This window comes from Dromiciops gliroides, chromosome 4 (genome assembly GCF_019393635.1).
Source record: "Dromiciops gliroides isolate mDroGli1 chromosome 4, mDroGli1.pri, whole genome shotgun sequence".
Classification (NCBI taxonomy): domain Eukaryota; kingdom Metazoa; phylum Chordata; class Mammalia; order Microbiotheria; family Microbiotheriidae; genus Dromiciops; species Dromiciops gliroides.
Window position 1 is genome coordinate 214792241 of NC_057864.1, and position 72089 is coordinate 214864329.

Genomic DNA, 72089 nt, shown 5'->3' on the forward strand with positions numbered 1-72089 from the left:
GGTCTTTGTATACAGAAATATTTATTAATGATTATAAAGTTCATAATAAAAAAAGAAATTCAAGGAACTAAACATTTTTTTAAATGCTCATTAAAAAGGGAAAGGACTAGAAATAGTCTTCATTACCATCGATAAATATGCAATGGAGGTAATCAAGGGATTTCCCCCACCCCCAAATCTATTTTTTTGGTTAGCAGATCATTGAGCTATGCATTGGACTGAATGAGCTCACCTGGTCACTTCTGGTGATGTGGTCTGTACTTTGGCTCATCCCTGAAAGACTTTCCCTTTGGGATGACCTTTACTAGATCCTTGGTCCTATGGATGGCCAACACAGTAGACTTTAGAAGAAATGACTCTGTTCTCTTCAGCTCTCCCTCTTCCCTTCTGTTGAGGGTATTGGAACCTTTCCCTTGGACTTCTCATGGTGGACAGAGGAGAGGACCCTCCAATCTCCCACCTCCCTCAACCCCAACAACTATGGAGTTGTTTCTTCGTGGTAACAAAAGTATGTACTAAGTCTATGTGAGGCTGAATTTGGATCTTAAGGTGCCAAAGGCCTCTTCTGTTTTGTTTCCTCCCTGAATTCAAGTGACCAAATAGTGATCACAAGAGATGGACGTTTCAAACCTTCAAGTGGTTACTTCTAGAGTTCTTGGGCCCTCATTTGGTGCTGGCTCCCTTGCAGGAGGTTCTCTCTGAAGCTACAACTTCTTGAAGGGAAAAAAAAAATGGCCCCCAACTGGAGAAGGAGTCACACATACTGGGCTGGCCAGAAGATATGGGCCTTGAGTGAGTCATCAGACAGCAGATCTGGGATGAGAATAAAATGCCTGTCTGTATTTATTTGCATCATCCTTTATATATTTGTCAGGACACATTCTTGAGCCTTTTGTGTTCAAGCATTTTTTTTTGTCATGGAGGAAATAAATAGCTTTCCTAGACCTGATGTATGTACATTGAATACCTTTCTGGAAGGGACTCTGTTAATCCTTTGTTGTTTGGGGGGAAGGGCATTGACCTGAGCCAAATCTAAGCTTAGTTTAAGAAATTGTTTAGAGGAAGCTAGGTGGTGCAGTGGATAAAGCACTGGCCCTGGATTCAGAAGGACCTGAATTCAAATCCGGCCTCAAACACTTGACCCTTACTAGCTGTGTGACCCTGGGCAAGTCACTTAACCCTCATTGCCCCACAGAAGGAAGGAAAAAAAAAAAGAAAGAAATTGTTCCCTGAGTTCAACTCATCAACTGGGAACAGCTGAGCAAATTATAGTATATGAATATAATGGACTACTATTATGCCTTAAGAAATGATAAAAGTTTCAGAGAAAGCTGGGAAGATTTGTATGAAATAATCCATAGTGTGGTGAGCAGACCCAATGGGGCAATTTATACAATAACAAAAACATTGTAAAGATAAAGATAAATAACTCTAAGGGGGCAGCCAGGTGGTGCAGTGGTTAAAGCACCAGCCCTGGATTCAGGAGGACCTGAGTTCACATCTGACCTCAGACACTTGATACTTACTAACTGTGTGACTCTGTGCAAGTCACTTAACCCTCATTGTCCCCCCACAAAAAACCCCCAAAACAAACAAACAAAAAAAGATAAATAACTCTAAAAGAGTTAAGGACTCTTTTCTTAAGGGAGTATAATGAGTCAGAGACAAGGAGAAAAAGACATCTCTGTTGAGAGGTCAGGCTCCTCCAGGACAGAACCTGGTATAAAAGAGTCAGGAAAAGGGACCCCTCAGTGAAAAGGGGTTCCCTAGACTCCTAGTCTAGTGGGTCTGTTACAAACATTCTTTTTCTTCTGTAATTGAGGTTAAGTGACTTGCCCAGGGTCACACAGCTAGTAAGTGTCAAGTGTCTGAGGCTGGATTTGAACTCAGGTCCTCCCGACTCCAGGGCCAGTGCTTTATCTGCTGTGCCACCTAACTGTCCCCAAACATTTCTTTTTTTACATTTTTATTTAAAGTTTTGAGGGGGCAGCTAGGTGGCGCAGTGGATAAAGTACTGGCCCTGGAGTCGGGAGGACCTGAGTTCAAATCCAGCCTCAGACACTTGACACTTACTAGCTGTGTGACCCTGGGCAAGTCACTTAACCCTCATTGCCCTGTAAATAAATAAATAGATAGATAGATAGATAGATAAATAAATAAATAAAGTTTTGACTTTCAAATTCTAGCCCTAGCTGCCCTCCCCCCTCCCTAAGGCAATAAACAATCAGATATAGGTTAGACATGTGAAATTATGTAAAACATTACCATATTAGTCATTTTATATAAGGAAACTTGAATAAAAGAAAAAAATGAAGGAAATAAAGTGAAAAACAGCATGTTTCAGTCTGTGTTCAATCAATATCAGTTCTTTCTTTGGAGGTAGATAATATGCTTCTTCATTAGTCCTTTGGGATTGTCTTGGATCATTGTATTGCTGAGAATAGCTAAGTCATTCACAATTCTTCATCAAACAATATTGCTGTCTCTGTGTACAATATTCTCTGCTCACTTCATTATACATCAGTTCATGTAAGTCTTTCCAGGTTTTTCTGAAATCATTTTGCTTGTCATTTCTTATAGCACAGTGAGCTCCCGAACTCATGACAGGATCGCTCCAAAAAACATCCAAATAACACCATAGGAAAATGCCCGGAGCAGCAAAACTCACAGAAGAATGTGCTGAAATCATCTTCTAACCAAGAATGGCTTGGAAGGTCGGAAGGAGGGAGCTGCTGTGCGGATACAGGAGTTGAGCCCAATCCTACAGTCACCCTGATACAGACCCAGTCCCAGGAAGGCCTCACCAGAGAAGCAGACCCCCAGAGCCTCTGAATCAGCTGAAGCGCCAATGTCGTCTGGAACTAAGCTCACAGTCTGGTGAGTGGGCTGAGTCCTGGGCAGGGGAGAGACTACAGGGGTCTATGCTGGTGCTAAGGCAGAACTTGGATTTACACTCCTGCTGAGAACCAGGAGGTAGGCTCCAGTAGCAGTGGCCCAGGTGGGGGAAGGGCACAGGCTCATAGGAGCTAACAACCATAACACACAAAGCTGGTTGATTAGCAAGTTGGTCTGGGGTCATCTAGGACCAGGAAACAGTCCGGGCAAGGGAAGAACCTGATTCTCCTTAAATCATTTCTTATAGCACAATAATATTCCATTACAATCATATACCACAGCTTGTTTAACCATTCCCCAATTGATGGACATCCCTTTGATTTCCAATTCTTAGTCACCACAAAAAGAGCCGCTATAAATATTTTTGTACAAATAGGTCTTTTTTCTTTTTTTGTGGATGTCTTTGGGATATAAACCTAGCAGTGGTATTGCTGGATCGAAGGGTATGTACAGTTTGATAGCCCTTTGGGTTTAGTTCCAAATTACTCTCCAGAATGGTTGGGTCAGTTCACAACTCCACCAACAGTGGATAAGCATCCCAGATAAACATTTCTTGAGTCTCTTTTTGAGTGTGGAGCATAATACAAGGCCCTGAAGAATACAAAGAGAAATAAGGGATCCTGACTTCTGGGGGTGAAAACTAAAAAGAAAAATGCTCAAAATAGAGTACTTTTCTCCCCAAATTTGCCTCTTATTTCTGTTGATGCTCCACTATTTTGCCAGTCATTCATGCTGTTAACCCTATCTTTAACTCTTCCCTCCCTTATTCCCTTTCTCCCAAACCAGTCTCCATGTTCCATAAATTCCTCTTTCCCAATGCCACCATAATCTCTTCCTTCCTTTCTACTCATTATTGTAATTGGCTTTTCTGGCTTCAGTTTCTCCCCATCCAATCTACAAGCCTCTCAGAGCAATCTGTCCAAGGCATGGACAGGAGGATCAAAAAAACTCCAGAGATTCCCTACTGCTTAGTGAACGAAGTTCAAACTCTTTGTTCTTGGGTTTTGAGCCAAGCTTGACTCAGACTGGTGTGATGAGGGGAATAGAATGAAACAGTCATAGATCATTGTTGTTGTTTGTCCTTCATTCTCGAAGAGGACCATGACATTAGGGCGATGGCCTGACTTGCAGTGAATTGAATTTAAGTGAGGGAGGGCTGTGCAAGGTCACTAACCTCACTCTTTCAGAGTCATCTTGGTCTAGTAGCATGATATACATCAGGTGAAGAAACCAAAGCTATCTATTCCCATATGAAAAAATTCTCTAAATCTCTAATGATTAGAGAGATGCAAATAAAAACAACTCTGAGGTACCACCTGACACCTATCAGATTGGCTAAAATGACAAAAAAGGAAAATAATAAATGTTGGAGAAGTTGTGGGAAAATTGGAACACTAATCCATTGTTGGTGGAGCTGTGAACTGATCCAACCATTCTGGAGAGCAATTTGGAATTATACCCAAAGGGCCATAAAGCTGTGCATACCTTTTGACCCAGCAATACCACTTTTGGGTCTTTTTCCCAAAGAAATCATGGAAAGGGGAAAGGGACCCACATGTACAAAAATATTTATAGCTGCTCTTTATGTGGTAGCAAGAAATTGGAAGTTGAGGGGGTGCCCATCAATTGGGGAATGGCTGGACAAGTTGTAGTATATGAATACAATGGAATACTATTGTGCTGTAAGAAATGGTGAGCAGGAGGAGTTCAGAGAAACCTGGAGGGTCTTTCATGAGCTGATGATGAGTGAGATGAGCAGAACCAGAAGAACATTGTACACAGTATTATCAACATTGAGTGTTGATCTACTGTGATGGACTATATTTTTCTCACCAATGCAATGGCACAGAAGAGTTCCAGGGAACTTGTGATGGAAGAGGATCTCCAAATCCAAGGAAAAAAAAAAAAAAGAACTGCGGAGTATAGATGCTGAATGAACCATACTATTCCTTTTGTTTTTGATGCTGTTGTTTTTTTCTATTTTGAGGTTTTTCATCATTGCTCTGATTTTTTCTCTTATAACATGACTAATGCAGAAATAGGATTAATGTTATTATGTATATATATATATATATATATATATATATATATATATAAAACCTATATCAGATTACCTGCTGTCTAGGGGAGGGGGGAGGGTCAGGAGGGAGGGAGAAAAATCTGAAATTGTAAAGCTTATATAAACAAAAGTTGAGAACTATCTTTACATGTAACGGAAAAAAATAAAATACTTTATTTAACAACAAAAAAAAAGATATACATCAGGACAACTGGAGATGGCCCCAGATGTTTAAGGCAATTGGGCTAAGTGATTTGCCTAGAGTCACACAGCTAGTAAGTGTCTGAGGTCATATTTGAACTCAGGTCCTCTCATCTTCAGGGCCAGTGTTCTATCCACTGTGCCACCTGGCTGCCTATCATAGATCATAAGCTTTCAGCAAAAGAAAATTTACTCAGCAATAGTGTAGAAAGTATATTAAGTAAAGATACAGTGTTGATTCAGTTGGGTGCAGCTCCCCTCACCCCTATGTTTGCCATAATCACACACCCTGGTCAGAAAGATGTGTTGACTCACACAACCACATAAGTAATTGATAAGCCTGAAGAGTGCTGATTATCTGTGCACTGGATTTTTCAATCAAGAAGCTAGTTCGGGTAATGCTGTCTTTTTTAAGGAAAAACTAGCCTATGTGACAGAAACCTTGCAGTCTTATTAGGCCATATGTGGCAAATTTCTCAATATCCATTGGGGCATAATATTTGCAGAAAGTGATTAGTATAGTGGCTGGCACATAGAGTAGGTGCTTTATACAAACCTCTTCAAGTACTTATTCTCATTTGTATCATAGGTATTTGTATCCTTGTCTTATTTCCCTACTAGACTGTAAGATCCTGAAGAGTAGTGATCCAGTTTTACTCATGAGCCTCACACAGTACTATATACATGTGAAGTGCTCAATAAATGTTTGTTCAATTGAACTGAGCAGAAAGCAAGCCTATAATTAACATAAAGCCACCAGGGCTTTGTTCCAGGTTCAACATAACAGAGGCATTTCTTCCCCAAGGCAGTCATGGTGGGGGATTTGCTCCTTCCCAGTCAGGCCACCACCTCCCAGGAAGTCTTGTCACAGTCACAGCCCTTTCTCAGAGACACTCAGCACTCCACTGGAATGAAACTAAGCCTTACCAGAGACTTGGAACCACATCAGCAGAAATGCCAAGGTGTCCTGGGCTTGGGGTGTACTGGGGCCACTGTCCCATCTTCTCTCAAGTGAATTTGTCCCAGCTAACATAATTCCTAGTTACTGCTCTAGCATAGATTATGGAAGGAAACTAGCCTGACTGTAGCAGTGGGAGATGAAGCTGGATGTTTCTGGGTGATCTACTTATGGAGGGTCTTGAATACCACAGCCAAAGACTTTATCCTTTAGGGCTTTTTCCTTTGGGCACAGGAAGTAAAGGCCTTTGGAGGTTCTTGAAGAGGGAAATGATAAAATGAAATTGCTATTTGAGGAGGATTAATCAGCAGGCACATATAGGAAGAGTTGATGATGTCTGTGTCCAATTCTGTGTCTTTCTGCCACCTTCAAGGGCCTGGGCAATGATACAGGGAAATAGAAATAGGGTCTAAAGTGTCCTCCAGATAGTCTCCCCAGGTTTTTGGTTTTGTTTTGTTTGTTTCAATGAATTTTAATACCATCAGTAAAATTGTTTAAATGAGCTAAAAATCACAAATACACCCCAACTTGTTCCTCATGTTTCCCTCCTTGTAGCGTATCCACAAGCCCGCTGTGGGGTAGATTTTAAAGTTAACATTTGTAATCATAACTCAGCTTCCAAACTAACAGCCATTGCTCTTATTTACTCACTCTGAGGCAAGCAGAACAAGTCTATTCTCTGCTTTTCTATGTGCCAGTCCTTCAACTACATGAACAAAGCTATCAAGTGCCCCATGTGTTTTCTTCTTCAGGCTAAACATTCCTAATTCTTTCAACAGCTCCTCACATGGGATGATCTCCTGGTCATTCAACACTTTCTGGTTCATCAGTGTCTTTCCAAAATTGTGGTGCAAAAATTTGGAGAGAACTAAGGTTTCCACCAATATTTCCACAAAAGAATCTACCACATTTTTTCCGTGGAAAAGAATAGTATTCAGCATCTTTCCAAGGTCCCTGTAATTGGTGAGGCCTAGAGAAGCCTTAGAGACATTGAGGTGGTGCAGTGGATAGAGTGCCAGTCCTGGAGTCAGATGACCTTGATGAAGGAGGCTAAAAGGATTAACAGATAACTTATCAATAGTACCTAAAAGGGTTAACAGAGAAACTTAGGTTTGTGTTCTTACAATAACCAAGAGGGTTCAGTCCCTATCAACCCTTACTATCAACAGAGACAGTAACTAGAGACCATTGACCATTAATAGCCATTAATATTCCTAGATGACAGGACACCTAGAAACTAGATCTTAAGTAAAGAGATACCATGAACACAGAGACCCTCTGGGTCTGACAAGTTTAAGCATGTCCTTAGAGTCATGCACAAAAAAGGTCAAATTTGACCTCATGACACATAAACCCCCAAAACAACTTTTTCCAAGGAAAAAGGTATCTGCCTCGGGGATTGGCCTGGGACCTCGGGAAGTCCAAATTAGGATAAACCCTCTCCTGTACCTTCCCAAGGTGGAGATTATGATAATGAGGAGATAATTTCTTTTTTGCTATAAATATAACCATCTTTCTTCCTATCTCCATGGTGATCTCTCTGTGGTCACTCAAAGTATTGCAATAAAACTTGGGAAACTGAGTAACTGAGTCTTGTAATTCTTTGGGATGCCTCACAATCAATTTGATTAATTAAACCCACCTCCCACATCAACCCAAGTTCAAATGCAGCCTCAGACACTTACTAGCTGTGTGACCCTGGGCAAGTCACAACTTCTGTTTGCCTCAATTTTCTCAACTTTAAAACAGGGATAAAAACAGCAGTTACTTCCTGGGTTTGTTATGAGGGTCAAATGAGATCACATCTGTAAAGTGTTTAGCATAGTTCCTGGAACATTGTAAGGGCTATTTAAATGTGTATTCTGCTCCCCTTTCCCTTTTAGGAAGTCTGTTGATATTCCAGGGAAGGGCATGTTGAGTTCTAGGCCACTACAAGTCCTTGGAGCTGTGAATTCTTGGTTTTTATCTCTACCCTGCCTTTGAATCACTTTGTGACCTTGGGAAAGTCACTTGGAATGACTCTGGACTTAAGTTGCAAAGCAATTACAACACAACCTGCAGGTCTCAACTATGGTATAGATAAAATATCACTATCTACTTGCTGTGTGACTTTGAACCTCTCTAAAACTCTATAGCATTTATAGGTCTCAGTTTCCTCATCTGTAAAATAAGGGCATTGGACTAGACTTATAAAATCCCTTCTAATTCTGAATTCTGTTTTCATGACTTCCATACTGCCTTCACTAATGCCATCCCATAACCTTGGGGTTAACTTTCCCCTTCCCCCATCTTTATCTATTGAGGTTATATCTTTCAATGCCCAGTCCAGATGCTACCTCCTGCAAGAAGCCCTCTGTGGGCCTGCACGCACACACACACACACCTCTCAATCCCTCAATGATCTATTCTTCTGCAATTTCTCATGACCCTTTGCTCCCCAGCCATAGTACTTATGTATTTTCCTTCTGCCTTCTGTTTTTAAGCTTTTGGAGGACAAGAACCAGCTAACAATCTAATGGAGGAATGTTCCAAATCACTAATAATAAAAGAAATGCAAATCAAAAGAATCCTGAGGTCACACCCAGCAAATTTGCAATGAGGACAAAAGATGGGAATAGTAAATGTTGGAAGGATTTTTTGAAAGATATGCAAGCTGGGGCACCTAGGTGGCACAGTGGATAGAGCACAGGCCCTGGAGTCAGGAGGACCTGAGTTCAGATCCGACCTCAGACACTTAACACTTACTAGCTGTGTGACCCTGGGCAAGTTAACCCCAATTGCCTCACCAAAAGAAAAAGAAAGAAAGAAAGATATGCAAGCTAATACATTGTGAAGGGAGCTGCGAATTGTACAATCTTTGGGGAATAAATGAATTAAATAATAAGTGAATAAAATGTCTATACTCTTTGACCTGGAAATCCCACTGATTAGGAATATACATCAAGCAGGTCATTAACCAAAAAAAAAAAAAAAGCTCTATATACACCAAAATATTTATAGCAGCATTTTTTTGTGGTAGCAAAGAGCTGGAAACAAAACGGATGTCCATCATTTGGTGAATATCTAAACAAATCACAGTACATAAATGTAATAGAATATAATTCTCTCTCGTAAGAAATAAGAGAAATTATAAATGCAGAGAAGCATGAAATGATTTAACACGAACTAATGCAAAGTAAGCAAGCAGAACCAGAAAATATTATACACAATGACTACAATAATACAATTGGAAAGAACAATCACAAAACAACTGAATGTTACAAAATTATAAAAAACAAGCTTGGGGGCAGCTAGGTGGCGCAGTGGATAAAGCACCAGCCCTGGATTCAGGAGGACCCAAGTTCAAATCCAGTCTCAGACACTTGACACTTAACTAGCTGTGTGACCCTGGGCGAGTCACTTAATCCTCATTGCCCTGACCCCCCAAAAAAGAAAAAAAAAGCTTGTCTCCAAAGAAGAGAAAATTACTTTCCCCCTTTTACAGAAGTTAGGGTCCATAGGTGTGAAACATTACATATAATGTCAAATTTTTTCAATATATTGCTCAATTTTGCTGATTTTTTTTTCTCTTCTTTTTTTTTTCTGAAAGGATGGGTCTCTGGGAGTGGGAAGAGAAAGATATATAAGGGGAAATCTAAGTAACGTAATATCAAAAGTTGTCAAAATACTATTTAAAAAAAAAAAAGAAGTGGTTACAATTTTTTGATTCTTCAGAAGTTCCTCAATCTTACTTGATAGAATCGTAGGATAAGCCACACTCCCAGTAACCTTTAAAAAACAAACTTGCCAGTGCTCGAGTTAGTTAAGACAGGAGGAACTCTGCCTTCAAATGAACAGGGAAGGGGCTTTCTCTCTTCTCTCCTCTCTCCTCCCCTAACCCACCTCAGGAATGACTTCTTGCAATGGAGTAATTCAGTTAGTAAGACATTCTGAGTCCAGAAAAATGAAATCCTAGAGAGACCTGTTAAGGGGTTAAATTGAGCTGTGCAGAGGAGCAGGTCCAGGGATGGCAGCAGAGCAAAAAAACCCAGCAGACTCTCCACCCAGAAGTGTAAGGGGACCCCAAGAATAGAAAAGATAACAGAGAACTGAAGTGCCAGATATGAATTGCATTGGCCATGGCTGTTAGCTACATATAGCCCTCTTTACTTATGAAGTCTATGTATATGCCCACTTTCTCCACTGATTCTATGTATGTTTTGGGGAGAGTGTGTCACAAGTTTATGGAAGGGATGTTTTGTATCTACTGTTATCATGTCATTTCAGTGAACACCTTTGCTTTGGACTCATGTCAATTGGCTGCCTGTTGAATAAACACATTCAATGTTGAAGGGGTCAGGAAAAGATAGGCATACTGGTACATTATTGGTGGAGCTGTGAATTAGTACAATTATTTTGAAAAGCAATTTAGAATTATGCGAATAAAGTGGCTAAAATGTCCCTTCCCTTTGAACCAGAGATTCTATTACCTCTACCCCAAGGAGCCCATTGATTAGAAGAAAGTTCCCATATAAATACATTCAAATATTTGTAGAAGCACTTTTTATGATAGTAAAAAATTAGAAATATAGTAATGGAATATTACTGTGTTATAAGAAATGATGAATGTGATGAATATAGAAAAGTATGGAAAGCTCTATATGAACTGATGAAGAGTGAAGTAAGCAAAGTCAAGAAATCAATATACATAATGAATACAACCACCCATACAAAAATCAAAAGTGAATGTTTCAAAATGATAAAGAAAAGGCTTGGTTTGAAGGAAGAGATGTGAAAAGACACCCCTACTCCATTCCTTTGCAGAAGTGGGAGGCCCACAAATGTACATTGAACATATTTTTAGGTTTTTTCAATATATTGATCAGTCATGCTGATTTTTTTTCCTCTTTTTTTGTGTGTTTTAAAAATACAATGTGGGGGCAGCTAGGTGGCGCAGTGGATAAAGTACTGGCCCTGGATTCAGGAGTACCTGAGTTCAAATCCAGCCTCAGACACTTGACATTTACTAGCTGTGTGACCATGGGCAAGTCACTTAACCCCCACTGTCTTGCCAAAAAAAGATAAATAAAAAAAATACAATGTGTTATATGCGACAGTTCTCTGGGAGGAGAAGGGAAGGAATACTGGGGAATACTCCTATAAAAATGTGAAAAACAAAAAACATAAATAAAAACTTTTAAAAGAAGCATATCGGGGCAGCTAGGTGGCACAGTGGATAAAGCACCGGCCCTGGAGTCAGGAGTACCTGAGTTCAAATCCGACCTCAGACATTTGACACTTACTAGCTGTATGACCTTGGGCAAGTCACTTAACCCCAATTGCCTCACCAAAAAAAAAAAAAAAAAAAGATTGGAACCCAAAACTATAAATAAAACTGTTTTTTTAAAAAAGCATATCAATGAAGGCTCATGAGCTATATAGTTTTGGGAGTGTGGACCTGTACAGTACCTCAAACCTGAGGTAATTGTGCTTTGGATGACCCAAATGTAAGGTTATAGGGAGATACCCTATAGGGGTCCTACATGTGTAATACTGTCTTTGTATTCTCAGCTCTTTGGACTTCATAGCTTCCTTATGAATATGTATCATAATATCACAGGTTTAGAGTTGGAAGGAACTTTAGCAGTCATCATATCCAACTCCCTGATTTTATAGATGAGGAAACTGAGGCCCAGAGAAATTAAGTGACTTCTTCAGGTGTCAGATGGAATAGAAGAGTCCTAGTCCCAGCCCTCCTCCCCATCCCCTTCTACCCTGATGGCTGGGCTGTGAGAACAGGATTTGTTCCTCAATTCCCATTCACAAGGTAATACCACACAGTCTATTACTTGATTTTATTTTGCCTTGTGTACTTCTCCAATTGTTTCATGGGTATAATTCTTGTCTCTTTCAGACTTTTAATTCAATGTCAGGAAACTTGTTTTATACTTTCATTCCCACAGGATTGTGGCTACCCAATTAATATTTGTTGTCTCTTGTGTTAGATTTATATCTATCTATTATCTCCTACAAACCCTTAAGGATAATAATAATAATAATAATAATAATAATAATAATAATAATAATAACTGAGACTTATAGAGAGTTTAAGGTGTACAAATGTTACATACACTATCTTATTTGATCTCAACAATCATTATCCAACGATGCAATATGATGGTAAAAAAGTTAATATAACCTTAAGCCATGTTGTGTCCAAAATGAAAGAGGAGATTACTTCTCAGCCTATTCCAACTAAGATTAAGTGCAGAAGGAGAGAGGTGATAGTGCTCCTGTACCTGTGGTGATCAGAGGACATTTAGAGTATTGTGTTTAATTCTTATTCAGTCAGCCAGCCAATAGTCAACAAATATTTAGGTTGGTACAGTGGTTAGTTAGAGTGCTGGGTCTGGAGTCAGGAGGACCTGAGTTCAAATGGATTTTTTTTTTTAATTTTAGTGAGGCAATTTGGGTTAAGTGACTTGCCCAGGGTCACATAGCTAGTAAGTGTCAAGTGTCTGAGGCCAGATTTGAACTCAGGTACTCCTGACTCCAGGGCCGGTGCTCTATCCACTGTGCCACCTAGCTGCCCCTCAAATGGTTTTTTTATACCTCAGATACTTACTAGCTGTGTGACCCTGGGCAAGTCATTTCATCCTGTTTGTCTCAGTTTCCTCATCTGTCAAATGAGCTGGAGAAGGAAATAGCAAACCGCTCCAGTATCTCTGCCAAGAAAACCCCAAATGGGGTCCCAAAGAGTGGGACAGAAACAGAAATGCCTGAACAACAAAACTTTATGAAGTGCCTGCTATATTCCAGGAACTGTGTTGTGCTGGGGAGGTGATAGCATGCCAATGTCTGTGTGGGATCAAGTTGTAGACAGGAGAAATGGAAAATAATCAACAAGGGGAAAAAGCACTGAAAAGCTGGAGCAATAATAAGCTAGTATTTAGATGGGGCTTTCATATGTTATATCTCATTGGGTCCTTACTTAAACCCAGTGAGGTGGGTGCTATTATTCTTCCCACTTTACAGAGAAGGAAACTGAGAGATTGTGATTTGCCTAGAGCGAGATATAAACTAAATTCTTCCTAAACTGCACTCCTGTCCAAGGAGGTTGATCTGGATAAGGAATAAATGGGAAACCATGTTATGAAACCATCAAGTGAGGACACTAGAGCCACTCAGCCTGGAGAGTATTTTCAGAGATGTCATCATAGCGGACTGAGTTTATGCTCCTTAGCCTCAAGAATAGTCAGCAGCAGGTTTCCTCTCCCTGTAAGGAAACTTTGGAGAACTTTGGAATGTGGAATGGGCTGCTTCACGGGGCGGAGGGCTCTCCCACACCGGAGGTCTTTAATCAGCAGCTGGGAAGGCCACCTGGCAGAGAGGCTTCTGGTTCAGACTGGAATAGATGATTTCTGTGAAATAAGACAGAGGGCAAGGAAGGGGAGAACATTCACCCTTGGAGCTTCCCCACAAAAACCCTGTAAAGCAGGTATTAAGTAATTGTCTGAGATAGGATTTGAACTCAAGTCTTTTTTACTTCAAGCCCAGGCCTTACAGAAAAGGCCAAAAGCTGGACAACCAGTTAGGCCACTACTATAATACTTTAGGCCCTAGGGGATGACTGAGGACCTGGACTAGGGTGGTTGTAGTGGTAGCAGGAAAGTGGGGACAGATTTAAAACAAGCTTGGCAATGAGAGGGCAGAGTTAAAGATTCTGAAGCTAAGTCTGGGTGACTGAGAAGATGTCATCTATAGAAATAGAGAAATTGGAAAAGGGCAGGTTTCAGGAGATGGCCCCAAGGAAAACATCCTTTCTGAGCCTGTGGAACAACCCAATTTTGGTTATGGGATTTTTACTAAATGAGGAAAATTACCACAGTAAAATAAACTCATTTATTTAACCAAGTTTTAGGGGAAACCCTGGATGAGCTATCTCTTTTTCCCCTACACTTCCAGCCTCCTGATTTGCACTCCAATTCAATCCCCAGCCCAGAGCCCAGAAGCTGGTTTAGGGCTGCCTCCCACTCTGGAATTCCCAGAGAGCTAGGTCAGTGCAACAACTAGCCTACTACGTGCCTGGAAGGAGAATACCAACACAAATCAAAACAGGTCCTGCCCTCAAGGGGTTTATTGAAGTAGCTCCTGACCTCAAGGAATTGACATCTGAATGGGGAGAAGCCTGGTACTTAATACTGGGTTATATAAAACAGATAAAAGATAGCTGAGTGGGGAGACTTTAGCAGCTGTGGAATATTAGAAAAGACCTCGTGCAGAGTGCTACAGAGCCAAGTGTGGAAGGAAACCTGGGAACCCAAAAGGTAGAAAGAAGTGTGGAGGGAGTCTTTTTCCAGGCACAGGGCAAGTCAATGCAAAACACGGAGACTGGAGATGAAGGGTTGCGTGTGAGGAGCTGCAAGACAGCCAGTTTGGCTAGACTGTAGTGTTCGTGAAAGGGAGCAATGTTTGATAAGGCCACAAAGGTAGGATGGACCCAGGATGTGAAGAGTTTTAATGACAAACAGAAGGGCTTATATAAGTCTGCAGGGTACATCCTGGCCCAGCTGGCCCTCACTCTGGTACCGGGCTGTGTCAGTGACTCAGGAACTCTCCGTGGGGAGTGAAAGTCCAACCCCTAAGCGCACCACCCCCGTGGGAGTGTTTGCTGGTGGGAGGTAGGTGTGTGTGTGGTTTCGTGGCATCGGGCGGGGCTCCAGCGCGGCAGCTCGAAATCACCAAATATAGACATGCAACCAGCTGTCCCAGCTCTGCTCTTTCCCTACTACACCTGCACTGGCTGGCCCCACCTTGGTTTCAACATCCACCTTCCTGCTCCACTCCCAGTCAGGCCACCCATCTGAATGACACATTCCCTAGGGTGATTTGCTACTGGCTGCCTAAGAGGAAATAGATTCTTGGGCCACTCAGACTCACAGCTAGCTGGATCCAAGAAGGGTTTGGGGGAAGGGGAAGAGAAAGAAAGCACCCATTTTAGGCCTGTCCCTGCCAACACTTAGGAATCTTTTTGCCCCTCTACATGTACTTACCCCGCCATGATTTTGTCCCCTGGAGGTGCAATGATTTTTTTTTTAAATACATAGTGATTCAAAGGAAGCCAGTTAGATTAAAATGGTTATCCAAAAAATTTTTTTTTCTTTAAAGTTCAAAGGCCCCAGGTTAAGAACCTCTAGCTTTAAAGGATCTCTAATTAAATTCTGTTCAACAGATATTTATCTCTAAGGTCTTGTCTAGCTCCAAGACTTGTGTGAGGAGGGACTTGGGCAACCTTGAGGAAGCAGAGTAAATGACTGAGACCAGTTTTAGGGGATCTCAGTTATAGGAGATCCCCAGTATAGCTGGGGAACAGGAAGAGAGAAGTGAAAGGCCCTCGAATCACTTCAGGGTTGATCAGTTCATTCATTTACTGGACAAATAGGAATTTCCTAATACTATGTGTAGCAGTTATTACCTGGCCCAACAAGTCATACTTAGTGGATGACTGTCCATCAGATTTCACAGTCCCCTAGAGCTCTCCTCAAACTATTAACAATCTCTCTATCTCTCACTTGGGTGATAATCACAGAAGGCCTCCTTTTCTTTACCCTTTGTTTTCATTCTAAGCATCGGTGGGAAGATAGAAGAGTAACCAAAATGGGGGTTAAAGATGGGTCCCTCAATGTGAACTGATGCCCCAGGTTTAGGAGGAAAGGATGGAAAGACCTCTAGGAGCCCCATCCAGGTTCCTTGGAATCGGGCAGGAGACACCAATCTGCTACCTGTTCCATGGGCTGCCCTCCCTCTTCTCCTCTACCTTAAGCAATTTAGAAGTTGGAGCCTCTGGGGGAAATAAGGGTGCAGGTAGGCCTCAGGGTTAGAGTAGAGACTGGAATGCAGAGCCCAGGCCAAGGATACCCTAGGAAAGAGAACTGGGGAAAAAAAAGCTGGGTAAGGAGTTTTGAAAAATAAATAGAACCTTTCTACACGAGCGTGTAAGATTAGCTCCATGGAAACAAGAAGAAAATCAGTTTTCCTTTGGAAATTTTTTCATCTTCACACACAACATTGTGATGTTAAAAGGGTGGGTCTCAAAGCCATTATTTTTTCTTTGGCACTGAAGAAGAGGAGCTCAAAAATTTTAGATGTGATATTCTTCACCCTTTCTAGGTAGGCTTCCAGGGAAGCAGGTCAGGGCTTTGGTATTTGAAGATGAGATGTTTATTATCATGTCATATAAGGCAAGTTGAGGGAAAAGGGTTGGACCAACATAAAAAACATGAAAATAGAGGCTCCCATCTCCTAATCCCCATATAGTGTGCACCTTTTTCACCACCATCAATCAGATCTTCCCAGGAATTTGTTAGATTCTATGTTGGGGCCCTTGGTAAATAAATGGGAGGCCAGGTGAGGTCCATGTCTCAGACTAGCAAGTCCTTAGGCTACAAAAGCTGGATTGGGTTTTAACTGACTCGATTCTCTATGGCAGAGAATGGTGTGACCTTGGAAAACTGAACTCACTCCCATCATGCCTCATTTTTCCCATTTCAATGGGATTCATAACACTTTTGGCATGTTGTGAAAGGTTAGATAAGTGTAAAATATTTCCTGTTTATTTACTTATTAGGTCAACAAACATTAATTGAGCACCCCTATAGCAATATAAAGTGCCATCACAGACAAAGATTTTTGGGCCCAAGACTCAAAGACAGAACCCATATGTATAAAGATGGCAGAGGTAATGGCAACTGGAGACCAGAAAAAATAACATCGATTCCTACCCTTTCTTGACACTTTCTGATTATTATTAGAATAGAACCATAGACTATTAGAATTAGAAGGAACCATAGAGGTCATCTAATCCAACCGGCTAATTTTATTGATAAGGAAACTTAAAACCGGGCAAATGAAGTGACTTACTGTATCACACAATTAGCTGGTAATGCAGCCTAGACTAGAAACCTAGCTTCCTTTAAGCCTCAGATAAAATCCCACCTTCTGTAAGAAGCCTTTTTCTATCCTCCTTTATCTTGGTGCCTTTTCTCTGAGATTAATTCCAATTTATCCCATATGTATTGTTTGTATATAGTTGTTTTCATGTTGTCTCCCCTACTGGACTGTAAACTCCTAAAGAGTGGGAACGGTTTCTGCCTTTCTTTATATGTTCAGTGCTTAGCACAGTGCCTGGCACATAGTAGGTGCTTAATAAATGCCAGTTGACTTGATTCTGACTCTCCCAGGCAAGTGTTCTTTATATTGGATGGTTCTTTGATTTTTAATCCTTAGATTTTAAGTGGCCAGAAGCTTTAATTAATTAATTTTTTTTTTAATTTTAGTGAGGCAATTGGGTTAAGTGACTTGCCCAAGGTCACACAGCTAGTAAGTGTTAAGTGTCTGAGGCCGGATTTGAACTCAGGTCCTCCTGACTCCAGGGCCGGTGCTCTATCCACTGCGCCACGTAGCTGCCCCATGGCCAGAAGCTTTAAAACAAGGAAATAGAGAATCCACACAATTCAGTTTTCCTCTCAAATTCTAGGCCCTAAGGATTTGTCTGTTTTGGTTAATTGACAAATTTTTGCAAAAACTGATCTATTTGGGAAAGAAAAATCAGAACTTTGTACTCAGAAAACAATCCAAGTGGTTTATATAAAACGTATACAGTTAGACAAAATACAAGACATAATAACCTAAGCTTACCAGCCTTTACTTTTTTTTTCAGAAGTGAAGAGATTTTTGTTGAGTATATCACCATCTTCCCCATCACCCAGGTTTGCAATCTCTAATATTCTCCCCACCTATATCAAATCATTTGCCAAGTCTCTTTGATTCTATTTCAACCACAGCTCTCTTATCTGTTCCCTCTTTCCATTCACAGGGCCACCACCCTTATTCAGGGCCTTATCACCTCCTCATCTAGATCAACAGGTCTCCCTGCTTCCAGTCTCTCCCCTCCCCAATCCATCATCCACACAAAATAATCTTCCTGCCAAAATAATTTTCCCAAAGCACAAGTCTGACCATGCCATTCACTGGCTCAAGAATCTTCAGGGGCTGCCTATTTGCCTCTATATTGAGCCAAACTCCTCAGCTTGGCTTGTAAAGCCTTTGTATCCCCAGAACTCAGCTTGTGCACCACAATGAGTAGATTCTTTTCTTTTCCATTCCTTAAAAAATTCTTTTTTCCAATTATATGTAAAAACAATTTTAAACATTTGAGTTTTTTAAATTTTGTGTTCCAAATTCTTTCCCTCCCCTCTTCTCTCATTGAGAAGGCAAGCAATTCGATATAGGTTATATATGTGCAGTCATGCAAAACATATTTCCATTATCAGCCATGTTGTGAAAGAAAACACAGACCAAAAAAAATACATCCCATGAAAAAAGAAAGTAAAAAATAGTATGCTTTAATCTGCATTCAAATTTCATCAGTTTCTTCTCTGGAGGTGGATAGCATTTTTTATCATAAGTCCTTTGGAATTGTCTTGGATTTTTGTATTGCTGAGAATAGCTAAGTCATTCACAGCTGATCATTACAAGATTGCTATTACTGTGTGCAATGTTCTCTTGGTTCTGTTCACTTCACTTTGCATCAGTTCATATAAGTCTTCCCAGGTTTTTCTGAAAGCATCGTGCCCATCATTTCTTATAGTACAATAGCATTCTATCACAATCATATACCACAACTTGTTCAGTCGTTCCCCAACTAATAGACATCCCCACAATGTTGAATTCTTTGCCACCCCAAAAAGAGCTGCTGTAAATATTTTTGTACATAGTCCTTTCCTTTTCTTTTTGTTTTGTTTTAATCTTTTTGGGATACAGACTTAGTAGTGGCATTACTGGGTCACAGTTTTATAGTCCTTTGGGCACACTTAATAGATTCTTGATAAATGCTTGTTGAATTGCACTGAGGTGGCTCGAGTCTAGGGGTATTTGTCTAGCCTGCTTTGGAATCCTTGGTTAAGGATAACAGATGAAATGGCACTGATAGATTGGGCTTCCAGACATGGACCAGCAGGCATACTGAGGAAAAGGTAGAACTAAGTCTGGACATCCATTAAGGAGCTCATTCCTTCCATGCTGAGTCTGCAGTCACAGCTTTGGAGACAGATTGTCGACTCCAGGGCTTCCTGGCAAATAATACACGGTGAACAACCATAAAGAATCCTCATAGCCCATGTCCTTCCTGGGCCAAAGATGGGGGATGGGAGGAAAACAGTAGCTAGGAATAGATCAGGGAAAGGGGGAAAGGGGAGTCCTTTCACCAGAACCGTTAGAGAACAAAGACAACAACGGAGTTTCATTTCTCCCCCTTCTTTTGCCTCTAGGTGATTTCCTAACAGCATAGAGAAAGCAGGGGGACAGACTGGCTGGAGAACTGTCTCATCCAGGGTGTGTGTTCAAGATTCACTGTTATAGTCTGGGAATCAGAACTCCTGTGTCAGATTCCTGACTCTGGCCCTGAAGCCTGAGAAAGTGTCTTTCCCTGCCTCAATATACCCAGTTGGGCAGGGGGTTAAAAATGAAGTATTAGCTCATTCTTTTCCCTAGAGTCATAAGGAAGAGGAATAATTTAGAGATTTTCAGATTAAAAAGGTTCTATTCTTTGGGTGCAGAGAGTTCTTTGGAGAAAAATAAGGCAACCTCAGTCCACCCTTCCCCATCTGGCCAATTGGGCAGGAGGAAGGGAGATTATGTTCCCAAAGTCAGGATGATGAGCCCATATTCCGTGACAACCTGCCTTCCTGTCTAGAGGGACTGGACACGTCTGTCTGTCTCTTCGCCTTGTCTGTGGAGGAAATGGGTTTATTGAACTGGGAGTGTTGGGAGAGGACAAATAGCAGGGAAGATTTGACTACTGCAGTGGAACAGATGGGAGGGGACCCTCTCTCATCTCCCTGCAGAAGTGAAAATATGAGCTCTAGCAATGAAGTGTAGATGAGAACATGTTCTTCCTTCCCACTCCAACGTGCATCTGCAGCAGCTCTCTCCAGACACTGGATGGATTATAGCTGTGAAAATATTCCCAGGCTGTGGGGATGATTAATACCCAGTAAATGCAGATTTTTTTTTCCTCTTTCTTCCTTCCTCTCTCTCTTTCCTTCCTTCTTTCTTAGCCATTCAGAGCTGCCACCTTCCTTCCCCCACTATTTGGGATAGAGGGGTGATTGTTCTCCACGGGGTTTCAGAGGAGCTGAGCTCGGGAAGGGGAAATAGTACCCTTTCCATTGTTTGGGAGAGAGGGAATGTGATGATGAAAGTCCTCCCTACCTCGTCAGATCTGAAACTGGGCTCTTTTAGAAACTGCTCCAAATGCAGAAAGGCAATGTCTTTCTAAAGGGGGGGGGGAGTCCATTAAAAGAGAGACCTCCTCCCCTAGCCCCAATTTAGTTCTCGGTAACCCCGGAAATGCCCTCCAGGCTTCTTTATTTTAGAGGTGAACCAAATAACAAAGGAGAGGGATTGCCCGAAGCCTCTGGAAAAACCCTGTTTGCCTGGGGCTCTCTGCAGGATCCATAAGGAGGAACCCCTCCCCCCCCACCTCCAATACTCTCCTAGCTACCAGAGCCCTGACACAAAGGAGGGGGTGTCCCCATAGGTGAGGCTCAGTTTGGATACCTTCCCCCACAGAAGTCCAGTGTGAGCCCCTTCTGGGAAGTAGAAAAGGGTGGGGTGGGGGTTGGGTTTAGCATGGCACAAAGGGAAAGAAGTCCCTGCCGCCCAAGGCCCCGAAGGGCAGCCAGATCTCCTAATTTCTGGAAGCTACGTTACTAACATTTGGGGGGTCCACCTCACGGTTCTTGGAGGGGGGTTACTCCAATCCTTCCTTCTTCTCCTCTCATTTATTGCAGACTCTGAGGGCAGGAGCAAGAACTGTCACCTAGAGGGGGTGTAAAAAGGGGCTTCCTAGAGGGATTTTTACCCCGCTCCGACTCCCCATTTATTTATTATTAGGCTTCCCTAGGTGCAGTATCGGGAGGGGGTCGGGCTCGATTTCGAACCTTTTGCAGGTTCCTCCTGACATTCCAGGCCGCAGCTCCCACCCCCATCCCTCCCCATTTGCTGTATGCAGGAGGAGAAGGGGGTGGGGGGTGGGAGCCGGGTGGAGGTTGGGGGAAGGGTGGAGGAAAAAAAGGAGGGGGGAATGGGAAGGTGGGGAGTGAAGGGGCGGAGTCTGGTGGCGGCGGCCCCACGTGCCCCGGCAGGGCAGCCCAATGGACGCTCGTGTTTCGGAAAGATCTCCATATATGGCCATGTTCTAGGGCTGCGCGCGCCGCCGCCGCGCGCTCGTGCCTCGCTCGCCCTTTAAATACCGGCGGGGGAGGTCGAGCACGGTCTCACTCAGAGGTAGCCGGCAGCACTTGTAGGCTACTTTGGACGGTCCCCCTTACTTGCCCCCCTCCCTTCCCCCCGGCTCTCGATTCTCTGACTGGGACGGTGCGCAGCCTCAGGTAAGCAACTCGGGGGCTTTTCAGCGTTGAGGAGAAAGGGCTAACTTAGCCGGGGCTGGGGGGCCGGACAGGCGGGGCTCTGCCTTATGATGCCTCCCTACCTTCTCGATCCCCCCCTTACCCAGCCTTCATCTCTCGCTTTGGGAGACGGACGGTGGGAAGAGGCTTCGTTCCTTGGGTGTTTCCTTCTCCCCCACTTCCTCTCAGCCCTTGGCTGTGCCCGTCCTTCGGGCGGGCCAGGCCCGACCTCGGCGTTCGTTATTGAGCCGAGAGGCGCGCGCCCCATCGGAGGTTAACTACCTCCCCTCCCCCCCGCCCGCCCTTCCTGGGGCCGCGCGCGCCCGCCTAGCCCAGTGAGAAGGGGGGGCGCGCCGCAAGGGGGAGTCTGTTATCTGGGACAAGGGTGCGATAATGACCCTCGCCGCGCGCCCCCGGCCGCTGGAGCAGGTGGGCGTGGTCAGGAGGGGCTAGGCCCAACGGGGATAGGACGGGGTTGGGGGGGGCAGAGAGTCTGAAAGGAAAATTTCAAACGGCCTCAGAAGGCTGGGGGGGTGGGGCAGGTAGAAGAGGGGACGGGGTTCCGGCGGAAGTGAGCGCGCGTCCGTTGGGGAGTGGTGGGGGGTGGGGCAGGGCGGCTGCGCGCGGGCCCCGTGGGGGTCGGGTCGATGACGTGGGTGCCCCTCGCGCCAGCCCGTTGCCTCGCTGCCAGCTGGCGGGGGCGCGTGCATTGTGCATTCTACTGGGTGGGGACCGAAGAGGCGAAGCTGTTGTATTGTTCGGTAGGGGCGCCAGACTCCGGCCCTCGCCCCCACCCGCTCCCTCCATCCCCGAAGTGAAACAAAGCGAGAACCACCCAGTGGGGGGAGGGGTGCTCGGGCCGGTTTGCGTGGAATTCTGTGAGAGATGGATGGGATTCCTCTCCCCCCGCCCAATAAGGGGGGGGGCCTTAACGTGGTGGGCTTTCTGCGCATTAGGCGGAGTCCGGGGCGGGCATCTGGCAGCTGAGAGGAGCCTTAGGTGATGCTAGTGATGAGCTCACCGGGGGAGAGGAGGGGCTGCAATGCAGTAGCGCAGTGTAGAGGATTGACTCCTTCCTTGGGAGGGAGAGTGGGGCGGCTGTGCCCTAGTTATTTTAAATGGCTCCCCGGGTCTGGGGATGGAGCATGTCACCTGTAAGTCCTCATCCAAGGCATGCTTTTATATGCCTGGAATTAGGGTGGAGGCAAGTGAAGCAGTTCAGCTAATAGTTGGTTAAGGTGATTAGGGTTTAAAAGAAAATGGTTGATTTGGTAAGTTGACTATGAGTTATTATCAAGTAATGGTAAGATTATTACTAAATCTTAAATTTTTTTTCTTTGTCTTGAACAGATTGAACAAAAATGGAAGAAGAAATCGCTGCTCTTGTCATTGACAATGGCTCTGGCATGTGCAAAGCTGGCTTTGCTGGGGACGATGCTCCTCGGGCTGTGTTCCCCTCCATTGTTGGACGCCCAAGACACCAGGTCAGGAAAAAGTACCCTTGATTCCATTTCACTTAAAAATACTGAAAGAAATTTAATTGGCGCTTGTGTGAAGATCTTAGTGAATTTAATTGCTTTCTCTTTTCTTTTAAAACAACACAGGGTGTCATGGTAGGTATGGGGCAGAAGGACAGTTATGTTGGTGATGAGGCCCAGAGCAAGAGAGGTATCCTGACTCTGAAGTATCCTATTGAACATGGCATTGTTACCAACTGGGATGACATGGAGAAAATCTGGCATCATACCTTCTACAATGAGCTTCGTGTTGCCCCTGAGGAACACCCTGTTCTGCTTACAGAAGCTCCCTTAAACCCTAAGGCCAACAGAGAGAAGATGACACAGGTATTTACAGTCCATTCTTTTGAAGCATCAACACCATCTGTTATATAAACCCTTTTTTGTTAATTCTAAAACCCAAGTTTTTCTTTCAATATTTCCAGGGTTCTGTACCTCTCCTGGCATTTCTTCCCTGAAGTCTCAAGGTTTCTTCTTTGTGTTTCTGCCTGCATTCTTGCTTTTCTTTTTTTTTTCCACACATCTAATTTGTTGCATGTTGGCATGTGGTGTGTGTGTGAAGCATGGATTAATTGGTGTTCTTGAACTTGACTAAATTAGACCTTTTTTTATTTCCAGATCATGTTTGAGACCTTCAACACCCCAGCCATGTATGTTGCTATTCAGGCTGTGTTGTCTCTGTATGCCTCTGGTCGTACCACTGGTATTGTTATGGACTCTGGTGATGGTGTCACCCACACTGTGCCCATCTACGAGGGTTATGCCCTTCCCCATGCCATCCTTCGTCTGGATTTGGCTGGCCGTGACCTGACAGACTACCTCATGAAGATACTGACAGAAAGAGGGTACAGCTTCACTACCACAGCTGAAAGGGAAATTGTTCGTGACATCAAGGAGAAGCTGTGCTATGTTGCCCTGGACTTCGAGCAGGAGATGGCCACTGCTGCTTCATCCTCTTCCCTGGAGAAGAGCTATGAGCTTCCTGATGGTCAGGTGATCACCATTGGCAATGAGAGGTTCAGGTGTCCAGAGGCCCTCTTCCAGCCATCCTTCCTGGGTAGGTATTTTGGGGAAATAATTTGAAATAGGTGATCATTCCCCTTTAGTAGACTTAGTAAAATATTATGAGCCCTGGATTATAAAACTAGAGGTGTAGTAAACATTTGGTTTTTGTCTTTTAGGTATGGAATCCTGTGGTATTCATGAGACCACTTTCAATTCTATCATGAAGTGTGATGTTGATATCCGAAAGGATCTGTATGCCAACACAGTATTGTCTGGTGGTACTACCATGTACCCTGGTATTGCTGACAGAATGCAAAAAGAAATCACAGCCCTGGCACCTAGCACAATGAAAATTAAGGTAATCATATGCATTGTCCCATCATCATCTTTACCTTTAAGTAAATGGGCTGTGTTATTTCCGAAGGCAATTTTATGAAAATACTCAACTAAATATTTTTGTTTTTTTTTCTCTTCAGATCATTGCTCCCCCTGAACGTAAGTATTCCGTCTGGATTGGTGGCTCTATCCTGGCTTCTCTCTCCACCTTCCAGCAGATGTGGATCAGCAAGCAGGAGTATGATGAATCTGGCCCATCCATTGTCCATCGCAAATGCTTCTAAATGGACTGCTAGCAAATGCTACGCATTTGCTGCATGAGTATTCACAAAGTAAAAATTTGCCCTGGCAAATATACACCTCATGTTAGCCTCATGAAACTGGAATAAGCCTTCTTTGAAAAGAAACTTGTCCTTGGGGAAGTTTGTATCTGATATTAGACAAATATCAGCACTTTTTAGATTGTTGAACCGTTACTGATTTGACCTCGTATTCAAGTTAACAGTTGTTCCCTTGGTGTACATTTTAGCATACCTTGTACATATCTTTGATCTAAACCCTGATACAGGTCACTTCATTTTGGCAGGTAAGAGTTAACTTCTATAGAGAATTGACCTGATAATATGGCAATATAGTTATCTGGCTGGTTAACACTCAAACAGCTGTACAGTTTAGTTCTATAAAGCATTAGATCTGTACAGGGTATCTAAAGGTCAGATTTCCAGCATCTAAAAGAGCTGACTTGCAGAATTTCTCTCCTAAGGCTGGTAAGTTTATTAAATTGTGTTACATCTTGCCACAATCCTAGCAGGAATACATATTGAATCCAAGCCTTAGGAACCAGGTTTTGTTTTTTTTTTTTTCTTAACCCACTGTTTTCCCCCAATGTCATGGGGCTAAGTTACTCAACCTTGAGTTGCAAAAAGTTTGCATTTACAACCTGTAAATTTGTGCATCTAGTTAATTTATGTAAGATTTTTGTACGTTGCCTTAATGTTCTCACATGACAGTAGAATACCAAAATTTGTAAGTCATCCTAAGAGTTGAGAATTGTAATGCCCAACACGTCATTGTGTAAGGAAAAATAAAAGTGCTGCAAGTAAACTGAATACAAGTGTTTTGTTTTTTGTTAAAGCTGTAAGTTGCTGGGTACAAGTTTGCAGAATCACTCATCTACATAAAACTAATATGCTAAGACCTACAGAGAAAAGTAACTTAAGGCAGAGTTTAAGGAGGTGAGCTCCTTATCTTCTCATCGAATAAAGCCTAGCAATGAGAATAGAATGAAAAATCCCCAAGATGGTAAAAAGTCAATCTAGTATTGTCTTAAAGTACCTGAATAACCATGAGTACTTTGGGAAATTACCAAATTAAAATCTAACCTAGAGAGCAATTATTGAGTATCACAATTTAGGATTTGGGAGGAAGTTGTGTGAACTAAAAAGTCATGACAAAACTTTAAACAAAAGGTAAGCTAAAATGTAACTTAATGGATAGTGGTAAGCTCAAGACCCCCCCAAAAAATCTACATTAAATAAGAATGTAACCAAAAAAATGCTCTAATTGCCACGTTACTGATTTTTTAAAAAGCAAACCAGACAGAAAATTCCCTTTGTCCTTGATCTATACTAACTGCGCACTTGGAATAAATGAGCTTAATAGAACAAAATTCCCATGGATCTATCTTGAGGATTTTCAAAGTGTTTTTCTTTACCATAGTGAGTTCTTTTATATAGTACTGGTTCTGCTTAAGTTACTCCAATCAGAAATTTCTCTGAATTTGTTTCTAGTTAACAAAAAGTGCTGCTGTGTTTATAGGATTTCAGGGGATAGGTGTAGTTTTTACTGAATTTGGGTGCAGGAGCTGCAGCTCTCACTGCACAGCCACACTGGCCTGTGGCACTTCAAGGTGCTGATCCATGGTCGTCCTCGACTGGCGGAAGCCTACTACTGAATTTGGGTATAGGAATATTTGAGGTGCCATAAAATTCATACTCTTAACTCGAGAGGAATAGCAAAAATTAACTAGGGTAAAAATGCTGTTAGGTAACTGGTGAATGCATGCTACACAAGTATTGTTCACAATCAAGACGAGCTAATTAAGCATTGGGTTTGGTTTTTTTGCAAAGTTAAAACTTTAACCTGGCTCAAGCTGAAATTGCTTGACTTTAAAAGATGGAGAATCTTGCTTTCAAAATAATATGTGGCTCAGTGGCGGTTGCCAATTAAATATCTACAAATATTTGTGAGTCTGCAGTCCTGACCATATTTGGGAAGTAGTAAGTGGTATAAAAAAAAACAGGTCTCAAGGGCAAAAAAAAAAAAAAAAGTGGGAGAGATAGTGTAGATCTGAAGAAAGCAATGGATTTAGATTCTCCCATCCCCCCAATTGTTCCCTTTTATATCATTGTCATTTTGGAATACTCTTCCCCCTACCTTTACCCAGTGATTTTTTTTGGGAAGTAGTATCTGCAAAACTGAATGACTGGAAGGTGGATAACATTCCAAGGTAATCTGCAAATACAGGCAGCCAGTTGCAATGCTGGGTGTCAATGGAACAAAAATGTCAGGGTGGATTCTAAGTTGGGCCTAACAACTTAACCGCTATTAAGCTATTTATGGCTGGGTCAGTAAAGTCTGAATTCCAACTTGGATGGGCTGCTTGCCTAAGAAAAAGGAAGGGTCAACTACAAATTTTATTAAAGAATAATCAAACCCATGTGGGAGCTGGACATGAAATAACAAATTCGGTTTGTATTTTTAAAGCATAGCAAAGTTTCAGACCAATAGAAAAACAATGACCGTCTTTTTACCTCTCTTTGGAGACAGCAAACAGATGTCAAAAGTAAATAAGCTGAAGGCATCCATTGCAGAAATTTGTATTGGCAACTTCTACCCACAGTGGTCTTTGGCTCAATCTCTTCCAGGATAAACAGTATTACAGGATATGATGTAGTTTTCTTAACCTCCTAGGTAGAATGTATTCATGTTGATCATTGCACCAAAAAAGAATTCATTTCCAGGAAACAGATGGGAAGAGAAGGTAGAATGGGGAATTGTTCACCACCAAATGAGAAGTAATAACAATGCTTAGAGTAACTAATTGGTGACCAAGTTAGGTTTTGCAAAATTGTCTTAGATGTGTAAATATACTGTGAAATGGTGCATTTGTATGTCCAGGCAGAGTATTTGCTTAGTGAGTGATGTGCTTGGCTTTGAGAAGAGGGGTGGGAATTTTCTAGGGGGACTTGGAAAGAGAAAACCAACCTCACCAAGTTGGCAGTTTATCAACTTAAAGAACACAATCAGAAACTTTGAAGAAGAACCCTAGCTCCCTTCCCTGGAGCAGATGAATGACAATACTTGGAGGTAAGAGGTGCTTTCTGCATCACACTGTTCTGTTTTGGTTTTCACTAGTAGAAACAAGATTTTGAGAGAAAGCATGGTACAGAGGAAGAAAGATTGTTGGATATGGAGTTAAAGGAGCTGATTTCATATCTCAGTTCTGAAGTTATGATCCTAGTTTTAGAGATCCTATGATTTTAGTGCTAAAAAGCATTTTCTGGTGTATCCCCAAGAACCTCAGGACCAGCTGAACTTTTCAGTAAATCAAAGCAATCTCATCACTCGTCTTTTAACCTGATGTAATTTCAGATTTGTGGCTCTCTCATCCTGTGAAGTAACGTACTTCATAGCAACAGTGGGGAGGAAAAAAATTCGAGAATCTTAGTGTATTTGATAATGCAAACTTGCATTCTTCAGGATATGTGATCTCATTCGTATGTTAGCCTCCATCAGTGCAGATCTCAAGCTTTATAGCATAGCGCCTTTTTTTTTTTTTTGACTTGCACATGACTCTTGGGTTGGTTGGAGTGGTAGAATCATCAAAAGTTTAGACATAGTTGGGGCAGCTAGGTAGCACAGTGGATAAAGCACCGACCCTGGATTCAGGAGTACCTGAGTTCAGATCCAGCCTCAGACACTTACTAGCTGTGTGACCTTGGGCAAGTCACTTAATCCCCATTGCCCCGCAAAAAAAAAAAAAAAAAGTTTAGACATAGGAAAAATCATACATCACTATCCAAGAACCCAAGAAGTCACTGCCCAATACTCATGGCACTGGGCTTTGTTCCGTACCAAGAACACTGCAGGTACTGGTCCCTGTCCTCTTAAAAATTTATGCACGGTCACTGAGGCAAACACAAGGATTCAGCATAATCAGAGCTTGCATTTATAAAACACTTTACCCATATCATTACCTCATTTGTTCCCCCCAACTTGTGAAGCAATGCCAATATTAACTGCCTATTCACAAGGTGGTTGTTAAGAGAGTGCTTTATTAACCTTAAAATGCTAAAGGAATGTGTTGATATTGTCATTGTCACCATTTTACAGATGAAAAAACATCTGGGAGATTGAGTGGCCCAAGGTCACATAGCTAGCAAGTATGACTCATCAGGTCTTTTGAACAAGATGTGAAAGAATAAAGCCAGATCTCAAACTGTTCATGGAACAAGTGAGAGATCTAAGAACAGGCTTGAACAGGGGGTAAAGATGAAGCTGGATACCCAAGATATGAGCCCTAAACCTTGCCATGTATGGGTAATACCCACAATGCCAAGTAATCAATCACCAATACCCAGGAGCATGCTGATAGCATTGTTCAACAACTAGCTCTCTGAAAATGCATAGTGACATTTTTAATATGCATCATTAATGCTTTTTGTTTGTTTTTTTGTTTTTGCAGGGTAGTGAGGGCTAAGTGACTTGCCTAGGGTCACACAACTAGTGTCAAATGTCTGAGGCTGGATTTGAACTCAGGTCCTCCTGAATCCAAGGCTGGTGCTTTATCCACTGTGCCACCTAGCTGCCCCCTCATTAATGCTTTCTTAAGTCTAGACAGCTCTATCACTTGCTAGCTATGTGTCCTTGTTTGGCAATATGCCTAACATCTCTGAGTCTTTGTTTTCTCTTCTCTCTCTATATATATTTTCCCCCTCCCTCCCATTCCCACTCCCCAAGATGGCAAACAATCTGATATAGGTTATACATGTGCAATCACATTAAACATATTTCCATTAGTCGTGTTGTGAAAGAAGAAACAGAACAAAAGGGAAAAACCACACACACAAAAAAATGAAAATAACACGCTTCAATCTGCATTCAGACTCCATGGTTCTGAAGGTGGAGAGCATTTTCCATCATGAGTCTTTTGGACTTGTCTTGGATCATTGTATTGCTGAGAGGAGCTAAGTCAATCATAGTTGATCATCATACAATGATGTTGTTACTGTATATGATGTTCTCCTGGTTCTGCTCACTTAGCATCAGTTCATATGTCTTTCAAGGTTTTTCTGAAATCTGCCTGCTCATCTTATAACACAATAGTCTTCCATTTATTCATATACCACGACTTGTTCAGCCCTTCCTCAATCTCCTCAATGTCCAATTCTTTGCCACCATAAAAAGAGCGGCTATAAATATTTTTGTACATGTGGGTCCTTTTCCTTTTTTTACAGTCTCTTGGGGATACAGGCCTACTAGTGGTATTGCTGGATCCCAGGGTAACTACAGTTAAATTGCCCTTCAGACATAGTTGCAAATTGCTCTCTGGGATGGTTGGATCAGTTCACAACTCTACCAACAATGCACCAGTGTCCCAATTTTCCTACATCTTCTCCAACATTTATAATTTCCATTTTTTGTCATATTAGCCAATCTGATAGTTATGAGGTGGTACCTCAGAAATTTCTTCTTCTAGAAAATAGGGATAACAATTCTTGCACTCCCTACCTCACAGGGTTACTCACTGTAACCATCAAATGAGAAAATACCCCCAAACTCTTTATAAATGTAAGCCGGTATTGTCACTAGCATCCTTATTCTTTGTTCTGAAATATGGTAATAGACAGGATGATACCAGCTCACATTTATGTGGTGTTGTTAAGGTTTGAAAAAATACTTTCCTCACAATCCTGTGCAAGATGTCTTGAGGCCCCCATTCTTTAGATGAGGAAACAGTTAAAAAGGTGAAGTGATTTCATAAAGCTGAGGTCAGAGATGGTACTGAATTCTGGGTTTCTGGTTTTTCACATTCTGTTACATACTCACAGATTACTTATGTTAATTTAGATTGTTAAATCCTCACTGATTATCTTTAGATTTTTGTCCCAACAAAATGTTGACCACTGGTCTCCTCTGTGATGGCAGAAGCCTAGAAACTATCTCAAGGAAAAAGCAGATATGTTCACTACCTGCCCAGAAGCTCTCTTTTTGTTTTGAGGCAATCGGGGTTGTGACTTACCCAGGGTCAGACAGCTAAGTGTAGGATTTGAACTCACATCCTCTTGATGCCAGGGCTGGTGCTCTATCCATTGTACTACTTAGCTGCCTCTGTATCCAGTCTTTTTTTTTTTTTTTTGCAGGGCGATGAGGGTTAAGTGACTTGCCCAGGGTCACACAGCTACTAAGTGTCAAGTGTCTGAGGCCAGATTGGAACTCTGGTCCTCCTGAATCCAGGTCCAGTGCTTTATCCACTGTGCCATCTAGCTGCCCCCTATCCAGAAGTTCTTACACTAACCTTATTTCCCATAACATAAGTGATAGATCTGTTTCTGTTTTATAATAGCCCTCTGTCTCTTCCCTGACCATACCATCCAGGGGGGTGCTGCTAAATGTGCTGTTAAATGATGTTTCTCTGGGGGGAAATGTATTCAGGGCACACTTTTCAGCTTAATTGACAACATTAACATTTTATCACTTTGAAAAATATATAATAGTTTGTTAAATATTTCCCAAATACGTGTAAAATTTTTTTAATTCATTTTTCTTTTCTTTCTTTCTTTCTTTTTTTTTTTGTGAGGCAATTGGGGTTAAGTGACTTGCCCAGGGTTGCACAGCTAGTAAATGTCAAGTGTCTGAGACCAGATTTGAACTCCGGTCCTCCTGAATCCAGGACTGGTGCTTTATGCTTTATCCACTGCACCACCTAGCTGTCCCCTTAAATTCTTCTTTTTTTTTTTTTGCAGGGCAATGGGGGTTAAGTGACTTGCCCAAAGTCACACAGCTAGTAAGTGTCATGTGTCTGAAGCCGGATTTGAACTCAGGTATTCCTGAATCCAGGGCCGGTGCTTTATCCACTGCGCCACCTAGCTGCCCTCCTTAAATTCATTTTTAAAAATTTTGAGTTCCACATTTTCTACTGCCCTCACTGACCTCCCTCTGACCCCCTCCCCACCCCAATTAAGAAAGCAATATCAATTCTATATGTGAGGTCATACAAAAATATATTTCCATATTTTTAGCCATGTTGCAAAAGAAGATAGATACACCCACACACAAAACCAAGAAAAATAAAATTTAAAATAAATCATGCTTTAATCCACAGGCAGAGTTCATCAGTTCTGTCTTTGGAGATCGAGAACAATCTCCATCACTTCCTTAAGTCTCATCAATTCACAAAACACTAAAGCCAGCTCTGATATGTAGGTCTGCCAATTTTTGAGGTGTAAATGTGCATGAAAAATTTAACAACCAGCTCCTGGTTAGAGCTGGTAAATCCCTGAGTCCATCCCACCTACTCTGAGCTCTAGAGACGGTCTTCAAGCCCTGCCTTTGCTGTGTTCCACAGCCGCTCCTTCACCATGTGGCAGGCTGGGAGGTATCCCCGCCCCAGGTCTTTGATACCCATCTCAAGGTTCACTTTTGGAGAAGGAGCTTGAGGAAAGGTTCTTCAGGAGATGATTGCTCACTTACTGGGGTCAGATTTGGTTTTCAAATGGGAATGCAAAGCCTATCCCTGTCCTTTACTTTTTTGAAGTCATGTTAGCTCTGGATGTCCAATGGAGGAACTTGGCCATGGGGCCAAGTAGATGCAATCCTTCTCTCAGTAGGTAGGATTCCTAAGCACTTTGCATGTGTACTAAGGGGCTAAGGCCCAGAAAGGGGAAAGAACTTGGCCAAAGCAGGGGACTCTGTGAGTTAGATGGACGTAGTTGGGACCAGAAATCTACTCTTTTGATTTCTGGGTCAGTTTTTTTTTTTTTTTTTGGTGGGGTAATGAGGGTTAAGTGACTTGCCCGAGGTCACACTGCTAATAAGTGTCAAGTGTCCGAGGGTGGACTTGAACTCAGGTCTTCCTGAATCCAGGGCTGGGGCTTTATCCACTGTGCCACCTAGCTACCCCCTCTCTAGGTCAGTTTTAACCCTGTTTACACTATAGGGTTCCTTTTCCCTTCTGTTTCTGCTTTTGTGACCTACAACTGGAGGCTGACCAAGAGGTTTATTTTCACGGTGTCTCTGGCTTGTTTCCCACCACAAGCCAATGTAGTCTGCTAGTGACATCCCCATCCATTGCTATGGAGATAGTTCTGACAGCCCTGATGATTAGCTGGAGTGGAAACAGCTGGATGAGAATTACTCTAACATAAAGACCCCGTAGCCAGGTCCTAAAAAGTCCCTAAACTATGAGCACAATGGCATTTCTGTTTCTTGAATACAACACCTCTTCCCCAACATTTACATTTTTTAAAAAGTACTTTTTGTTCTAAATGAAACAAAAAATTTTGAGGGTATTTCTGTATACACAGCAAAACAGTACACAGGAAGTAATTTCAGGTCTCTACCATCCTCATCTTGCCCCTTTATATAAATGTATAATTAATTCAACATATAACTTTATTTTATATATATATATATTATATATATATATATATATATATTGGTAAGGCAATTAGGGTTAAGTGACTTGCTCAGGGTCTCACAGCTAGTAAGTGTTAAGTGTCTGAGGCTGGATTTGAACTCAGATACTCCTGAATCCAGGGCCGGTACTCTATCCACTGTGCCACCTAGCTGCCCCTTATATATATATATATATATATATATATATATATATATATTTTTTTTTTGGTGAGGCAGTTGGGGTTAAGTGACTTGCCCAGGGTCACACAGCTAGTAAGTGCTAAGTGTCGGAGGTCGGATTTGAACTCAGGTACCTCTGACTCCAGGGCTTGGTGCTTTATCTACTGCGCCATCTAGCTGCCCCCCCTTATATATATATATATATATTAGTGAGGCAATGGGGGTTAAGTGACTTGCCCAGGGTCACACAGCTAGTTAGTGTTAAGTGTCTGAGGCCGGATTTGAACTCAGGTACTCCTGACTCCAGGGCCGGTGCTCTATCCACTGTGCCACCTAGCTGCCCCATATATTTTTAATTAATTCATTTTAACATTAATTTTATAGAATTTTAAATTACAAATTTTCTGCCTCCTACTCACTCCTCCCCCACCCATTGAGAAGGCAAGCAATATATCAAAAGATATAACTCTCAAAGCTATCCTGCTCATCTGTGATTCTTTTCGGCCTTCCTTTTGTTCTCTTCTGTGTATCAAAAAATCCTTTAATGATCTTTTTTGGGGGGGCCCCTATCTTCTCCCCCATTCTGCCCCATTGGGAAAATAAAAACAAAGCCCTTTTAAAAATAGTATTTTATTTTATTTTTTCCAATTACATGTAAAGATAGTTTGGGTTTTTTTTTTTTGTTTTTTTTTTTTAGTGAGGCAATTGGGGTTAAGTGACTTGCCCAGGGTCACACAGCTAGTAAGTGTTAAGTGTCTGAGGCCGGATTTGAACTCAGGTACTCCTGACTCCAGGGCTGGTGCTCTATCCACTTCGCCACCTAGTTGCCCCAAGATAGTTTTTAACATTCATTTTTGTAAAATTTTGAGTTCCAAATTTTTCTACCTCCCTCTCTTCCCTCCCTCCTCCCCAAGAGAGCAAGCAATCTGATATAGGTTATAAATTACAATCATGTTAAATTTATTTCCACATTAGTCATGTTGTGAAAGAATCAGAACAAAAGGAAAAAAACACAAGAAAGAAAAAATAACAACAGCGACAAAAAAACCAGCAAAAGTAAAAATAGTATGTTTCAATCTGCATTCAGACACCATAGTTCTTTTTCTGAATGTGGAGAACATTTTCCATCATGAGTGTTTTGGCATTGTCTTAGATGAATGAATTGCTTGAAAGAGCTAAGTTTATCGCAGTTGATCATCATACATTGTTATTACTGTATATGATGTTCTCCTGGTTCTGCTCACTTAGCATCAGTTCATGTAAATCTTTTAATGTTTTTCTGAAATCTGCCTGATCATTTCTTATAGCACAATAGAATTCCTATACATTCATATACCACAACTTGTTTAGCCATCCCCCAATTGATGGGCATCCCCTCAATTTCTAATTCTTTGCCACCACAAAAAGAGCAGCTATAAATATTTTTGTATATGTGAGTTCTTTCCCCCTTTTTTTATTATCTCTTTGAGATATAGATCTAATAGTGGTATTGCTAGGGCAAAGGGTATGTATAGTTTTATAGCCTTTTGGGCATGGTTCCAAATTGCTCTCTAGTTTGGTTGGATCAGTTCACAGCTCCACCAACAGCGCATTTGTGTCTGACCTTCTTAAAAGGTTCTAGATCAAGCCAGAAATTGAGGCAGTAGAAGACATGTGGAAGATTTTCATCCAGGACTATAACATGGGCAATAAAAACATACAGGATCAGGGCAGTTAGGTGGCGCAGTGGATAAAACACCGACCTTGGATTCAGGAGGACCTGAGTTCAAATTTGGCCTTAGACACTTGACACTTACTAGCTGTGTGACCCTGGGCAAATCACTTAACCTTTGTTGCCCTGAAACAAACAAACAAAAACAAACAAGAACATGCAGGATCCGAAGGAGTTTAAGTGTTACAGAGTCTTTTCTGTAGAAGAAAAGAACAGGAAACTAAGAGGAATGGCTGAATAAATTATGGTAGATGAGTGTAATAGGATATTATTGCACCCTATAAGAAAGGATGAAATGCATGGTCTCAGAGGAACCTAGGAAACCTAGTTCATACAAATGAATGAATGCAGAGTGAAGTAAGCAGAACCAGAAAACAATTTATACAATAACAACAACATGGTAAAGAAAAACAACTTTGAAAGACTCCAGGAATCTGGTCAATACAATGACTAGCTATAATTCTTGAGGATTGATGATAAAGAATGCTAATAAGACATACATTTTTGAGATAGCCAATGTGGTGTGGGAATCTGTTTTGATTTTCTATGGATGTTTGTCATAGGGGCTTGGTTTTCCATTCCTTTTTTCCCCCCATTGGAGTGGTAATGAAAGGATGAGAAGAGGAGAAAAGTAGAGTAGGTAAAAGAAAAGGTCATTGAAGCATTTTTTTTTTTTAAATAAAGAGGAGAGACCATAATGAAAGCCAAAAAGAAGCACAGACAAACAGGACACTCTGAAAGCTACAAATTGAACTTAGTATATGCTATATCTGTGAGAAGAAAAGTGAAAAAGAAAAAAATTAAATTAAAAAATTAAATTGAAAAAGAAAAATGTATTTCTTAAATTAAAAATAAAATAAAGAAAAATTTTTTTTAAATTTAAAAATTAAAAAAAAGAAAAGTGAGCTGTATGTCATAGATTTGCAGTTTCATGTACAATCTTCTTTCTGGGTGGTGCAGTGGATAAAATGTTGGGCCTGGAGTCAGGAAGACCTGAGTTCAAATTCAGCCTCAGACACTTACTAACAATGTGAGTCTGGGCAAGTCACTTAACTGCCGTCTCAGTTTCCTCAAAAGCAAAATGGAATACACCTACCTCCCAGGGTTGTGAAGATCAAATGAGATATTTGTAAAAGCACTTAGGACAGTGCTTGGCTAACGAATATGTTAGCTATTATTATTATCATTCTATTGTTTGTATGGAAATGTTCATTTTATCTGGTATTTGTGAAGTTCAGAATTCTTAAAATTGGGGGGAAATGAAATTAAATGCTACAGGACAAGGCCCTTTTGAAATAAGGGAGTTGGGTCAGGCATGGCCCCACACTCCTCTCATTCTTGTCACTGGGGAGACGGCTTGGGGGATCAATTTGAGTTCTGAGCTACAACAGAGAGAGCTAAGCCTATCTGAGGTCCACACTCCATCACTAATAGGGTGAGAGTGAGTCAAAATTCCGGGGCTGATTACTAGGGGAGTTGGTCAATGAATGGCTCCTGTACTTTCAGCCTGGAAGAGACAGACTCAGTCTCTACAGAGATTGGTATGAATTATTCTGGTGATCTGACTGAGCTGTTAGCAGGCAGTCACCTCTTGGGGACCATTAGGGGATGGCTAGGTCTGGAAGTGGGGAAGAGGAACAAGGGAAGAAGGGGAGGGAACAGGAGGAGATAGGGAAGAATGGAACCAGCTAAGAAAGAGGGTCATGTAGGGGTGAGACTGAGGGATATAAGGGGGGAGGTGGAGCAGCTGTCAAATAGGGAGATAGGAAGACTAAAGAGAGGAGGCCTGATGAAAGGGGCTGCCTCTATTACCCTCACTTCCCAAACTCCCCAAGATGGTTTAACTTCTGTGTCTGGCCAAAAGAGTTAAAAAAGAACCAGTGGCTTTGTCCTAGTAGATTAATATTATTAAAGTAAACATGATGTAACTGTATCACTCCAAAGCTTTTCTTCCTGCTTTCAGCCTTTATGAGGAGAGAGGGCAGGTCCTCAGGCTAGAGATACCTGTCCCCACAGGGACTGTCTCCAAACTGGATGGAAACTGCAGTTATAGTTTTTTTCCCTTCTTTTTTTTTTCAGGGCAATGAGGGTAAATGACTTGCCCAGGGTCACACAGTAAGTGTCAAGTGTTTGAGGCTGGATTTGAATTTAGGGCCTCCTGAATCCAGGGCTAGTGCTTTATCCACTGCGCCACCTAGCTGCCCTGCAGTTATAGGGGTTTTTTTGGTAATAATCACTTAGCAATATTTTTTGTTTGTTTTTAGCATTTGAGGGAGGGATGGGGCAATGAGGATTAAGTGACTTGCCCAGGGTCACACAGCTAGTAAATGTCAAGTGTTTGAGGCTGGATTTGCTCAGGTCCTCCTGAATCCAGGGCCACTGAATCCATTATCCACTGTACCACCTAGCTGCCCCCCACTTAGCAATTTTCGAACTGAAAAAACAAATCAAAAAACCCCCAACCACCCAGAAGGGTGAGTATAGTGAGTAAACTGACTAGGGGAAAAGGATTCTAGGGTCAGGCTCTTTTCTTTATTCTTTTTGCCTAGTGATTGATTGAATGAATGAATAAATGAATAAATGAACAATAAAGCATTTAGTATGTACTTACTAGGCAGGGGATACAAATACAAGCAAGCAACATAGTTTCTTCCTTCAGAGAACTTACCTTTTTATTATAATATTTTATTTTTCCCCAAATTACATGTAAAACACTTTTTAACAGTCTTTTAAAAAAAAATTTTGAGTTCCAAATTCTATCCCCCCCTCTCCTCCCTGAGACAGTAAGCAATCTGATGTAGGTTATACATGTGCAATCATGTAAAACATATTTCTGTACTAGTCATTTTGTGGAAGAAAACTCAAACTAGAAAAAAGAATGGAAGGGAGGGAGGGAGAGAGAGGGGGAGAGAGAGAGAGAGAGAATGTGAGAATGCTTTGATTTGTATTCAGATTCCATCAGTTCTTTCTCTGGATGTGGATAGCATTTTTCATCATTACCCCTTTGGAATTGTCTTGGATCATTGTTTGTTGCTGTTACTATGTGCAGTGTTCTCCTAGTTCTGATTGCTTCACTCAGCATCATCAGTTTATGTAAGTCTTTCCAGGTTTTTCTGAAATTTTGTTATGGCACAATAATATTCCATTACAATTATACAGCACAACTTGGGGAACTTAACCTACTAATGGGAGAATGCAATACATAAAAGGGAACTTGAAGGGGGTGGTAAACACATGAGCAATTTGTTTTAAAAATGGCTAAGAAGGGGCAGGTAGGTAGTGTAGTGGATAAAGCACTGTCCCTAGATTCAGGAGGACCTGAGTTCAAATCTGACCTCAAACACTTGACACTTGCTGTGTGACCCTGGGCAAATCACTTAACCCTCATTGCCCTGCCAAAAAAGCAGAAGGAGGAGGAGGAGGAGGAGGAGGAGGAGAAGGAGGAGGAGAAGATGAGGAGCGGGGAGGGAGGGAATTTGGAACTCAAAAATGATAAAAAACCAAAAAAATTTGGGGGAGACATTCAAGGTCAAATGACTTACCCACCGTTACACAACTATTAATTGTCTGAGGCCAGATTTGAACTCAGGTATTCCTGATTCCATAGCCTGTGGTTTATCTACTATACCACCTAGCTACCCCAAAAACAAATCTTTAAAAAATGGTTTTGGGTGCAGCTACATGGTACAGTGGATAGAGCACCAGTCCTCAAGTCAGGAGGACTTGTGTTCAAATTCAGTCTCAGACACTTACTAGTCACTGAACTCTGATTGCCTCCTCAAAAATGTTTTCTTTACATGTAATTGAGAAAAAACAAAATACAAAGCCTTCCCCCCACACCCCCAAAGGCTGAGAAGGAATGTGGAGGTGTGGTTCTGGGCAAGACAAGGCAAAAATTTTCCTGGGATTATAGGTTGTCCTGTAAATCATAAGATCACAGAGTTGAAAAGGATCTTAGAGGATCAGCTTGTCCAAACTTTTCATTTCGGAGGTGAGGAAACAGGCCCAGAGCAGAACAGGGTCAGGATTCAAACCCAGGTTCTCTCACTCAAAATTCAGTGTGCTTTTCACTGTATGGTGTTGCCTTCCCAGTGGGGTGAGGCATAGATACAGCATGAGCTGGGTGCAGCTCAGGAGCCCCAGCTCCAGGCCTGCTTAGCGTGTCACCCACAGAACTACCCCTTCGAAGGAGGGCTTTGCTCCCTTACTTTTTCTTGTTTTTGTTTGTTTGTTTGTTTTGGAGGGGCAATGAGGGTTAAGTGACTTGCCCAGGGTCACACAGCTAGTAACTGTCAAGTGTCTGAGGCTGGATTTGAACTCAGGTCCTCCTGAATCCAGGGCTGGTGCTTTATCCACTGTGCCACCTAGCTGCCCCCGCTCCCTTACTTTTTTTTTTTTTAAGTGAGGCAATTGGGGTTAAGTGACTTGCCCAGGGTCACACAGCTGGTAAGTGTTAAGTGTCTGAGGCTGGATTTGAACTCAGGTACTCCTGACTCCAGGGCTGGTGCTCTATCCTTACTTTTTAACATTGAGGCAGGAGAAGGTATCATTCCCTTCTTTTCCAGGGGCTGGATCTTTTTGGAGGTTACAGGGACTATAGGACAAATGATCCCTTCCTACTCCTAGCCATACTCCATTCATTCATCCTTCTATTCCTGCCCCTCTGCTCACAGCTACCACGAGTTTGCTCTACCTTTTTCAGATTCTTCTAGGCTATCCATTCTGTAAAGCCTATACCAATTCAGGGGCAGCTAGGTGGCTCAATGGAGAGAGAAAGAGAGAGCCAGGCCTGGAGTCAGGAAGACCTGAGTTCAAATCCAACCTCAGATACTTAGCTAACATGAGCCCAAGCAAATGACTCAGCCCTATTTGCCTCAGTTTCTTCATCTGTCAAATGCCCTTGAAAAGGAAATGGTAAATCACTCTAGTATCTCTGCCAAGAGAACCCCAAATGGGGTCATGAAGAGTCAGACACGACTGAACAGCAACAATAATACCTCTCCAGAGAGGCCTTGAGAGAGTTGCCTAGCACTAGGAATTAGAAGCTGCCAAATTCTAAGCGCCACTCAGTACTCTAGTGCTTTTCCAGTTCTGCTGCAGAAGTGAGTCAACTGCAAAACTAAAAGTTGGACATAACCCAGAGCTTACTGTTTATCTTCTCAAACACTGATTTATTCCTCTCCAGTTCTATTGGTTATTTGCTAGATTTTTTTTTCAGCTTGTTAATTTAATTCAATCTCTCAAAGTGTGATATTAACTGGGGCCAAGGTCAGGGATTCCAGCAAGTTCTTAAGGGGCTATTGTGGAAGCCATGTGGTACTGGAGTCAGAAGACAGTTCAAACCTTACCTCTGATACTATTGGTGTGACCTTAGACAAATCACTTAACTTTCCTGTGCCTCAGTTTCCTCATTTGTAAACTGGGGCTGGCTTAGATGGCCTCTGAGGTCCCTTCCAACTGTCATTCTATGTCCTGTTAAGCCCACAAAGGTAGAAGTAGGAGCAATGTCATTTTGGCTTGCCACAGCAGATAGAGTGCAAGGCCTGGAGTCAGGAAGACCTGAGTTCAAATCTGCCTCAGACACTTACTAGATGTGTTGTTGTTGTTGCTGAGTGGCTTCAGCTGTGTCTGACTCTCCATGACCCAACTTGGGGTTTTCTTGGCAAAGATAATGTAATGGTTTGCCATTTCCTTCTCCAGCTCATTTTACAGATGATGAAACTGACTTGCCCAGGATCACACAGCTAGTAAATATGTGATGGCTGATTTGAATTCAGAAAGATGAGTCTTCTTCCTAATTTCCCAGCCTGGTGTCCTGTGCACTGTGGCGCCACCTACCTGCCCATTACTAGCTGTGTGTCTCTGGACAAATCATAGCCTCTCACAACCTCAGTTTTCTCATCTATGAAATGAAGGTAATAGCCTCTATTTCATAGGCTTATTGGGTCAGCTCGGTGGCTTAGTGGATAGAGTGCCCAGCCTGGAGTCAGGAAGACTCATCTTCCTGAATTCAAATCAGGTTTCAGACACTTACTAGCTGTGTGACCCTGGGCAAGTCACTTCACCCTGTTTGCCTCAGTTTCCTCATCTGTCAAATGAGCTGGAGAAGGAAATGGCAAATCACCCCAGTATCTTTGCCAAATGGAGTCACAAAGAGTTGGACATGACTGAAAACTACTGAACAACAACAACGACAACAGAAGAATTCCTTAAAAAGTAGAGTGTTCCCAAAGCGGGTTACCTTTTCTTTCTCTTCTGAAACTGGGGGTCTTCAAGCAGAAGCCAGATGACTTGTCAGCTAAAGTGTAGAGGGAATTTTAACCCAAGAATGGGTTGGACTACATAGGCTCTAGGGGTCCTTTCAACTCTGAAATTGTGTGACTACTGTGTATATGACAATCTATTCCCAACTGAGTGACCAATTGGCATCACAGAGAGAAAAATCTCTGTTGTAGGGTCATAGGCTTTGTATCCCTAATCTCGGCTGCTTGTTTTGCTGGCTAGGTATGGGCTGAGGCCTGATCGAGAATGTGGATGGCTCAGTACATCATCCCTATCCCTATTCAGAGGGTGTATCCTGCTATTGTAGGGTCAATGGTATCATCATCAAAAGATAGCACATTTTATGACCTTAGAAAATCCCCTTCAGGATTTTGTCTTCAGTATCTGTAAATAGGGGTCAAAGAGATTTATTTTAGTGAATTTTACTCAATATAGAAGCTATAATAAAACTCTCAGTATTAAAGAATCTCAGACTTGGAAAGGACTTTAGAGATTATCTAGTCTAATTTCTTATATAATAGAATATTATATAATAATAGAAAAGCCTAATTTATTTTTTAAAAATTCTTATTTATTTATTCATTTATTTTTGTGGGGGCAATGAGGCTTAAGTGACTTGCCCAGGGTCACACAGCTAGTGTCAAGTGTCTGAGGCCAAATTTGAACTCAGGGCCTCCTGAATCTAGGGCCAGTATTTTATCCACCGTGCCACCTAGCTGCCAGAAAAGCCTTATTTATAATATCCCAGAGATCTTCTAGCTGCTGCTTGAATACTACTAGTCACAAGTTCTGTATATTGTAAGAAATTCCTCATTCTATTGAACCAAAATTTGTCCCTTTCTCCCCATCCCATTAGTCTGTCCTCTAAGGCCAAACAGAATACATCTAATTTTTTCACAAGTTTTCAAATGTTTGAAGAAAGCTATAATATTTCTCTTAAATCTTCCCTTCTCTTGGCTAAGTATCTTGTAGTTCTGCTAACCGCATCTAGAGAAAGAACTGATATATATATATATATATAAAAGCATGTATTGTATGGTTCTGTGTGTATATATATACACACACACATATATATACATATACATACACACACACACATATATACACACCAAATGTTGGCCTTCTCTAATGTGGGGTTGGAAGGGAGGGAGGAAGACAACTTAGGACTCAAAATATAACAAAAAATAAATTTTATAAATTAAAAAAAACAAACCCAAGCAAGAACCTCTTAGTACAGGGGTGGGCATGCTTAGAAAATATCATGCCAAGTTTCCTTCTCTCCTGTAAATTTGGATTACTGAGCTATATTGGTTTGGGAAATATAATTCACTGAGTTTCACCAAAGGACCAATTTTATGACTGATCAAGGAAAACATATACAAACCAGATGTTTAAAATGTTTAAAACTCCCTATTATATATCGAGTAGGCTTCAGTGTGTGAGGGTTTATGATAAAATGTGCGCCATTAAAAAAAAAAAAAGATCTGTAGTTCTTTCTTCATGCAGCATCTCCTTACCACTCTGTTCACTTTTTTTTGGTACAGATTCCTTGTTAATGCTTATCATAAAATGTGGTCCCTAGAACTGAACTGAACAAATCCTGATGTGGTATGAATAGAGAAGAGAACAGTGGGACTATCACCAGCCTTATCATGTATACTTTAATCTTAGTAATCTTAGTAATACAAATTAAATTTACATTAATTTTTTTTGGCTGATATATTACATTGTTGTTGTTCAGTTGTTTCAATCCTATCTGGTTCTTCATGACCCCATTTGGGGTTTTCTTGGCAAAGATACTGGAGTGGTTTGCCATTTCCTTCTCTCTCTCATTTTACAGATCAGAAAACTGAGGCCAATAGGGTCAAATAACTTGCCTAGGGTAACACAGATAGTAAGTATCTGAGGCCAGATTTGAACTTAGGAAGATAAGGCTTCCTGATTCCAGGCCCAGCACTATATCCACTGTACCATCTAGTGGCTCTCAGACATATTACTTAGCTGTTTAATTCATACTACCATGTCTGTTGCCTAGAATTTTTGAATTGAGAGAAATTCTTGGCGCCACTCTCATATTGACTAGAACAAAGCTTATATTTAGTTTTTAAAAAATAGCTTATCTATGTAGTTTACATACATACTTGCTTTGGTCAGAAATCAGTTAATCACCAAGAATTTATTAAATACCTAAATTAAATTCAAATACCTATTAAATACCTCTTTATTAAATAGTTGTCGGGTGATAAATGCTTGGGATACACAAAGTTAAGTGAAACAGTCTTTTCCTTTAAGGAGTTTATATCCAAGTGGAGGAAACAACATGTACATTGGAATACATATGTGTATGTGTATGTGTATGTGTATGTGTATGTGTATGTGTATGTGTATGTGTATGTGTATGCGTATGCGTATGTGTATGTGTATGTGTATGTGTATGCGTATGTGTATGCGTATGTGTATGTGTATGTGTGTGTGTATCTGTACAGGGTGGGTCAAAAGTCACAAATATTTAATAACTCCTTTATTTTTTGTTTTTAATTTATACTATAATATATATAGTATATATAGAAAATGAATTTATATTATGCATGAAAAATAAAGAAAAAATAATAAGTTATTAAAGCATCAGACCCCTTCATGACTTTTGGGCTACCCTGTGTGTATGTGTATATGCACATGTATGTATGTATGTATGTGTGCGTGTATATACACACGAACACACATGTATGTACATATACACATATATTAAACATGTCAGCAGAGGACAACACTTGACAATTCACTTGTTCTGCATTCTGAGAAAGTGGATGAGTTAAGTCTGCCTCAGGGTTCTGAGATAGCAGTTACTCATTTGCATATGACAAGCTGTAGAATTGTAGAGTAAATATAGGACAAAGTCTGCTCCAGGGTTTTGTGCTTCAAAGGTTCATTTGCATATGAGAGATTGGAATACTCTGAAGTTAATAAGTGGAGAAATAGGAACACCCCAAAACTATTTTATTATCAGAGGACAAATGTATTTTACCTGGTTATGAGTTAGTGACACAGGAAGAGAGGTTGGTTCCTAATCACAAGAAAAGGTGAGGCCTCTTTCAAATGAGACCTAACTGCTGAATCAGCAAGACAGAAAGGTAAAAGAACAGACCACAGACTTGTGTCAGAGAAGTAGCCCATCAAATTGGCTTGTTCCTGTGAGATGCTGTGCCCAATGAAGTCTTTCCATATACTGTGTGTGTGTGTGTGTGGTAACTGGGGTTAAGTGACTTGCCCAGGATCACACAGCTAGTAAGTGTTAAGTGTCTGAGGCCAGATTTGAACTCAGGTCCTCCTGAATCCAGGGCCAGTGCTCTATCCACTGTGCCACCTAGCTGCCCCCCAATGAAGTCTTTCACAATGTGGATCAGCTTAGTTTAGCAGTGAAAACATTTGTCACACCTGATGAGCTTCACTCATCAAGGAGTTTCTCTGGCCCCATGTATGTCTCTCTATATGTCTTACTACCCTGGGACTTTAAGTGTGTGCATGTTCTCCACACAGATATTTTATAGGAGAGTGTGATTCAATTTTATGGGTGGAATGTTACATAAATATTTTGTATTTTCTTTTCATTTCAGTAAATGTTTTGGTTAAAGTTGTTAGTAGATGATTTAAAAAATTTTTATTTTTATTTTTGCAAGGTAATGAGGGTTAAATGACTTGCCCAGGGTCACACAGCTAGTAAGGGTCATGTGTCTGAGGCTGGATTTGAACTCAGGTCTTCCTGAATCCAGGGGCCAGTGCTCTATCCACTGCGCCATCTAGCTGCCCCAACAGTAGATGATTTTTTAATGGAAAATACACCAGTGGGGGCTCACGTGCTATAATTTTGGTATGAATTGTCATCAACAATGTTTAATCCCAGGGCCCTGAGAGTAATGAGTTGTTTTTTTGGGGGTTTTTTGTGAGGCAATTGGGGTTAAGTGACTTGCCCAGGGTCACACAGCTAGTAAGTGTCAAATGTCTGAGGCTGGATTTGAACTCAGGTACCCCTGACTCCAGCGCTGGTGCTCTATCCACTGCGCCACCTAGCTGCCCCGAGTAATGAGTTTTATTATCAGCTTTCCCAAACTGCAACCTGTCAAGTCAAGGGCAACTGAATCACACAGAAAAAGTGAGTACCCTTGAGAGATATGATTAGGGGGGAGACTACAATTAATAAATTAACAAAAGATAGTTTAGGGAGGGGAGTACACTAGCAACTGGAGGAATCAGGAAAAGTTTCAGCTAAAATAAAATGCTTGAGGAAGTCTTGAATGAAACCAGGGATTCCAAGAAACCAAGGTGCATTGTAGGGGTGAGGAATAGTCAGTGGAAAGGCACAGAGACACATTAGGAAACTGAGGACCAGAGAAGTTAAGTTACTTGTCTGAGGTCACATAATCAGTAAGTGACAGGCCTAGGATTTTGACTCATGTACAGTGATGCCAACTTTTCTATGTAGCTTAATCTTGGAGTTCAAGGAAGAGAGATTGGGAAGGTAGGAAGCGGTTAGGATATGAAGATATTTTAAAAACAAACAATTCATACTTGATCTTAGAAGCAATTTTGAATCAATGAGCTTATTGAGCAAAAACACATAATGCTCAGACATGGACTTTAGGGAAATAACAAAGGTCACTATATGGAGGAAAGATTGGAGAGGGGAGAGCTTATTTAGGTAGGAAGATTGAATAGGTAACTATTGCAATAGTCCAGTGAGAGATGATGAGGGCCTGCCCTAGAATAGTGGCTATGAGAGTGGAAAGGAGCAGATGCACTCAAGACTTTTTTTAGCTAGAGAAAAGTCAGGATTTGGCAACTGATTAGATACATAGGATGAGGAAGAGTGGGGAATCAAGGATGACCCAAAACTTGCAAACCTGGGTAACTAACTGGAAGGATGGTTAGCACCCTTGACGGTGATAAGGAAGTTTAGAAAAATGTTTCTCTTTCAGTCTTTGTTTCCAATGTTAAATTTAAAGCCAAATTCAATGCCCAGTTGTAATAATCAGTTCCATTCAAGTGCCTGATAGTATTTTTTTCTTTATTAGCCCACCCAAAGAGAAGAAAATGAAGAGAAAAAAATCAGTAAAATTGATCAATACAACACAAAAGTCTGAAAATGTATGCAATGTACCACACTTGTGGGTCTTCCAACTCTGCAGAGAACTGGGGTGGGAATATCCTCTCATATTTCTTCTTTGGAAACTTGCCTGTTCTTTATAAGTTTGTAATATTTGGGGGTTTTTTTTGTTTACTTTATTCCATTTACATTATTGTAGTTACTATGTATCTGGTCTTCCTGACTGCTCACTTCACTCTTCATCAGTTCATGAAGAGCTTCCCATGCTTCTCTGTATTCATTATATTCATCATTTCTTACAGCATAGTGATATTCCATTATATTAATGTATCATAATTTGTTGAGTCATTCCCCAGTGGATGGGCAACTACTTTGTTCTGTTCTAGTCTTAATTATTATATTTTGTGTTATATTAAATCTTGGAAAGAACTTGAAATCCTTTTAGAAGCTAAGGGGGTATTGTCTTTAAAATTAAAAAGTAATAAAATTATAATTATAAATTAATTCAGTTAAGTAGAAAATATTAATATTATAATTATAAATGGATGATAACAAAATAATAAGAGTCAATAAAATAACACTTGATCATAACAACGACTGGTATGACCAGAAATGCTTTTCCTCAAGTTCCAGTCCACTGAGCCATCTTTCTCACATTTTTTCTTTTTTTTTTTCTTTCTTTCTTTCTTTTTTTTTTTGCTGGGCAATGAGGGTTGACTTGCCCAGAGTCACACAGCTAGTGTCAAGTGTCTGAGGCCAGATTTGAACTCAGGTCCTCTTGAATCTAGAGCCAGTACTTTATCCACTGTACCACCTAGCTGCCCCTCTCCCGTTTAAAATAATTAAATAAATAAATAAATAAATGATTTTTTTCCTCTCCCATTTTTTTACTTTGGTTCTTTAATGGCTTTTCCTGATCCCCTCCAAATTCTGAGGATATTTTGCATTTATATATACATATCTTATATGTACATGGTTGTTTACATGTTGTCTCTTCCATTTCCTTCAAGGTAAAGACTGTTTTTGCCTTTCTTTACCTACCCAGCACTTATCACAGAGCCTCTCACATATTAATTACTTTATTTTAAATTTCTATTTATTTATTTATTGTGGGGCAATTGGGATTAAGTGACTTGCCCAAATTAACAAATTAACAAATGCTTATTGACTGACTGTGATTTCACCTATGGGCATAATCCCGTTCCTTATTCATTCTCTCTTCTTTTTTTTTCTTTCTTTCTTTCTTTTTTTTTTTTTTTTTGCGGGGCAATGAGGGTTAAAGTGACTTGGCCAGGGTCACACAGCTAGTAAGTGTCAAGTGTCTGAGGCCGCATTTGAACTCAGTTCCTCCTGAATCCAGGGCCAGTGCTTTATCCACTGCATCACCTAGCTGCCCCTACTTATTCACTCTGTAGCCAATTCATAGTCTATTGGCACATGATTCTTGCTCATGTTTCCCATAAATCTTCCACAGAAGAACAATTCAGTGGGCTAGAGACCTTCTCTTCCTTTTAATATATTAGGGCTGCTGTTGTACAAACTTGGGCTCTTCATCTGTTGTTTCATATTCTTACTACAGGGCCATTCTCTCTGCCTCCTTCTTTAGTCATATAAATCTTCAGGAAAATCTCACACATATATAATCACTGGTCACCTGCTTATTTCTACCATAAATCTTTCCATTGTTCTTTGGATTATTTGTATAGAATGAGGACTGGCACATTCACAGAGGGCCTCTGACTACAGATCCCCATATGGGGAATTTGCATCCCTTGGGTCCACTAGTGCACTCTATGTATGTGTCATTTCCATGTAATTTTAGTTCTTCTGAGATTAGAGTGTTTGTATGATTCACCAGTTGTCATGTCATTTCAATATAGCTCAATTTAATCCACTTTTATTAAGTTCCTACAATGTATAGAACAGTGTGTTAGATACTGAAAATAACACAAACCCTGCATTCAATCTTATGTTCGAATAGGGAAGATAGGTACGAAAACACCAAAAAAGTGTAACACAAAGTAGACAATGATAAAGACAAAGAAGACTTCCAGAAAAAGTAAAAGAAAATTTGATATTCCATCTCCTTCATGAAGCTTTACTAGACAGATTATTCATTCAATAAACATTTATTAAGTGGCTACTATTTGCCAAGCTCTGTACTAAGCACTGGGGATACAAAAAGAGGCAAAAGATAGTCCCTTCCCTCAAGGAGCTTACAATTTAATGGGGGAGACAATATTCAAACACATCTATACAAAGAAAGCTATGTACAGGATCAATAGGAAATAATTTTTTCTTTTTTTTTTTCAGTGCAATGGGGGTTAAGTGACTTGCCCAGGGTCACACAGCTAGTAAGTGTCAAGAGTCTGAGACTGGATTTGAACTCAGGTCCTCCTGACTCCAGGGCCAGTGCTTTATCCACTGCTTCACCTAGCTGCCCCCAATAGGAAATAATTAAAAGAGAGAAGGCACTAGAATTCTACAGGAAAGGTTTCCTGTAGAAGATAGGAATTTTAGCTAGGACTTAAAGGAAGCCAGGGAGGTCAGTAGTCAGAGCAGAGGAGGGAGAGTGTTACAAACATGAGGGACAACCAAAGAGAAAGCTTGAACCAAGAGATGGAGTGTCTTGTTTATGGAACAGTCAGGAGGCCAGTGTCACTGGATTGAAGAGAATGTATCATCTGGGAGGAAGGAGTAAGAAGACTGGAGAGGAATTGTCAAAGAGGAAAAGAAAAAAAAAATTTTAAATGTGTTTCCATCTGTTTTCAGATACTATCAGTTCTTTCTCTGCAGATGGGCTGCAATCTTCATAAGTCTTTCAGGGTTATATTGGATCATTGCCTTGCTGAAAATAACCTTTTTAAAAAAATTGATGTTAAAATTTTGTTTTTACATATATTTTGGAAAATAAAATTCTATTCAAAAAAGAAGAAGAAGAAGAAGCCTGGAGAGGGCTTTGAATGCCAGGCAAAGCATTTTGTATTTACTCCTGGAAGTAATAGGGAGACATTGGTGCTTTTTTTAGTGTGTGTGTGTGTGTGTGTGTGTGTAACATGATCAGACCTGCATTTTAGGATTAGAAGATGCCCTATCACCTTTCCAATTACTCTATCCATCTTCTACATGGAACTCCCTGTGTTACTTTTCCCATAACTACCTCTGCCTAAAATTCTTACATCTTTGATAAGCCTATAATCTAAATACCTTGTTATCTATGTTCCTTAGATAGTCCACATTCTTACTTTAGTTTTGATTATTTAAAACCTTTTCAATTTCAAATAATCAAAAATTATTTTGTTTTCTCTGATCCCTCTATTGTTTAAGTCATGAACTCTTTCCCATCAGTACATCTGAAAAGTAATTTCTTCCTTGTTCCTCTAATTTGATTATGATGTCACTTTTTATTTCTAAGTCACATATCCATTGGGAGTTTATCTTGAAAAACAATGTGAAATGTTAGGCTATACCCAATTTCTGACAAATGGCTTTCCAGTTTTCCCAGAAGTTTTTGTTTGTTTGTTTGTTTTGTTTTTTTGGTGAGGCAATTGGAGTTAAGTGACTTGTCCAGGGTCACACAGCTAATAAGTGTCAAGGGATTTGAACTCAGGTCCTCCTGAATCCAGGGCTGGTGCTCTATCCACTGCGCCACCTAGCTGCCCCTCCCAGAAGTTTTTGTGAAATAGTAAGTCCTTACTCACTATTATATATGTTTATAATAAATATGTATACAGTATATATCTTCTGTTTACTATGTACCAAATCTGTTCCACTGACTGACCATTTCATTTTTTAACTAATACCAATGATTTTTGTTTGTTTGTTTGTTTTGTGGGGCAATGAGGATTAAGTGACTTGCCCAGGGTCACACAGCTAGTAAATGTCAAGTGTCTGAGGCCAGATTTGAACTCAGGTCCTCCTGAATCCAGGGTCGGTGCTTTATCTACTGTGCCACCTAGCTGCCTCTCAATACCACTGATTTTTTAACAATTACTGCTTTGTATTACAGTTTGATAACTGAGATTGATAGACCCTTTTGCTTGAAACTTGAAAAAATATCACCCTTGGGGCAGCTACGTGGTGCAGTGGATAGAGCACTGGCCCTGGATTCAGGAGGACCTGAGTTCAAATCCGACCTCAGACACTTAACAATTACTAGCTGTGTGACCCTGGGCAAGTCACCTAACCCCAATTGCCTTAACCCCCCCCCAAATATATATATATCACCCTTGAGATTCTTGATCTTTTGTTCCTTCATATGAATTTCTTTATTATATTTTCTTGCTCTTTGGTAGTTTGATTGCTATGGCACTGATTAAGAAATTAATTTAGGTAGTCTTGCTATTATGTTGGCTTGACCTACCTATGAGCAATTACTATTTTTTCATTTCTCTTCTCTTCTCTTCTCTTCTCTTCTCTTCTCTTCTCTTCTCTTCTCTTCTCTTCTCTTCTCTTCTCTTCTCTTCATTTCTATTCTATTCTATTCTATTCTATTCTATTCTATTCTATTCTATTCTATTCTATTCTATTCTATTCTATTCTATTCTATTCTATTCTATTCCATTCCATTCCATTCCATTCCATTCCATTCCATTCCATTCCATTCCATTCCTATTGCTACTATTTTTATCTTTATTTCTGGGAAGCTAGTTGGCTCAGTGGATAGAGTGCCATGCCTGGCCTGAAGTCAAAAAGATTTACCCTCCTGAGTTCAAATTTGGCCTCAGACACTTATTAGCTGTGTGACCTTAGACAAGTCACTTAACCCTGTTTGCCTGAGTTTCCTCACCTGCAAAATTAAATGGAGAAGGAAATGGCAAACCATTCCAATATCTTTGCCAAGAAGACCTCAAATGGGGTTACAAAGAGTCGGATATGACTCAAAAACAAGATCCACATTCTTGCCTACATTTGAATATTATAGACAATGAAGCTGGCAAGGTCAGTGGGATGTCATGGAGAATGTGCTAGATGTGGAGTCAAGGACCTTGGACTTGACTGCTGGCTCTGTTGCTTGTTACTTGTATGACTTTAGGTAGGGCACTTAAGCTCTATGGCCCTTTTTCCTTATTTGTAAAATAAGACCATTGGACCAGATGAGGTCTAAGGTCTAAATCTCTATTCCTATGATCTCTTGAGGTAGGGAGTTCCCTGTTACTCTTCAGGCAAAGACTGATGGGAGGAGATTCAACCTTTCTATCAGGGTTGAGCCATATAACTGCAGAGGGTCTTTCCAGCTCTGGGATTCTATGATTTTATGCCACTATGAGTTGTCTCACTATCCAAAGAACTGTTAGTCAGCAAAGACACCAGAGTCCAGGAGTCCAGAAAAGGTGAACTCTTTCCTTTTTGTGATTTCATGGCAGCCTGTGAAGTGTGGAAGATGAGAGATGGAGTGGGAAAGGTACTCTTAGGATGACTACCTCTGTGACAGATTGCATTCCAAACTGATTGGTGGATGGGGGCACCAAGCAAGTGGCCTGTTGGCCAAGGACAGCACCATATTCTGATGTCGTTCCATTGTGAAGTGGCCTAGGAATACACCTGTGAGATAGCAGGGGAGCTGGGCCTTCAGCCCTGGGACCTATTACATCAATCCTCTGAGGGTCAGGAGATAATTTGTCAGCTCTCTGCCCCACACTGGCCCCTGTGGAAATCAAATGAACGGTCTCGCCCATTTTTAAAGATAAATTAAATGCATTGATTTTTAAAATGTCAGGCAGTGACATGGAAGCAAAGAGGGAGTGGAGGCCTATAGATTTGTGATTTATTGGCTCTTTAATAAGAATTTCTGAGGCTGAGCTAGGTTTCTCTTACCTGGCTACATGGTTCCTGCAGGCACCCTCTGTTGCAGGTGAGACTACTCTCCTTGTCTTATCCCTACAGTGTTTAGATCTCACTAAGCCACACCAGAGAGTTGGATATATCGCAGCTATTATATATATATATATATATATATATATATATATATATATATATATACACACATACATACATACACACATGTGTGTGCCACAGAGATTATTTATAGATATAGATATAAAATCTTATATGTATGTGTGTATCTTTGTGGTTAGGAAGAGTGGAGAGAAAGAGAAGAAGAAACAGATACAGGAAGAGAGAGAAAAAGAGAGACAGAGAGAGGGAAGGAGAGACAAAGACAGAGAGATATAGGAGAGAAAGAGAAAAATAGAGGAGAGAGAAAAAGAGATAGAAAGAGAAACAGGGAGAGAAAGAGAAAGGGGAAGAGAAATAGAGAAAAGGAGACATAAAAAGAGAGAAAGAAGGAAAAGACAGAGAGAGAGAGAAAGAAAGGAAGAGAAAGAAAAAAGAAAAGAGAGAGGGAGAAGAACAGAGGGAAGGAGAGGAAGGAGCTGGCATTAAGGGATAAAATAAAAGAAAAAAAAAACCCTTTCAACTTTGTCTTCTACGTTGCTGTTTTTTCAGGTGGGGACATGGTGCTTTGAAGTGCTCTGAGATCTTGGAGTCCCTATTGCCCTGGTTTTTCCTTTATGTGCTATTGAACAAAACTCAAGTTGTATTTTGAGTCTAAACAATGAATTTTAGCCACAGGGAAGCCCCAAATAGGTGCAGAGATCAGAAAGGTAATTGGACAGTTGTGAGTGTCATAATGGACCTAGGACACATTGGTTTGGAGATGGGGCTAGAGTGCCTCCCATTCTTGATTCTCTATACTCCTGAACAATTGTGTCCTCTGAATGTTGGATCCGGAGGCAGTGATATTGTCTTTCATTTATATAGGATTTTATTACCTTTTAAATGCATACATGGCCATTATTCCATTTCATCTTCACAGCCACCCTATGAGGTAGGTAGAATACACATTATTATCCCCAAATGAAGAAACTAAGGCTCAGAGAGGGTAAGTGATTTGCCCAAGGTCACTTAGCTAATTAGTGACAGACCCAGGACTAGAATTGAGGTTTCCTAATTAAATTATCTTTAGAATTATGGAAATATAAGGACTAAATATGTATACCCTTTGAACCAGAGACTCCATTAATGAGCTTATACCCCAAGGAAGCCATTTAATAGAGTCCCTACATACTACAAAACATATCTAACTGTACTTCTTTTTTTGTGATAGCTAAGAATTAGAAACAAAATAGACACTCTTCAGAGAATGTCTAAACAAACTATCGTACATGAATATAATGGAATATTTAAGAAATGATGTGTGTGATGAATACAGAAAAGCATGGAGAAGATCTATATGAACTGATGCAAAGTGAAGTAAGCAGAGCCTACAAAACAATATATACAGCTACTACAACAATGTAAATGGGAAGAACAACAACATTCCAAATCATCAAAAGTAAAGGGAACAAAATTATAAAGACAAGCAGGACTTTAATAAAAAGAGATGAGAAGACACTCCCAACCTATCCCTTTGTGAAGGTGGGAGGTCCACAGGTATTATACATTGCACACATTCCCCAGAATTTTTCAATGTATCCATCAGTTGTGATGAATTTTTTTTCCTCTCTAAAAAAAAATACTATTGATATATGAGATGACTTTCTGAGAGAAGGAGGTAGGGGAAAGATACATGGGATAACTATGGTGATATATAAAACAAAAAAAATTTTTTAAGTATCCTACTCTGCAGTTTTTGAACTAATCTGAAAGAGAAACCCATTAGCCTTTCAATTCATAAACAATGTCTTGTTCCCCTGTCTTTGATCAGCCCAGAAAGGACTCTTTCCTTGAAATACTTAGGGCAATGATCAGAGAAGGGCTAAGGCAAAGGGCCCTTGATTGATCCACATAACTAGAAACTGCTTTCCCACTGCCCTGAAGGGATTAGGATAATGATCCACCTCAGGGAAAGAAGGGGTCTCTGATTACTTCAGGATACCTGTGACTTAGGGTGTGCTGGTGCCAGCTCTTACCTAGGTGATTGTTAAATTTTTAGTGTAAGCATTTATAGATCAACAATCAGCAAACTACAAATCATGGCTCGAATTATTGTTTTGTAGATTGTCTAGACTGAAGAAAGGGATGGAGAAAATATTAATAATGCAGATTAAACTTAAAAATGTATCATCAAATATTTACCAACATACCACTTGCCTGTGACTAATTTGGTGGGGAGAGCCCTTGAGGGGAATAGTTGGAAAGAGATTGAGTGGTTTTAGGAAAACTATTCTCTAATACTGTGATGGAGCAAAATATTAACCCTTACCTTACTCTGAATTGTGGACTATGTTTTATCATAGTGAAATTTCCTTGTTTAAGAATTTCATAGGGGGCAGCAAGGTGGTGCTGTGGATAAAGCACCAGCCCTGGATTCAGGAGGACCTGAGTTCAAATTTTACCTCAGACACTTGACACTTACTAGCTGTGTGACCCTGGGCAAGTCACTTAACCCTCATTGCTCTGCAAAAAAAAAAAATCATAAATGCAATTTCAAAATGCTTTGTGGGAGACATATGTCCCAAGGGCATGAGGAGACTCTGCCAGTTTGGACATTTCTCTTCCTAAGCAGAACAATGTTTAGACAAGAATAATGATAAACTAATATTTTTTTCTTTAACATACATCAAATCTGGAAATAGCCATCTCTTAGGATTGTTGTTTAGTCACCTGAGTTCAAAGTAAGAAGAATAAAATAGAAGGGGCAACCCAGGGCTTGTGGTTCAGTCTCAAGCTCACCAAGACAAACACATGTATTCCCTTGTACTCATAGCTGCCATTGCTGTTGCGGAGAAAGGAAGAGACATCCCTCCACCCTCATCCCTCCAATGGAAGTCCAAGAGAGATGTGGCAGAGTCTCAACACTTATGTACTCCAAAGAGAGAGCGGAGTCTATTTATGATTCTCCTCATAGCCTAATGAGGGAGGAGTTTCCTCCATAAGACTTCATCCCCCATGACACTCAGTGGCATTCCTCTTTGACAAATCCTTACTGGGTACCAACAAGGAAGTGTTACATCATCTATATCCTTTATCTAGGTATCAGAGTACATATCCTACTGGAAGGAGCAAGATCATATGCCCTGATCAAACAAAGCAAGGGGTTCCTCTAAATCTAATCTAATCTAATCTAATCTAATCTAATCTAATCTAATCTAATCTAATCTAATCTAACACTATAAAACTGGAAGAGGCTCTCTCTACCTTTATAAAGACACATCTCTTAACAAGCTCTGAGTTTTTTGTTTGTTTTGATATGATTAGGTTTGGGAAATGCGTGAGGTGGGAGGGAATATTTAATTTTTTTATTTTTATTTTTAAAAAAATTTTAATTTTTTTGCAGGCAACAGGGGTTAAGTGACTTGCCCAGGGTCACACAGCTAGTGTCAAACGTCTGAGGCCAGATTTGAACTCAGGTCTTCCTGAATCCAGGGCCAGTGCTTTATCCACTGTGCCACCTAGCTGCCCCAAGTGGGAGGGAAAATTAAGATATGTGTGAAGGGCTTCCATTTTTTTCCTTCCTCTTGGGAGAAGACAGCTTGGGGGAGGAACGGGTCAGAGAGAACACTTCCTTCCTTGAAATGGCTTCTCCACTAAGCAAATTTCCCTCATGAGAAGCTGTGCTTACTGACAAGTGACCTACAAAGAAAGGAATTTACCCGGTGTCATGGTTATTTAGAACTGAGACTTGAGATTGATCATAGAAGAACTTGACCTCCAGGTCTCCATCTCTGGCTGAGTGACATTTCTCCAGGAGTCAAGCCCTAAAGACTGTTCTTTGGTACAGATTATTTTGGCTTGTAGTTTGACAGCCAACTGTTACCCAGGAAACATGGATGGTACTTAGCTTTTCCACAGCAAGGCCCAAGTGGTTTCAATGTGATTCACTCTGTTTGTTACAAGGTCAGTGGTCTCCAAATTCTTTCAGTCATGTACCCCAACAGTAAAAAATTTATGTGTGCTTCCTAATATATGGATATTTATTTATAAATTATATAAGGTACTACTGGGGCAGCTAGATGGCACAGTGGATGGAGAGCTGGACCTAGAGTCAGGAAGATTTCTCTTTCTGAGTTCAAATCTGGTCTCATATACTTACTAGCTATGTGACCCTGGGCAAGTAACTTTTTTTTTTTTTTTTTGCTGGGCGACTGGGGTTAAGTGACTTGCCCAGGGTCATACAGCTAGTAAGTGTCAAGTGTCTGAGGCTGGATTTGAACTCAGATCTTCCTGAATCCAGGGCCAGTGCTTTATCCACTGCGCCACCTAGCTGCCCCCCGGGCAAGTAACTTAACCTGTTTGCCTCAGTTTTCTCATCTGTAAAATGAACTGGAGAAGGAAATGGCAAACTATTCCAATATCTTTGCCAAGAAAATCCCAAAGGAGTCATGATGAGTGAAAAACAACTAAACAACAATGTAAGGCACTACTGTATTAATGTATTGTATATATTATAAAATATAAAAATAGAAATTTTTTAAGGATAAGATAAAGATCAAAGCAATAATTTTAATTTTATTTGTTAACAGTTATAAATAACCTTTACTTTCACTAAAATTATATTTTAATAATTATTTTAGTGAATGCAATGTGATGGATTATGCTTTGTTATTTTTGAGAATCAGTTTAATACTTAGGAAAATAATGATTTAAAGTTCTGGTTCTTAGTTCAGTTTATTTCGATCCTTAGTTTTAATGTCTATACTAGCTGACAAAGATACATTACTGAAACATCGATTCAAGTGGAAGGACCCCATTGCTGGTTACCCTTCCTATTCATTTTTTTTTTTTTTTTGCGGGGCAATGAGGGTTAAGTGACTTGCCCAGAGTCACACAGCTAGTAAGTGTTAAGTGTCTGAGGCTGGATTTGAACTCAGGTCCTCCTGAATCCAGGGCCAGTGCTTTAGCCACTGCTCCACCTAGCTTCCCCCTTCCTATTCATTTTTTAATCCCTTCCACAAGTTATGCAAAAATGTTTGCTGAACTTTGGTATATTTCCATCTTCGCTGATGTCAATCAGTTCTTAGAAACTCATATTTTTAGCAAGTGAATTCTAAAATCCATTGAAATTTTCTGTTCAGAAGATTTTTAAACAGGTTAGAAAATTCTGTTTTTGAGTTTTTTAATGGGGTAGAGATGAGGGTTTTTATAGGTGACATATCATTGTCTGCAACAAAGGTTTAGTGTTAAATGGCTTACTAATTGTGATGGTTTCATACTATCATTGTTCTTTGTAACTCCATTTGGGGTTTTCTTGACAAAGTGGCTTGCCATTTCCTTCTCCAGCTCATTTTACAGATGAGGAAACTGAGGCAAACAGGGGTAAGTGACTTGCTCAAGGTCACACAGTTAGTAAGTGCATGAGATCAGACTTGAACTCAGGAAGATGAGTCTTCCCAACTTCAGGCCCAGCACTCTATCCACTGCACCACCTAACTGCTTCCCCATGTTTTTGTTAGCTAATATCACAATGCACAATATACACTTAGGGTGAGGCTCATCATTTTAAGAATACCTTGAAGGAAAAAGCTGCATCAATTGATGTGATGCATTTTTTTTTAATCCATAAGAAAACACATGGAAATTTTTATTATTTAAAAAAAATTTCTTTGGAAAATTTTTATTTCAAGGTAAATTTCTAAAATCTGCCCTGATTTTTTTGTATTTAAAGTGCATTTGAACTGATAGGAAAAATTACAATGAAATTATTTTTTTTAAGTTTTTGCATCAGTTGATGTGCCTGGTCTTTCCAGTGTTAATGGTCTTGGACATAAATCCACATTTCAGTTAATCCTCTTGATAATTTTGAATTTTTTGGCTAAGTCCTTGTCAGATGTGATTAGATGGTTGCTTTGCCTCATAAAGAGTTTGAGGGTTTGTCTAAGGGGTTGGAAGATTGTCTCTGACGTTGTCTTGTTGTTCAGCCGTGCTTACATTCTTAGCACTTTCTTCAATTCCAGGTTTCTTTGCAAACATCTTTAAACCACTTGTGTGGTTTGTGAGAGTTTCGTTAAACTGAGATAATACAATCCATAAATCCACTAGACAGAGCACACATAAAGTGCAAAATGTCACAATATCCTGAAATCACGCTAACAAAATGACCCTGACACTGGTGACCCCTCTGTGTCATGGAACTCCCACTCTTCCGTCAGAATACCACAGTATGTATGTGACATATCCGACATATGGACCAAGTGTGGATACCATTGTGAGTCCATAGATTAAATTTTAATAAAGCTTCTTTTCTTTTCTTTTAGATTAAAAAAGAGAAATTCTAATATTTTCAGGGTGGTACAGTGGATAAGCATTCTGGAGTTGGATTCAGAGAGACCCGACTGAGTTCAAATCCTATCTTAGACACTTACTAGCTATGTTTTACCTGAGCAAATCTGTTTCTTCATCTGTAAGATGGGGATAATAATAACACATTTTGCAGGGTGATTATGGGTGCCAAACGAGATCTCATATGCAAAGTGTTTTGTCAGTATTAAAGTATTACAAAATGCTGTGGTATTATTATCTTTCTGAATCTCAGTGGATTGCCTTTGCATGTACTCTGAGATTTGCACATCTCATTTTGGAGACCAAGTGACATAGGCTTTCTGTTGGAGACAAATTTTCAATGACCAGATTACAACTTTCTAGAACACAATGAGCTTCAAGGGACTTGAAAGGTTATTTAGTAATGGGTTCTTAATCTTGGGTCCCTAGATCCCCAAGGGCTCTGTATAGAGATTTCAGGGGGGAACTCGAAAAGGAAAACAATTGCATATTTATTTGCGCTAACCTCTAACTGAAATTTAGCATTTAGATAGTGAAAAAGCATTTATTAAGTGCTTACTATGTGCACCATGGAGATATACAAATAACAAGCAAAAAGAAAAGTAGTCCCTACCCTCAAGAGGTTTACATTCTAATAGGGGGGGGCAGCTAGGTGGTACAGTGAATAGAGCACTGGCCCTGAAGTCAGGAGGACCTGAGTTCAAATCCAGCCTCAGACACTTGACACTTACTGGCTGTGTGACCTTGGGCAAGTCACTTAACCCCAACTGCCTCACCAAAAAAGACCAAAAAAAAAAAAGAATTCACATTCTAATGGGGGAAGACAAGACATAAAAGAGAACTGAAAACAGGGATGGGGGTGGGGAAAGGATAATGGGGATGGGGGTGAGGAAAGGAGAATAAAGGATGGCTGGTCTGGGCTCTTCCCAAAATGGAGCCACTGGAAGGAACTCACCATTGGGAGGAGGGATGTTTCTGAGTAAGAAGACAACATTTCCTTCAATTATGCTTTTTTTTTTTTTTTTTTGGCAGGGCAATGAGGGTTAAGTGACTTGCCCCAGGGTCACACAGCTAGTAAGTATCAAATGTCTGAGGCTGAATTTGAACTCAGGTCCTCCTGAATCCAGGGCCGGTGTTTTATCCACTGCATCATCTAGCTGCCCCTTCCTTCAATTATGATTGTAGGCAATGAACCATTCTTCAGAGAAGGGGTACGTAGGTTTCACCAGATTGCTAAATAAGCTCTTGACACAATAAAGAGTAAGAAATCTATCTTGTCCAACCCCCTCATTTTATGATAGTCAGGATTTGAACCCGAGTCCTCTGACTCCAGTCCCAATGTGGTCTTTTCATACTCATACCCTGGACTTCTCAAAAGTCAAAGTTTCTTTGGGAATATGGAATCTTAGTCCATCTGCTTAGTCATACTAATATTCTATACTGGTGAAATGCTTTCCAATTCTTTCATATCTGTTTTCCTTATTTGATCATCTCCTCAGTGTTTTGTGGCAGATCTGATTTTCCCTGGTTTTTAAATGAGAAAGCTGAAGCTGAGAGGCATCACTGACTGTTACATCCTGTTTCTGGTAAAGCCAAGTTCAGAATTTCTGGATTAAGGCTTGTGGTTTATAAGTGACTTGTCCATCATCGCAAAAGCATGCACATTCAGTAGTCCATTAAGTTTGGGAAGTTTTTGTCTGCCCTGGCCTTTTCCAGTAGGCAAAATGAGCACATAGGACTCAGGTTAGCAGCTGCAAATGATGGGTTTGTCCATGCAATAAATGGGGAAATTGAAGTATCCAGTGGGACAGGCTGGGTATAGTGGGAAAAATCAATGGATTTAAAGCCTGAGGACTGCTGCCATTTGTTACTTATGCAACCTGGGGTAAGTCTCTGGGCCTCTCTAACCCTCAGTTCCCTCATCTGTAAAATGAGGTTGGACTAGATGAAAAAAAAGCAATTATCATTTTATTTATTTTGTTTTTAATAATATCTAATTTTTTCCCAATTACATGTGAAAACAATTTTTAACATTCGATTTTTAAAATTTTGGGTTCTAAATTCTCTTCCTCCCTTCTTTCCCTCTCCCTCCCTGAGACGGCAAGCAATTTGATATGGGATATACATGTGCAATCATGTAAAACATTTCCATATTAGTTATGTTGTAAAAGAAAACAGAGTCCCCCAAAAAGATCCTATAAAAATAAAGTGAAAAATAGTATGCTTTAGTCTTAGTTCAGTTGGTTCTCTGGCAGTAAATAGTATTTTTCATCATAAGTCCTTTGGAATTGTCATGGATGATTTTATTGCTGAGAATAGCTAAGTCATTCACAGTTAAAATCAATTGTTGCTGTGTATAATGTTCTCTTGGTTTTACTCATTTCACTTTGCATCAGTTCATATAAGTCTTTCCAGATTTTTCTGAAACCAACCTGCTCATAAGGAAAAAGCAATTATTAAGCACATACAAGGGAGACATAAATACATAGAAGATGGTCTCTGTTCTCAAGTTTCTATTCTAATAGGGAGATGGGAGTGACAACATACATAGGGGGAGTGATGTCAGGAGAGATATTTTGGTCTGAAAAGTTACAGGGATGGTGAGTGGAACTATAGTTGATTTGATTACAATTCCAGAACCACGTGGAAAGCGGAGGGTGGGATATGGTGGTGGGTGGGTGGGGGATGGGGAGAGAGAAAAAGAGTATGTGTAGTACAGGATGATGACTCTGGAAAGATTTCCAGAGAATGAAGCAAAGCCTGGCTAGTGTCTGGGCCTACATGTAGTAGACAACTGAGATAACCCCCTCATGGTGGTTGAAGCTGTGGGGGTGGGGGTGGAGTGGAATGGGTGGGTGGGTGGGGAGACCAGGATGACAGTTCAAAGCAAGAAAAGGTTAAATGTTCCAGGGCTTGGGGGGTATGGTGGCTGATGAAGAGATGGTCTAAGGTCCCTTCCAGGTTTAAATTTATGTGGCTTCTAAAAAAAGTAGTACCAGAATAAGTTATTAGTATGACTGTGATGGAGCACTATTGTGTTATAAGAAATGATGAGGGGGCAGCTAGATGGCGCAGTGGTAAAGCACAGGCCCTGGATTCAGTAGTACCTGAGTTCAAATCCGGTCTCAGACACTTGACACTTACTAGCTGTGTGACCCTGGGCAAGTCACTTAACCCTCATTGCCCCGCAGGAAAAAAAAAAAAAAGAAATGATGAGGGGGAGCGGTGTTCAGAAAAACCTGGAAGGACCTATATGAACTAATGCAAAGTGAAGTGAGAAGAATGGGAAGATCACTGTGCACGGTAACAGCAACATTGTAGTGCTGATCAACTGTGAAAGACTAGGCTATTCTGATCAATATTGATCCTCCACAGTTCCAAAGAATTCATGATGGAAAAATGCTATCCACCTCCAGAGAGATAACTGCTGAACTCTGAGGGCAGACTGAAGTATAATTTTCCCACTTTCTTTTTCTTGCTTATTTTTAAAAAAATATGGCCAATTTGGAAATATGTCATGCATGATTTCTCTTTTTCTTCTTTTTTTCTTATTTTTTGGCTGGGCAATGGGGGTTAAGTGACTTGCCCAGGGTCACACAGCTAGTAAGTGTCAAGTGTCTGAGGCCGGATTTGAACTCAGGTACTCCTGAATCCAGGGCTGGTGCTTTATCCCCTGCACCACCTAGCCGCCTCCCTATGCATTTCTCATGGGATGGGAGGGAATTTGGAACTCCAAATTTTAAAAGTTCAAATAAATAAATAATACATTGAAATGATTAAAACTTAAAAAAAATAAAAGTAGCACCTAGAATTCTAATCAGAGCAATACTGTCTTGCCTCTTAGTTCTGCAGAGCTGCTTCCTTTCTTTACACTCGTTTTCACTCATCTGGATCTCCCTCACTGTCTTTTAGTAGAGAACCCAGGGCACTGACCACTAGGCAGGGCTGCTCCTTTCCGTGATCTGCCTCTAGCATCTGGCACACAGATGTATTGCAGAACGGGGCCAGAATTGATGTGCCAGGTGCAGAATTTTAAACGGCCACTGCAGGATGAAATCATACATCCACCGAACGCCATTGCCCAGCTCTGCGCAGTTCCCCGCCCTGGAAGGCAGCTGCAGCCAGCAAGACCCACAACTCTCTAGTCAGCCAGCGAGAGACCAAGGAGGGAGATATGTAATGATGGTGCTTGCTGCTGTTGCTGTTGTTGTATTTTACAAATTGTCTGAAAGGCTGATTTTTTTTTGGGGGGGGGGGAATCCTGTCCTGCAAAATCCTAGGCAATTCCCAGTGGGATCTTTTTAAACCTGTGATAAGTTATCTCATCTGAAGGGGATAGGATCGGAGCTTCTCTTTATTCTATTAGCTATTCCCTGAAGCAGAGTTGACTTAATGAAAATTCTCTCGAAGCCTTTCCTCTTAACCCTCACAGCATGGCTGCGGTGCTGAACTCTCATTGGCTGCTTTATTGGTGTGAGGAGGGGGTGGGGGTATGCATGGGAGGAGAGAAAGAGAGGATGGGGGGAGGGAAAGCAGATTTGCGCCTGAATATGGAAGCCAATATGCTAAGCTGTGTGCTCTAAACCGGTGGGTAATGTGATTAGAGTGGCGGCCCAGAGACTCACATTGTGTTCTGGGCCTCCCGTGGCTCCCTTGATTCTGGGTCTTTTCTGTTCCAGTCTCGGAAGGTCTGACAGAGACCCCTGCTGCTCCAGCATTCTGGGCCCTGGGACTCTTTTGTCTTCAGATAAAGGGACCCTCCTCTTGGAGAATTCCACAGCCAGATGTCACATACTGAGCCCCAGAGGGGCCTGTCTAATAAATTCTACTTTCTCCCTTTATATTAAAACATTTATTCTCTTATAATAATGACAGTTACCGGGCAAAACAAAATGCTTCGAACTGCACATACTTGTTGGATGTTTAAAGTGAGGTCTGATCTGTTGCAAGGGGAATGTTTGATATTGATGAATGTAGGAGAAACAGGGAGGGGTTGGGAGAAGGGCAAGGGATCGGTCTATTTAACATGCTCAGAATCGGTGTGGTGGAAGAAGGAAGAAGAAATCTGCGCTATCTCAGCTGGTTTCAGCGCTCCAAGGCCTCAGCTGATCTAGACTGTGTGTCACGAGACAGAGGCTAATAAATATTAGGATTAGGTCTTAGGGAGTCGCTATACACACAGTTTCTCTACCTGCAGAAGACAGCCTAAGATAGGGCTTCAGTGTGGAATTGGGTACTAATGTGCCCCCATCCAGTTCAAGCTATTGTTAAGATCAATCATCAGACAGAATAGAGGCAGTCCCGAGGACAGGGAGAGGCCACTAAATTACCCAGTGAAGCTGTAGAGCTGCCACCAGGTTTGAGAGTCTTTTAGGGGAAAACAGACACAGAGGTAACCTAGTAAGGATGTTCATCCTTGAATCTGTTGGAAATCACTGAGTTATTACCAGCCATCCAAACTGACCTCAGTGAGTTAAAGGGGTGGAGCTAAAATTCAGGGGGGGGGGGGAGGTGGGAGGTGGAGGAGGCGTTAGAGAATCAAGCCAGATGAAATCCTGGATAGCAGGCCAGTTCCAAGGGCGCTGACTGGTTCAGTCCCAGCTCCAGCTGGGTGAATGACATCATCTTAGGAATCTCACTCCAGTTACTAAAGGGCAGATGTCCACAGCACCAACCCGTTACTGTAATAAGCAAGAAGCTTTGAAGATACCAGAAATTGAACCGCTCCCCCCCCCCCCACTGCAGTTCTGTGGCACACCAGGGATAGGCATGGTGAATAGGAAGCTGCAGATGACCAGCTATCTCACTCCTCTAGAAATACTGATGCATGCGAAAAGCAAAAGCTTTGTTGAGAGGGAGAATATCCTGGGACTAATCTGACTGCCTCATTTGTGTTTAAAGAAGGGCTGGGGGCGGGGGCGGGGGCGCTTGGCTGCAAATACTAATTTCTACATTTTAAAATGTACTTTTGAAATATGCATTTGCAGAGCACCTAACTCATCGAATTCCTTACTTAGTGCAACTGCTGCCATTACATTCTAATTCAATATTAGACACATCCTAGGAAATGCAATAGGAATTTTCAAAGCCATCAGCTGAATCACACCCTGGTGTGGAAGGGACTGAAATCCAATTGAAGATTGATGCTCAAAGAGCCCCTCCCATAGTGAGAGGCAGGCGTCACTCTGGGGAGCCCCACTTCCAGCCCCGAGCTTGGTTTTGTAGTGGGGGGTGGGCACAGCCCAGGAATCGGAGGCGCCGAGACAAGGGGAGAAAGGATGGCAACAGCGAGGAAGACTTGAAAGCACTGGAGCAGGGGAGGGGGGAAGGGGGGGGGGAGCGAGAAACAGAAATAAAAGCGCCAGGGGCCGTGCCAGACGCCAAGGGTTAAGCCAACGCGCCCTGTTCTTCTCCTATTGGGGAGCTCCGAGCGTCTGCTGCATCGTGATTGGCTGGGGAGAATGAGTCCCCACTCAATAGGCGCGGAGCTCGGTCTGCCTACAGCAGCAGCCTGCGGGAGGGATGCGGGTAGGGAGAAGGATGGGGATGGGGGTAGGGCTGGGCAAAGCTCGGGGACCCGAGGGAGGGCGGACAGGAGAGCAGCGAGGTCACCTGGGGCCGGGTGCTGGGGGCGGGGCCGGGCTTGTCCCGGGGAGGACACACAGGACGAATCGATGAGAGCAGTCTCAGAAATCGCAGCTCAGCTTCTGCAAGCTTAGGGATGTAGCCAGGGCTGCCGGCGTCCAAAAGCATCCTCTGGGCTGCAACGCGATGTTCACACGTGTTTCTGTGCCAGAAATTCTCCCTCCCTTGGCTTTGGCTCCTATCCTTTATGGTTATTCGAATGGAACATGAAGCCACCATTTTCCCAAGCAGGACTTGGGTTGGGTTGGACGCCCAATTTTGTGACTAGATGGTTTCTCTCAAAGGAATTTTTAGCTGCTCTTGCGACGGAAGCGTCGTACATTGTGCAGTGGTTCTGGATGCCCTCCGAGGTCCCTTCCAACTTTGAGATACTTGTTATTGTTGTTAAGTCGTATCCGACTCTTCGGGACTCCATGGACCATACTGTCCATGGGGCTTTCTTGGCAAAGATACTGGAGTGGTTTCCCACTTCCTTCTCCAGTGAATTAACGCAGAGACTTGCCCAGGATCACACAGCAAATAATTGCCTGAGGTCGGATTTGAATTCAGGTCTTCCTGATTCCAGGCTCAGCGCTCTATCCACTTACCTAGATGCTACAATTCAGGCAGCAGCAAAGGTCAAATATGCATTGAACTACCTAGGAAGCCAAGCTCTGGTAGTGGCTTAGAGCTCAGAGGATAGACAAGGTAGGCAGCAAAGCAAAAGGCAGCAACACTGGGGGAAAGGAGGATTAGTGAGATACTTTTATTACTGCTTTTTATGCCGGAAAATTATAGCATTCTGGCCTTGACCAGCAGGTTGTTTATCTCTTCTGGCTACATTTGCCTTAATTCCTCCTTACTCATTCTTTTATTTAGAAAAAAATAAAGAATTGGAAAGTTTCAAAGAAAGAAATAAAAACCCATGCCCCAGAAAGTAGTGATAGTGAATAGTATGTCTGACAGCCTTATTTTATGTGCAAGCCCTAGGCTCATTTGCTTTCTGCTTGGGGCAGCAGAAAGTGTCCTACGGGGCAGCTAGGTGACACAGTGGATAAAGCACCGCCCCTGGATTCAGGAGGACCTGAGTTCAAATCCGGCTTCAGACACTTGATACTTACTAGCTGTGTGACCCTGGGCAAGTCACTTAACCCTCACTGCCCCACCCCCCAAAAAAAGTGTCCTAGACTTGGAGTCCAAAGATCTGAGTTCAAATCCCAGCTCTATCACTAGGTGAAATAGGTAAGTGACTTCTCTGGGCCTGAGTCAAAGGAGGTGGTTGAAATAGAGATGTTCTTTTTTCACCTGCTTGCTTCTTCTGAAGAATACCATCAGTTCACCAGGTAAGTGTTTCCTTAGGAATTTATGAGGTACAGTGTTTTTGCTTTTATAGGAAGGATCTTTGAAAGGGTCTCTTAAAAAAACCTTCCCCCATTCTTGAACGCCATCCTTCAGCCTGAAGAGACCACCCCAAAAGTGACATTACAGGTTTCTCTGGTTTCTGGTTTCTCTGTGGTGCTCTGGAACTTTCTGGTTTGTTAAGTTACCCAAAACCAAAATAGGCAAGTGAGGTGTTGTAGGGCCCGTTAAACTATGACTGTTATGATTCATTTCATGATGTCTATGACCCCTTTTATTATATTTCATGGATAAGGACATGTTTATATCTTAGAATTTTGTTCAAGTGCCATTCTTCCTTATTCTGGAGAATGTAAATGAATGGGTACTGCTTGCTAGAAAATAGATACATATGCATACACATTAATATACAACTACATTAATAATTAAGGCCTTTCTTCCCTCCTAAGGATCTTCATGTACCGAAGTTTATTCCTTCTCTCTTACCCAATCTGAGTTAGTATTTCACATACAGACTCCCGAGGGGAAAAGCCAGAAGAACTCCCATAAGGCTTTGTTGATTTTCACATGAAAGAACATCCTTCTAAGACCATCTTCCTGGCCCTAGTGAGGCTGTTTAGAAGCACAATCCTGATAAGACCCATGTCCCTATTAATTAGCTACTATGCAACAAGGTACCCTGAGGAAGCAACAGGATGCTGCATGTGTCAGGCAGATCAAACCATCACCACCTCTTTGGTTGGAAGCATCCTACGACCCTGAGCTCACGAGCCTCTGCAATGGCAGTCCTTCCCAGACCACCAGCCCTGCTTCTGATACAATTCTTGTCGCCATCACTGGAAGACACAAGCCATGTGGAGAAGGGACCCATCACTACCACCACCACCAACTCCCAATCAGTGGTACAGGCAAACTAGCCTAATCGAGGACAAAACAGATATCATATGCCAGACAGGTTAAACTATTATCACTTTCCTTCGGACCTTGGTGGAAATAGGCAAGGATCCTGAACCCAAGAGCCCTAAGCATGGCAGTGCCCCCCCCAGACCACTGGCCCTGCTTCCCACTTGACCCTTGCAGGCATCAGATAGGGGAGCAACTCCTGACACTCCGACAGAAACCACTTACCAACTACCAGAGATGGGTTATGGCCCCAGAGCCACCCTATGAACAGGCTTCTAGCCTGGTTCTCTCGGTCATAGTTTGAGGAAGCAACTCTTGAGTAGATACAACCTGGTAACTTCCTCTGCAGGTGCTGTGGCCCCTCCCTCTTTTAGCAGTCACAGCTAATGAAAACCAGGTAAAAGAACATTCTTGTGATCAGAGTCTTCGGTGTGGTCAGATGGTTCCATTTCAGAAATCTACATGGTTTTGTCAGGGGAGATGACAACAAATAAGATGCATTACCACCTGTTTGGGGGCTCCACCTGAAGGATGATGGGGCTTTTCCATTTGATGTGAATCTGAAACTTCTTCTATATGTGTTGTTCCCCTCTCTTAGAATGAGCTTCTTGTCAGATGGGACTATCTTATTTTTCTATTTGTATCTTATTCCCAGCATTTGGAACATTTTGTACATAGCAAGTACTTAACAAATGCTGATTCATTCATTCATTCATTCATTCATTCACTATTCTGTAAATTTATGTAGTCTTAGATGATTATTGTTTTGATCCATGAAATCAGCCAAGAAGGCATCCTATCCCCACTTTTCTTCAATTATAGCCTCATAAATAAGTGTCTATCTAGGCCCAAATGTCCCAAAATATGTATTTCTACATCAATCAACAAACATTGATTGCCTAGCATATGCCCCATACTGAACTAGACACTGGTGATACAAATGCAAAGGAGCTTTTACATTCTAACAAAGGCAACAAGTATACAAAGAGGATTAATATTAAGGGAATAGAGGGCAGCTAGGTGGTGCAGTGGATAAAGCGCCGGCCCTGGATTCAGGAGGACCTGAGTTCAAATCTGACCTCAGACACTTGACACTAGCTGTGTGACCCTGGGCGAGTCACTTAGCCCTCATTGCCTTGCCCCCCACACCCCCCAAAATTAAGAGAATAAATACAAATGAATAAAAGGCAGTTAAATTCAATGAAGTTTCTCAGGGAAGAGGGTGGTGAGGGAGAGATAGAATTGGAATTAAAAATTTTAAAAACAGGGGCAGCTAGGTGGCACAGTGGATAGAGCACCAGCCCTGGAGTCAGGAGGACCTGAGTTCAAATGTGACCTCAGACACTTAACACTAGCTGTGTGACCCTGAGCAAGTCACTCAACCCCAATTGCCTCACCAAAAAAAAACATTTTAAAAACATGTTTAAAATTGTTTTAACATGTAATTGGGGGAAAATAAAGTATTATTTTAAAAAGTAAATTCAGTGAAGTTAGAGAGGGAGTACCTTAGCTCTTAGGAGATGAGAAAAGGCTGTTTGCCAAACTTGAGCACATTGGTGTACTCATGACATGAGCCATTAGAAACATGACAATCTCATATTCATTGCTCTCAATTCATCAAAGCATAGATTGATCTGGAAGCAGAGGTAATACTTAATACCTCCTTCCCTACAAATCTGGAATCTTCACAAAGGTGATCTCATTTCTAGCATACATCAGGCGTGGGATTTTTTCCTTTATAAGAGAACTAGCTGGGAAGCCAACTTAGAAGAGTCACACAATCACCCCAGTCTGGTTGCAGATTTCGAGGCCCATAAGCACACTGCTCCTGTCACCATCTGGCTGTTAAAAAAAAAATCTAAGAAATCTCTTTTGGAAAGGTAAGTCTTATGCATTGGCTTTTCCCTTTTTCACTCTCTAGTACATACGCTGGGTTACCATATACTCATTTTGAAAGGCATTTGTGATCAAATGCAGGAACTGAAATAGGTTAGAGAGACCATTTTTTTGGAAACTGAACTCACAAAGATAACTCATTCCAATTGCTGCAGTGAGTGGCTCTAATTTGCAGTGCCTAAAGAAGGAAAGGGAAAATACTTTTTGCAAGATACTTGGCTCCACATAAGGAAAGGATTCCAAGGGTTGGATTTCTTGGATGCGTTTTATTGCCACCTCCTTCCAACTCTGCCTAATTAGCAGCTTTTCCAATTGGGCACTTGGAATCCACCAAGGACCAACCTCAGCATGTTATTTAAGAAGCAAACACTAGAGGGCACTGCAGCACTATTTCAGTTGTTATGGGAATTGAGGGATTCCCACTAGGGAGGGAGAGGAGTCAGGGAGAAATTGATCTCTTGATTCTTGCTTTGGTTGTAAACCTGGGATAGGAATCAGGAGACCATTCTTTTGGTGGTGTCAGATTGGTCCAATCCTAGTTTCCAGTTTCCTTGATCTGCCTTTATCTCATCCTGTTTTAGTGGAAGAGAAAATGGATAGAAAATAATGTTTTCATGAAGAAATTAAACCATTGATTTTTTTTTGGAAGACTTTGCACAACTGATTCATCCTCATGACCCCTGTTAGATACCTAGTGGCCAAACATCATTGTTGTTGTTTGTTATTTTGTGGGGCAATGAGGATTAAGTGACTTGCCCAGGGTCACACAGCTAGTAAGTGTCTGAGGCTGGATTTGAACTCAGGTCCTTCAGAATCCAGGGCCGGTGCTTTATCCACTGCACCACTTAGCTGCCCTAGTGGTCAAACATCATTACAGCACCCTTCTTTTACATACAGTATCATTGAGATGAGGAATAAATTATTGCCCTCAGTGCAAAAATGAGAAATAAAACTGGAGCTTTCTCCCTTATTCAGTCACTCTGCTTGAGCAAACATTTTTATTCAAAACCAAGCAGGCCCTCCTAGGGGTTCCTAGCTGTGTTCATGCATTGGGGGTGGTTTAAACCTCTGATTAAGGGATGTACTTGTTAGGGAAAGTAAATCACATAACTAGGTGTAGAGCAGAATTCTGAGATTGTAAAGTGATAATCTGGACCCTCCCTCCAAAGCCCTTTGACCTCAGACACCTGGTTCCTCACTGCTTTGGGGATCATTGCCCTCCTTTTCTGGGTTCTGTAGAATCTTTCCTGCTTGAGTGTTACAAGGAAATCCAGATCCTGACAGCTGAACACTGAACTGTTGCAGAGTCCTCTTCTTTCCTTCTTGCCCGCCTCAGAAACTGGTTGTTGAGGCATCTGTATTAGGTGACACAGTAACTTTCACTTTGCATCCAAGGACAGACATAGAGTTGGCAGTCCAGGGATCACCATCACCATCGGCATGCTGATGAACAAAAGGCAATTTGGCATGTGCTTGTGCCAGGTGGTGGCTTCCAGACACTCAACTGGATGGCAACTGGGACAGGGTGGAGCTAGAGACTGACTTATGGAAATCTTGTCAGGGCAAGCATTCTGAATGGAGATCTGTCCCTCATTTGAGATTTATGGAGGACATTTTTTTTAAAAGGTTTTTTCCCCCCCTCCAGTTCTCATTCTCTATTTTGGAGCCCCTGTGAATGAGGAGAAAACCTCTGGATTGCTTATGTTAGTGGCACTAACAGCTATTCTAGCTTCACAGCTAATGGTTGTCCTTGTGGCCGTAGGGGTCATGAGGCAATGGTGTCCCTAAATCATACTCTGATGGTTCAAGAGGAGTGATTTCCTCTCTGGGGGAGAGGTGACCTCAGTTTTCCTCTCTATCACCCCAGCAGCCTGTTTCCTTTTTCCTCTCTGACCACTTTAGCTTCTCTTCTGCCCAAGTCCATCCCTTCCAGCCTAATGTTGGCTATTTCCTGACTGCTCCATTAGACAACAGTGAAGCCCCTTTCATGTTAGAGTGGGCTTCCTAAGGGACTGAGTCCCACCCCTCTAGTCCTCCAAGGATTACAAGGAAGGAGTACAAGAAAGTCTCAGAGTTATAAGAAATTTGGATCAGGACATGATTCTTATGGGTTAGGAAGAAGATGATTTTGTCGGCAGTCCCGCCTCCCCTCCCCATCACTCTGCTCTGGCTTTATTACATTGCGTTATTTGTGCTCTGTGTTCTTCACTTAGATTTTTGTATCCGTTCTGTGTTTGTTTGCCACATGCTTTTGTCCTCATGCCCTTTACTCACAGCCTTCAATTAGGGTTGGACAAGATGATGAATCTCCTGTTCTAAAAGAACAAGTAAAAATGACCACTTCCATCTCCTTTCCTGCATTCAGAATCAACTCTCTGTGGGCAACAAGTGTGCAAGCCAGCCCCTCTGGCTTCTCCCCCCTATATCCCTCCACTCCCTGAGGTTTCTTGGTGCTTAGTTTAAGAAGAAGAATCACTTGTAGGCCCAAGGGACTGGAGCATTGCACCCACTCCCTAAGAGGCCCCTCTACTTTGGGCCAACCCTAGATGTGGTCTACACCTGGTTCTATCTTGGGGGAACCTGAAAGGGGAATCTAGACTCCCCTTTCTTTTTTTTTTCTTTCTTTTTTTTTTTTTTAGTGAGGCAATTGGGGTTAAGTGACTTGCCCAGGGTCACACAGCTAGTAAGTGTTAAGTGTCTGAGGCCGGATTT

At 41.4% G+C, this 72089-nt stretch overlaps 1 protein-coding gene across 1 annotated transcript; it reads left to right on the plus strand.

The window, feature by feature from the left end:
* Positions 1-21386: 21386 nt before the first annotated feature.
* On the plus strand, positions 21387-25529 carry ACTG1 (actin gamma 1). Its single transcript, XM_043962755.1, has 6 exons — positions 21387-21544; positions 22913-23046; positions 23167-23406; positions 23698-24136; positions 24261-24442; positions 24561-25529. Exons 2-6 carry the CDS (start codon positions 22924-22926, stop codon positions 24702-24704), a joined length of 1128 nt encoding a protein of 375 aa, XP_043818690.1. The 5' UTR covers positions 21387-21544; positions 22913-22923; the 3' UTR covers positions 24705-25529.
* The last annotated feature ends 46560 nt before the right edge of the window (positions 25530-72089 follow it).

Excerpts from the sequence above, each read along its gene's own strand:
- ACTG1 (XM_043962755.1), top strand. The coding sequence starts at position 22,924 with ATGGAAGAAGAAATCGCTGCTCTTGTCATTGACAATGGCTCTGGCATG. Across the intron at positions 24,137-24,260 it reads CTTCCAGCCATCCTTCCTGG|GTATGGAATCCTGTGGTATT; the intron begins GTAGGTATTTTG and ends TTTGTCTTTTAG. Across the intron at positions 24,443-24,560 it reads CTAGCACAATGAAAATTAAG|ATCATTGCTCCCCCTGAACG; the intron begins GTAATCATATGC and ends TTTTCTCTTCAG.